The sequence below is a fragment of the Quercus lobata genome, chromosome 11, assembly GCF_001633185.2.
Source record: "Quercus lobata isolate SW786 chromosome 11, ValleyOak3.0 Primary Assembly, whole genome shotgun sequence".
NCBI classification, from domain to species: Eukaryota; Viridiplantae; Streptophyta; class Magnoliopsida; order Fagales; family Fagaceae; genus Quercus; species Quercus lobata.
In genome coordinates, this window is record NC_044914.1 from 17,219,680 (window position 1) to 17,291,768 (window position 72,089).

The 72,089-nt window shown below is 34.0% G+C and overlaps 3 protein-coding genes and 2 pseudogenes across 4 annotated transcripts in view; 1 reads left to right on the forward strand and 4 right to left on the reverse strand.

Annotated features, from left to right (window-relative positions):
• Positions 1-13,704, reverse strand: part of LOC115966486 — a 14,675-nt pseudogene extending 971 nt beyond the window's left edge.
• A 2,543-nt stretch (positions 13,705-16,247) lies between these two features.
• Positions 16,248-21,111, reverse strand: LOC115968547 ((-)-germacrene D synthase-like). 2 transcript variants are annotated; one of them, XM_031087964.1, is made up of 7 exons: positions 20,842-21,111; positions 20,380-20,656; positions 19,721-20,096; positions 19,405-19,623; positions 17,788-17,926; positions 17,442-17,690; positions 16,248-16,768 (listed from the first exon to the last, which is right to left on the reverse strand). In XM_031087964.1, exons 1-7 carry the CDS (start codon positions 20,968-20,970, stop codon positions 16,475-16,477), a joined length of 1,683 nt encoding a protein of 560 aa, XP_030943824.1. In that variant the 5' UTR covers positions 20,971-21,111; the 3' UTR covers positions 16,248-16,474. The 2 variants fall into 2 exon arrangements, with proteins under 2 accessions (XP_030943824.1, XP_030943826.1); XM_031087966.1 differs by having other exon boundaries at positions 16,475-16,768; positions 19,721-20,093; positions 20,842-21,110.
• Positions 21,112-29,131: 8,020 nt separating this feature from the next.
• Positions 29,132-46,379, reverse strand: LOC115966487. Its single transcript, XM_031085717.1, has 10 exons — positions 46,145-46,379; positions 45,813-46,043; positions 45,031-45,409; positions 42,973-43,082; positions 42,595-42,719; positions 41,077-41,141; positions 32,292-32,404; positions 32,085-32,220; positions 31,860-31,991; positions 29,132-29,140 (listed from the first exon to the last, which is right to left on the reverse strand). Exons 1-10 carry the CDS (start codon positions 46,327-46,329, stop codon positions 29,132-29,134), a joined length of 1,485 nt encoding a protein of 494 aa, XP_030941577.1. The 5' UTR covers positions 46,330-46,379.
• A 1,641-nt stretch (positions 46,380-48,020) lies between these two features.
• Positions 48,021-58,017, forward strand: LOC115968553 (annotated as a pseudogene).
• A 12,733-nt stretch (positions 58,018-70,750) lies between these two features.
• LOC115968552 ((-)-germacrene D synthase-like) overlaps positions 70,751-72,089 on the reverse strand; it is a 4,915-nt gene continuing 3,576 nt past the window's right edge. The window contains exons 6-7 of the mRNA XM_031087970.1: positions 72,014-72,089; positions 70,751-71,342 (exon numbers count right to left, since the gene is read on the reverse strand). The exon at positions 72,014-72,089 is cut by the window's right edge and continues 173 nt beyond it. Of these exons, the coding sequence (XP_030943830.1) occupies positions 71,049-71,342; positions 72,014-72,089 (370 nt within the window). The 3' untranslated portion in view covers positions 70,751-71,048. The remainder of the gene's footprint in view (positions 71,343-72,013) is intronic.

A 72,089-nucleotide genomic window follows, 5' to 3' on the forward strand; every position in this document is an offset into this window, starting at 1 on the left:
TAACATACCTCATTGGAAACAATGTCATCCATTAGCCTGTTTATGATTGATGTTGTAGTAACAATCTTTGCTCCTTGAATACACACTCCAACACTTCCTTGGTCACGATATCTCCCATGCCAACAAAAGATTTGGTGCTAAGCATGGGATAACCACAGGATATTAGTGCATTACTCATACATTCCTCCATTGTGGGAATATATTTTTCTTTCAACCATATGGCTTCTTCAAAATAGGCTTTAACAAGTTTTTTCATCTAGTTACATTAAAACATAAAATATAATGACTATAAAATGAACATATATGGGGAAAAAAATGGTTTCAAGTGGATTAATAGTGTCATACCACAACTTTTGCATAGTGAACGTATAATTTTCCTTCTATGCACATCAGTTCCTCAATTTCTTCAAAAACATCCAAGACTGCTTTATAACACAACTTCATGTAATCTCTGAGTTGGTCTATGCAATTGATATCCCACCTATAATTTAAACGTTGGAATGAAGTGTGTAATGTTGACTTTAGCCCCACAATCACCCCCCCCCCCCAATATAAAAACATGATATTCCCCAGTTAACTTGAAATTGAGAGAATCTTTGTCACAATCGTTGTTACTCATTTTTGCGACATATTTTCTACAAGCCTGACTTCTTTGTGGGCTCAATTTATGTATTATATTTTATTTTATTCTTTTAAACATGACCCAAGCCCATGCGACTTATTGGGGGAAATTGAAGAAGTGTGGTTTGGAGGGTATGGGTCGGTTCCTTACGGACCTTTTGCATGAGTCCAGCCCATGCATGCTACCAAGTGGACAAGGGACACTGGTAGCACCTCAGGCTCATGGAATAGGTTTTGTATCCAAAATTTCCACCCCAAAATAGTTTTTATGCTCTAGGTGACTGTGGTCTAAAGTTTCTGCCCTAACCCACTTTTACTTTTAAAACATATTTGGCTCTCATTGGCCAACTCCATCTGCTAAACCTCATTTAAGTAAGCCTCCCAATGGTCTGAAATGTCTGACCAAAGGCAACCAATTAGAGCAAACCTCCTTTACTTCCAAAATTATGTAAAAAGCTTACCAAAACTCTTCTCTAAACAAAAGCAACCCAAGCCAAAACACCAAATTGGTATCATAGGAGATAAAAGCCTCTTACACTACTCAAAAACCAGTCAAGAGCAACACCTCAAACTCTATATAAAACTCTCTCTTCAACTCATAAAAAAGGAGGTCACGTTCTACCTAAATACCTGAAACTTCAGAGTAAAAGCTCATTTAGCCAGTCAACAATCTCACAATTCCGAAGCTTGGGGGTGGAAATATGGGTATAGGGGAACCTTCCCTCTCTTCCTCATGACCTCTCTCAATTTTCTCTTCTGTTTGACTGTGGGTCGAAGTTTCAAACCTGTTAAACCACGTTTTCCCTATAGAGCTGAAACTTGAGAGCAGAAATCCACTTAACCAAGAGACATTCTCACAATTCTGAACCTTAGGAGTGGAAATATGGGTACAGGAGAACCTTCCCTTTCTTCCTCATGACCTTCCTCAATTTCTTCTTTTGTGTGACTGTGGGTCGAAATTTCAGACCTGTTATATTTTTATACTTTTTTTACACTTTCATTATTAGCATTTTGATTTTCTCTTGTCAAAGCACCATTAGCCTTTTGTTCATTATACATTTGGAATTTTGGGCTTGATTCTCCATAAATAAATACTTCTAAAGAACCCAAGGGGAGATTTGGGTCATTCTCGCATTTTTGGCCCTTGTCACAAAAACGTCCCCGACATTTTGACGACTCTGCTGGGGAGTCAAGCAGCTGAAACAAGAGAAGTCATGTATTTGAAGATGCAAAGCCAGCAAAATGATGATGTTTCTCACACCAACTTGTCGTTCTAAGAGAAATCGTATGATGTTTTGCCACGCAAGAAGAGCATGGTGAAGTTTAGCTAAAATAACTTCTATCCTTAACTCATTGAGCTGCTAGAGATGCTCCAAATCATGTAACGAAATCACTCCAACCTTCGGAAACCACCCAAGAAGTGAAGGATGGAGGAGAATCAACTTTCTTATTCAAGGAAAAAAAAATTCTTCCACTCATCTATATATATATATATATATATATATATATTAGCTATCATTCTTATGGATGAATCATCATTTATCTCTTTCTTTACATGATATTTGTGAAAAAAATTTGTTGTAGCTTGAAAATACAAAAATGGCGAGCCAGAAATCCAACCACGAAGGGAATGACGGTTCCAACCAATAATCAACAATGCAAAGCTCTAAACATCAATTTCAAAACCAAGAACCCCTCACGCGCTAAGCATATGGGAGTCGCGGGTGATTGAATTATTTTAGCACATCAACAATCGCTGCTGTGTACAACCCTTCGCAGTTAAACATTTTTGGAGTCATCGCTAAATGAAGTCTTTACGAAAGACCTAAAGGCCATATCTAAATGGCCCACCATAAGGCGCTAAATATTCCATACACCAAGCCTTGAGGTAGCGACATACCATACATCAAGTTGTATTGTTACTAAGTTAGCGCTGAGCATAAGGGGGCTGCCGCAAGTGTTTAAATTATTTTGGCACAATAATAATCGTTGCTGTGTGCGACCCTTCACAACTAAACATTTTTGGCGTCATCGCTAAATGAAGTCTTTACCAAAGAGCTAAAGGTCATAGCTAAATGGCCCACCGTAAGGTGCTAGATATTCCATACACCAAGCCTTGAGGTAGCGATATATCATACATCAAGTTGTAATGTTGCTGAGTTAGCACTGAGCATATGGGGGCTGCTGCGGGTGATTAAATTATTTTGGCACAACAATAATCGCTACTGTGTGCGACCCTTCGCAGCTAAACATTTTTGGCGTCATCACTAAATGAAGTCTTCACCAAAGAGCTAAAGGCCATAGCTAAATGGTCCACCGTAAGGAGCTAGACGTTCATTAAGCCTTGAGGTTGCGACACACCATACATCAAGTCTTTAAGAAGCAATATTTCATAAGCCAAGTTTTGAAGTCATATGAACATACTATCGTTTAAAGCGCGCTTAATCTAAGACTCTTGCACACTCTCTTTGCTAATTCATTTTTTTTTTACGTATCATTTAAACCATTTTAATCTTTCAAATTTTTAATCAAAATATTTTTTATAAGTCGTTTATGCTATTTCGCTTGGTCATGACTATCGCTTACTAATATAAATTACATTTGCACTTAGGGTGAAATGGAAACCTTCTCAGAGCACCCAATGACAAAGAAAATCCGAATTCAATTCCCTTTCACCGAAGCTGTGACACGCTAATGAACGCTAAGCTATGATGAGCTCACGCATCCAAAATCTTGGTTGATCCACGCACGCCAAGCCATGGCATGTTCATATATCTCAAGTCATGACAAGCACATTCATTTTAAGCCATAACAACGCCTTAATCCTTCTTGAATTTCAGATTATACTTGAAGAGGGAAGTTCAAACATTGCCATCATCAAGAAAATTGCTCTTGTCACTCAATTTTTGGAATTGAAATCTGCGGCCAAGCCAACTAATAAGGAAAGTTTGCACGCACCTTTGAAGAATGCTTCACTAGAGCTCGCTCTAAACATTGATGTCTAACAATTCAAAAATCACAAGATAGTTACTGGAAATCCATTCCAAAGATTTTTGAGTGGAATCTTAGTATTGATGTGAAAGCTCGAAATAAGTGGCATAGAGGATAATGAAAAAAATTGTTGTGCTAGGGATGCAACAACCCTATACCGACATCTCTAATGCTTAGCCTATCATTGTCCGAAAGTTAGAAGCTAAGCAAAGCAAAGTATGGAGTTGCTATTTGTGGTACTATGTATCTTCGACAAAGAGGCTAACCAAAGTGTGGGAGAAAAACTGTGGTGCTGGGAATGAAACAAACCTATACCAACATCTTCGAGGCTTAGCCTATCATTGTCTCAAAATTAGAAGCCAAGTTGGCTGAGTATGGAGATGATGTCTATGGCACAACAAATCTTCGACAAAGAGGAATTATACTCTACCCTCTATATAACAAATAAGGAACCCCATTTTTGGAATTCATCTTGAAGAAATATGGTGAGTATTAAAGGAGAAATAAATCCTACCAACAACTCTTAGCGATGGGATACCACTGGTTTGGCATAACTAAATTCGCAAAATTCGCCACACTTCCAAGTGCACTCCAAGCTTATACGTACACACCATATAAGCCTTCAAGACGTGAACGCTCCATAGCCTTTTATACTCGAGGGCATGAAACTCATTGGACCTGTCCATTCACCCTTGAATGAGTACATTCAGGTCTTTGCCGCCGCTAAATTGTTCACTAAGTGGGCGGAAGTAATTTGACTTAATGGGAGTGGTTGTAGCCAAACTCATCAAGATGCATATCATTTGTTGCTTTGACGTCTCGTTCATAAACGATAACAATACAACTTGCTTATACCAATTTTCAAAGGCAAGCCCCATGAAATACTAGGAAGCCGACGAACTATCATGTTATCCAAGCATGGTGAGATCCCTACATGCAAAGATGCAATGCCTTCAATAAGATGGGGAAAGCCAATGCTTTCTTCTAATGAGAAACCTTGCGAAACGGCAAGAAAACCAACAAATTACTCTTACGACAAAGCTTCTACACACAAGGGTAAAAAAAAATACTCTCAATGAGGTAGAGAAAGCCAAATACATACTCCCTCAATGGTAAGTCCTATCAAATGGCTAGGAAGCCAATGAGACGTTTTATAATGGTGATACCTCGACTTGTAAGGGCACGACTAGCCCTCAACAAGGTAGGGAAGCCAATGCATCCTCAAAGGAAACCCCTACCGAATGATTAGGAAACTGGCGAGATGTCATATAATTCATATGTGGCAAGACCCCTACTTGTGAGGATGCAATGCCCTCGACAAAGTAGGGAAAGCAAAAATTTCTTAACGGCAAGCCTTACAAAACAATAGGAAAGCCAACATAATATCTTAAAATTCAAGCATGGTGATCCACTACATGTGGGGACATAGCTAGTCCTCAAAAGGATGAGAAAGCCGATGCATAAACCTTATAAAGTGGCAAGGAAGTCAATGAACTATTACCCTATTGCCAAATGGTAATTCGCTATGTGCAAGGATAAAACCCCTCAAAAGAATGGGAAAATCGTGCATTCTATAGGGCGTTATATGCAAGAATGTGATTTCTTCAAAATTGATAGCAATACAAGCTTCATTCAAGCCGCTATCTGTGAGAACGCAATCAGCCTCTACGAAACGGTGACAAATAAGTGCATCATGAGCCGCAACATGTGCAAACGTAGCCCATATGTGGGGGCTTCTTGAAACTAAAGAAATAGCAACCTAATGTATGTTGACTATGAAGCGACGAGCCAAGCTTCAATGCATATTAGGTGCTATTTGTGAAACCAAATCTGCCCGTCAATAGAGCGCTGGAAAAATGGTGCACAGACAGCGAGACGTGCGCTTAGCCAAAACCTTTTCACAAAGGCACGACAACCAAGCAACATGTCCACAAACTTTCCCTTGCAAAGGTAAAGCCATATTCACAACATATCCAATTAAGCACGAGTTATTCTCAAGAGACTACGTGCATATAATCTATCAAAATCATGCTACTTCATCGCAAGGTGCACTCGCCCCTTCCAAGCAAGCTTTTCTCAATATATTCAAATGGTTACAACCATACAAGAGTTGTTTTCACAACAAAAACGTGCTCATAGCCTATTGAAGAAAGGTAAAAATTCATTCTCAAGGTACAAAATACAAACTATTCACATCCTTAAGGTACAAATCTTTTGTTTCATTCCAAAATGCAAATTACATGTTGAGACATCATATATGTGTTTCTTTGTGCAAAATACAAATTGTGCCTACTAACCATGACAATACAAACTCAAAGTGGCACCAATATAACTAGACAGGCGCTACTCTACACATAAGTGGGCTGTCCACAAGGACGAAATACAAGAGAAAATGTTTTCAAGGCAGTAGCCCATATTACACACTTTAACTAGTCCAAAATTTCAAAGTTTGGGGCTCAATACAAGACAATGGATAAAAAAAAAAAAAGGACAAGCAAGAAAGGAGCCGAAGGAAAAAGTTGAAGCAATGTCGTAGTCCCTATCCAACATCACCATCTTTGGGACATTGGCTTGCAGTAGCTCTCTTCTTTACTTTGAAACCGCAAGTGAGAAATGGACCAAAAAGGGTTCAAAGTTTACTAACAGCAGCCGTGGCAGCTCTATGTTGCTGTCTACAGTAGCTTCAATCTCAGAAAATGATGCATTGGTAATGAGATTGGCCTTATGGATGAAAGTCCCAACGACAGCACCACAATTCTCTAAGCCAAAGTCACCATACAAGAAAACATAGTATGACTCACTCAATATACTATTATATGCAATCAAGAAAAGAAAATGAAGAAAGATATGTGACTTACCAAGTGAGTTACAAAGTTCCCACTCAACAATGATGTATCTCCCAAAGTATACTTATTTTATGTAAGACGGCAATGCGGCACACTCAATAATCCCTATTGGCATGAAAAGGGGTTGACAATGAGTTTTGACTTCCCACAATAGATTTTATGTTGCCAAAGAAATTTGTGGCTTCATTCTCAAACAAATGGAGCTGCGACATTACCACAAGCAAAAGCATCTCGACACAATGACGTTTCATTGAACATTTTTTATAGCCACGCAATAAAGGGGAATCTCCTACTTGCTCACAAGTTACGCCATTCATCATTTTAGCATACACAACAACTATTTTACAAGGTGACCTCTCATGCTATCATGGTCAATCTAGTCCTATCAAGGCCCAAGACGCGAGGGCTGTTATAAATGGGCAATACCACGATTAAATAATAGACACTCTATGGAATCATCAATAATGGTTTCACCAACACTCTCCTCTTCATCACAACGAACATGAAGCAACAACAACTTGTGACTCTGCATTTTATTCGCATTCGCCACGATAACACAATATTGGGGGCTGCCAATGCCAGCACATATAACAGCTATGTTACACCCTTATACTAAATCGCCAAGTGATATTTTTGCTCCATTCCATCTTAAATGCGCTATACGGCTAGCAATATCACTTATTGCTCGTGGTTACAGCTTCATCGAAACAAATCTTGGCAAACGTAATCTCATCGAATTAACCAACAATCAAGCAACTCAAGAAAATTGGAGCATCCTTAATGTGGTACAATTTGCATAGAGTTTCAAGATAGCCTTTCATTCATCATCATCTTCTCCTATGGACCCAAGTCAAATTTACAGTCAAGTATGCTACTTCTACTTCCAACACCAATGCCAACTCAATATCAGCCATGGTCGCGCTACGAACTGATTTTCCTGTCTTGCGACTATTGGAATCAATAAGGAGTCTACTTCGATATGAAATTCATATTCAATTACAATGACTCAACCTTATGGGTCAGTACATCGCGATATTTTTGTGATCTCTTAAGGAAGAGCCAATGTACACAATCACAAGAAATTGATATGAAGAGTTTTATAAAAAAGGAAAGAGGGCTAAAGCTCTTGGAGAAATATTCCATGCCAAGGACTTGGGAAGCTAAAGAAGAACTAGAAGAAGAAAGCGGTGTGACAAAGGAATCCGTATGGTGCTTTTGCTGAAGCGAAATTAATGAAAATAGAGGTGGCGTTTTGGCTTTATATCTGAAGAGGAAAGTGAAACTTTTGGCCTAAAAGTTAGGCAAGTGGGATGGAGCAAAGCTAATGGTACATGTAGGTGCGTGTGCGTGAAGGAAAGGCAGTTTGAAAAGTCAAAGGCTATATATACATCACAAAGAAGAGAAGCGTCACGTCAGGTGCCTTATTGAAATGATAAAAAAGGAATGGATGAAATCACCTAAATAGCATGAAAGCTACCAAGGAAGCAACGCTACAATCACCATGGCGGTCATGAAATTCATCCCAAAAAAAAAAAAAAAAAAAACTACATACGGACACAAAAGACAATGAGCCTTCTGAGTTTAACCTATCATTTAGTTACAGTTTACAACTCAACTTTCTTCGACTTCATGACCATGACGATTTGACAAATGTGGGCTTCTTCAGTCCAAGATTCTTCTACGAGTGGCCTTCACAACCCACGACATTGCTTCAAATGGGCTTCTTCGACCCATATTTTTCTCAACAAAAGAATGAAGCATTTGGGCAGGGACGGCCCAACATAATTTGGGGCCTAAGGCGAAAAATTTATACGGGGCCTTCAATATGTAAATATTAATTAAACAAAATTATTTAATAATAATCAAATTAAAGTTAATTTGATACATTAAAAACAAAAATAATATCAACTAGACTAATGTTAATTTCATATAGAGAAGTGAATATCATAGTTGAATTATAAATATTAATAAAAAGAAATAAAAATATATTATGATTGAAAAAGATACTTTATTTTGGATATAAGACGATGCATAGTTAAATAAAGTTGTAATCTAATTTTTAATTTTATATTTTGATTTTAAGAGAGAGAGAGAGAGATAGATATTATTTGGTATATGGTTTTGTAGGATATTAATTTACAAAAATCAAAGTCTCAAACTCTTAGAGAAGATTAATCTATAATTGATGATTTAACACATTTGTAATATCTTTTTGAAATATTTTAGAGTTTCAATTGAGTTAAGGTTCTATTGGTCTCGTACTTTGAGAGTCTTAATAGAAATGAAAAAAAAAAATACGCTAATTAAAAGCACTATAAAATGTTCAAAATATAACGTGATATTATCTCTCATTGATAAACTTTATCAATTTAACTAATGAGTGTTTATATTACGTTTTTTGTGATTAATAACATGGCAATTTGTAAGCCAATAATAAAATTTTTATATCACTAATAAAAAAAAAGTACAACTTTTAGAAAATATATATGATTGTATAAAAATTTGGGCATTTAACTATGAAAAGTGGGGCCTTTTTTTCCTAAGAATTTTTTTTTTTTTTTTGGTGGGGCCTTAGGCCTAGGCCTAACTTGCCTAGGCCTTGAGCCGGCCCTGCATTTGGGTATGCTAATTCCCAAACCCACAACATTTACAAGCAGTGAGAAATATCAACTACTCACACTGCATGCCACAAGCACCATGCGTGCTCGAGGGGCTAATGCTGATACTCATTTTCGCGACACATTTGCTACAAGTCTGACTTCCTTGTGGGCTGAATTCATGTATTATATTTTATTTTATTCTTTTAAAGATGGCCCAAGCCCATGCGACTTATTGGGGGAAATTAAGGAAGTGTGGCTTGGAGGGTATGGGTCGGTTCCTTTCGGACCTTTTACATGAGTCCAGCCCATGCGTGCTACCAAGTGGGCAAGGGACACTGGTAGCACCTCAGGCTCATGGAATAGGTCTTGTATCCAAAATTTCCGCCCTAAAATAGTTTTTATGCTCTGGGTGATTGTGGTCTAAAGTTTCTACCTTAACCCACTTTTACCTTTAAAACATATTTGCCTCCTATTGGCCAACTCCATCTGCTAGACCTCACTTAGGTGAGCCTTCCAATGGTCTAAAATGTTTGACCAAAGGCAACCAATTAGAGCAAACCTCTTTTACTTCCAAAATTATGTAAAAAGCTTACCAAACTCTTCCCTAAACAAAAGCAACCCAAGCCAAAACACCAAATTGGTATCATAGGGGATAAAAGCCTCTTCCACTACTCAAAAACCAGTCAAGAGCAGCACCCCAAACTCTATATAAAACTCTCTCTTCAGCTCATAAAAAAGGAGGCCACGTTCTACCTAAAGACTTAAAACTTTAGAGCAAAAGCCTATTTAGCCAATCAACAATCTCACAATTCCGAAGTTTGGGGGTGGAAATATGGGTACAGAGGAACCTTTCCTCTCTTCCTCATGACCTCCCTTAATTTTCTCTTTTGTGTGATTGTGGGTCGAAGTTTCAAACCTGTTAAACCACGTTTTCCCTATAGAGCTGAAACTTGAGAGGAAAAACCCACTTAGCTAAGAGATATTCTCACAATTCTGAACCTTAGGAGTGGAAATATGTGTACAGGGGAACCTTCCCTCTCTTCGTTATGACCTTCCTCAATTTCTTCTTCTATGTGACTGTGGGTCAAAGTTTCAGACCTGTTATGTTTTTATACTTTTTCTGCACTTTCATTATTAGCATTTTGATTTTCTCTTGTCAAAGCACCATTAGCCTTTTGTTCATTATACATTTGGAATTTTGGGCTTGATTCTCCACAAATAAATACTTCTAAAGAACCTAAGGGGAGATTTGAGTCATTCTCGCATTTTTGGCCCTTGTCACAAAAATGTCCCCGACAATAGTTAATACTTTATTTTCTTTATTTTCTTGATCTGGCAGTATGTATGGAATGCCACATCAATGAAAATTTTAAATGATATGACACTGGATACATCTTTAAATTTAAAATATTTAGAATGAACCATGACATGAATCCATTTCAAATGAAGAGAATCATATAGGCTTTTACTAAACCTTTTAATTGCATCTGTGAAGAGCTCGAGTTCTTCATGTGCGCCATGTACATCATATATGTCATCTATAATTGATGTCATGCAAATTGGGAATCAAAGTACACTTCCAAAATCTAGAAGTATAACTCCACCACCTTGTCTCATGCAAAAGATAGGTTTGTCCCAACATCTATACCTTTACACCACCTAAATTATATTTCAACAAAAATTGTCTGGTCAAATCATGTCTTATGAAAGTAATGATCATGAAATATATACAATAAAATACTCTCATATTTGCATATTTAGTTGCACTTTTATACTAATTAGCTTATTACTTCATGCATATGCATGGATACACTTAAAAATATATAATAAGATACATAATATAATTGTTATATATATAATTTAAATACTATTGATAATCATTTTTATATTTTGTTCACTCTTTAAAAAATTGTATAAGGATATTATTAGGTATAAAATATAAATTGTCATTTTTTTTTTAAATTATTGTGAAGCACTTTTTTCTTTAATGATTTATTTATTCTAGACTCTTTGATTTTTGTACTTAATAAGTCACTTGGATGAATATTTATGATGTGGTCCCACATTTAATTCTAAAATTAAGAAATAAAACTCTTTAAGAATAAATAATTTAGGACACATGGCGCAAAATTGGAATTCTAATTTAAGTTTTTTTTTCAGCTTCACTTATTATTATTATTATGAATTAATTAATTATATATATATATATATATATATATATATATAGATTTGTGGCTGATTACAAGTTGTCTTTGATTTATAGGTAATAAAAGCTTTACATACAAAGTGGGACCAGGCTAATTGTCAAGCTAACTTAAGACCCAAATGTGAAGCACGAATGAAAGATTCAGCCCAAGCGTGAATTCAAGAGAAGACCAAAAACAAAGAAAGAAAAAAAGAAAAAAAGAAAAAAAAAACCCAAGATTCAATCCAATGTGGATGAAGTGTGCAAGGAAACAAAACTCAAATCAAGCAATTCTTACACAGTCACTGTGGTGGGATTTAGGGTCCAAATCAGTAATTGTATTGTTGTTGTGGGCCTCTTAATTTGTTCACCAAAACATCTACATAGGAAGTACTTACTTTTGGGCCACGTTGGTTTTAATAATGAGCTTTTAGGTTTGGAAATTGTTTTCCATTTTACACATCTAAAACCTATTTTTTCTATTTTACACACCTTTTTTTATAAAACACCCACATTAGTTTGTCTATTAGACATATTTATTCAAATAAAATATTCATTTCTTTAACAATGTCATCTCTCTCACAGACCCAACACAACCCACACATGGTCATCTCTTACAGACTCGAAACAACCCAAACAACCACATAGCCATCATCAGAACAATCGGCACCCACACAAGATCGACACCAGCAACCAATTGGAACCCACACAACCGAATAGGAATAACCCACCACAATAGAAAAATAACCAGGAACCAACTAAATCGGTGATGGGAAAAAATCACAAAAAAACCCAGCAACCAATAGATCGGCAACGGGGCTTGGGTTGGCAGCGTGGGTCGGCAAGAGAGTTGATCTGATGAAATGAGAGAGAGTTGATCGGTGAGAGTGAGATGAGAAAGGAAATGAGAAAAAGAGAGTGAGGTCAGTCAGAGGTAGAGAGAGGAGAGAGAAAAAAAGAACAAAAAAATCATTTACATGGTGAACAGTAACCGTGCATATATACATGGTTATTGTTCATTTACATAGCCATGGTGTATATTTGCACATTTTCACAAAGACTGATGTGAGTGCTTTTTGGGTTTGAATATGCAAAATTGAGGACTTTTTGCATTTTACACATTTTTGCAACCATTGTTGTGGTTGCTCTAAGTATAAATAGAGGGAAGTAAGAAATATTGGGGGTGGCTAGAGGAGAGTTGAAATGCAGGCTAGAAGAAAGCTGAAATAGAGAACTGCAAAGGCTAAAACGCAGTAGCTGCATGTGGCTTTTTTCTTCACCCTTTCTCTATGCTATTACTGTAATTTTTTTCTTTCATTCTAGTTAGCAGTTCAATTGTCTAGTTTTATGTTCAATATTTATTTTTTGTGTTTTATTTCAGCTATCATGACTAGCTAAATTTTCAATTAAGGTTGAGGATGAAACCTTCTTAAAGATTATCAGTTTTATTTATGTGATTTGATTTTTCCCAAAATAGTTGTTCTTTAATGATTTAAATTGTTCTTGCTTCATTACAATTAACTAAGATAGGATTCTTAATATGAGTTCAATCATGTTTTTCTCATGATTTTGGATTTATCTTAATTAATTGAATGCATGGTTTATTATTACTCGATTATAAAATTGGATATCTTTTATGATTTGTTTGGCTACAGATACAATTGTTGATTTGATTTTATACTTAGGAAGCGAAGAAGAGCATGCTTTAGATTTTTAAAATAAGAATTTTAATGAGATATTTTCCATGATAGCAAAAATGATTTTTAGATTATCATCCAGTAGTTGGAAAAAATTAATGATCATAAATATATGCTAATATGATTTATAAAGGGGATTCCAAAACCTTAATTTCTTTCTCTAGATTGTTTAATCTCTTTATTGCTTTTGTATTATATCTTTTTCTTAGTTTAATTATTTGCTTAGCTTTATTTAATTTCAAAACAATCAATTTTTATTAAACTAAATTAGGATTAATTTGGTTAAGATTTGATTAATTTTCCTACGTTCATAAAAGTCTCTATGGGTTCGACCTCGTTCTTGTCAAACTATACTTCGGTATGGTTCGTGCACTTGCGAGTACTTTAAAATTTCACAACAGAAAACTTAATTACAACACCAACATAGTGAGATATAGCTAATGAACTTACCTTGAGATATGACTAAGTTCCTTCTAGTGTTGTTTTTGCAACATGTCAAAATCCAATTTTGCCAAGTTTAGTAGAACTTCATTACGTGAAGCAATTTCTTGGTAGATAGAAAAGTAATGTCTTGCGTCTACCCTTGGCAAGGATTTTCGAATAGGCCGATTTAAAGCATGACTTACTTGTGTGGCAAAAGGAGGGCTTAAATTAATCACCATCGATTCGAGGTGAGTGGTAGTAAACTTAAGTGTTTCATCAAGCATATCTTCTCCATGAACCCTCATGTGAGTAGCTTCATACAAGCTTAACTCCTCGCACATCTTTAATCCTTGAAGTTTCCCCTATTGTCCTTGAATTTATTGAAGACATCTACTTTACCACCCTACACAAGACATGCACTAACCATTAGTAGATGATATAAAACATGTTTTATATTTTTGAAAGCGAAGAGTTCGATTAAACACTTGGCTTCTTTTACGAACTGATAAGAGATATATAAATTTTACAGTATATGTGGTTTTCTTATTACAAATTTTTGCATGGGATGTACTAGCAAGAGAATAAGAGATAAACTACAAGTTCATTAAGCATATTGTTTTTTAATACAATGACTATATTGATTACTGTTACTAAAAATTAAAATAATCATATTAGTTTAGGACAATTATATTTTTACATTGTACTATCAATGTAAGATTTATATTGTAGATTAAATAAATGTGTACAATTTTGCATGTACACATTTGCAAGAAGTGTACAATATTATACACATTTGCATAAAAGTGTACAATGTTATACTTATTTGTTTAGAGGCAATGTAAATTTTACATTGATAATACAATGTAAATTAATAATTTTCCATTAGTTTATTTTAAATTTGTTAAGATTTAAATGAGTTTTTTCTAAGTTTTAAGATGAACAAATTTCTGCATTTATTGTTGGCTTACTATTTTTTATCCTCCAGATTTTAGATAAAATTGATTTGTTGTTGGAATTTTTATTTTGCATTTAAAAAGAACAAGACATTATTAAGAGGATTATATAATTTAAGCTTATTTCAGTTAGGCTTAAAAAAAATTTAAGGCCAAGATGTAAAATTTTTTATTTTATGAGGGTTAAATAAAAGTAAATAAATAAATAATATATTAAAAAAAAAAAACAATTGCTAGCTCAAGGGTTCATTTGAACCCTTAAACTATACATAGTGCCGCCCATTCAATCATATCGATCAATCTCTAAGAGTCAACGTACATGTGCTACACCATTGCTCACCTTTGGTGCAATGATCACTCCACAAGTATAGGTTCTTGTAGGGTGTGAGGGGCAAGGGCAGAGTTTAAGTTTTCCAGAGGGAGCTTCGCACATATATACACTTAGGTTAGATTAAAATAAAATTCTATCTATCTCAAAAATAAATGTACATGTGCTACGAGTACTAATAAGGGTGTTTTTGGTAATAAAATTGAGGCCCATAGGAGAACCAAGAGGCCAACGACTTCAAAGAAATTGTTGGCTTCCTTAGGAACCGACGACCGTGAGGATAGTTCAGAAACAAAGTCAACATTGCATCTCCTCACCTGACCAACAAAGGATCCTCTAATTGACGGAATCCCCTAGCTGATGGGGACAAATACCAACAAGTCCCACGTGGCCTTGTGTGGCCTTACATGGCCTTACATAGCCCTACGTGGTCTACACACATACATTTATGGAAACACCTTGCGCACCATGGACAAAGACTACCACATGATTTTCACCTTCCCAAAATGGAGACTATCCCTAAAATTTTGATAGCATTAAATTCATCCTCTCCCCATAAGGAAAATCCCCCTACTCTCGGGATCTAGGGCTCTTCCCCATCACTATATAAACAATGGTTCTCTTCCTTTCCAAGGTACGCATAAAATCCCTAACTCTCTCACTATAGAGTTCTTGGAGATTTTTCATTCACTAACTTAACCTTCAGAGGGTTTTTGGCTGGTACCATACCGATGCCTTTTTGTTTGGTTCTTGTTTTCTTATTCTACAGGCATCCATCAACGTGATCAGGAGCCATCAAATCATTGACGATTTTCATTCATCATTAGATACGTTGCATTTCTAATTAAGTTTGGAAAGTGTTGTTATCAATGCTTCATGATTCACTTCGCCATTGATGACTTTTGTATTTGTTAATTAGCTAGTTAGTAAAATTTCCAATTTGCATGAATAGATTCACATGTTTAGATCATTAACAATTTTTTTTTTTTTAATTTTTAAATCACATGCTTAATGTTAAAAATATTACAAGAAACAATGAAATATTGTGAACGTAGTATTTAGTGACTGAATCACATTAATTTCTTCAATGATTCCTTTTCATCTACTTTTTTTGCTCGATATTTCATTATTATGTCAAAGCAATGATGTTGAGTTGAATCTTGTCTCTATTCTGCCTCCTACTCAAAAAAAAAAAAAAAAAAAAAAAAATCATAATTTAGGCTTCACTTAGTGCGGAGAGTTTAAATTGACATTGGTGAGGAGCTATTAGAATAATGATTAAGTGAATAAAATAACTTTTTTCTTATCACCTTAGGTTTTTGGGATTTTCAATATCTACAATTAACAGAATTAATCCTTTTTTTTTTTTTTTTCTAAATTGCATATTGAAATTCAGAGCTCAAATATAAACTAAATAAAAACAAGTTTAAAACTGCAAAAAAGAAAAAAAAAAAGAAGATAAATATTATTATGTAGAAGAGACAGAGTGTGTTCGTATTGAATAATTTGTTCATTGTTAGAACACATGCACAAGAAACATATATTAATTATTTTGGATTAACAAAGCAGAGTTCTACAAAATGGAACTGTATGAGAAAAGTAATGTAGAAATAATTCTCACACATTAATCACCTATTGAAACAACATTTATTCTGAAAAAACATTGGGCTCCTAATTTTTACAGTAATTTGGAGTTCAAGTAAAATTTTCACTCTAAACACTTACACATTTATTTTATATTGACTTCATAGGATAGTTTATCAAATCTTTATTTAAGGAACTAACTTAGGTATAATTTTGTGCTCATATTGAGCACTGGCATCAATATCTTCAAATTGGTACTGGATCAACAAGCATTGAGGTGATACTCTCTACCATCACTCCTCCAAGATGTGTGTATGCATCTTCATCCTTGTAGATTAAATCCATAACTCGTGCAAGATTGACAACACGTGTAAGGAGAGGTACTGGCACTTCAGTAGGTTTAAGACACTCTTTGTTTATTTCCATCCATGCATTCATGATTTGCTTTCGAAATTCGTCATGTACCTCTTGCTTTGAGACACCATACTGCTTCATGTAACACTCGATGCCAGAGGCAACATGTCCTCTCTCTTGCTCAAACTGTAAAAAAATAAAATCCCAAAATATGTAATAAGTGTCATTTTTTGTTAGGCATAAATGGATTTGTGGATCCATTTGAAATGAATCAATTTCTTGCTTTAAATAGTAAAAAGTTATAGGTGTATCTAATATGGTGTTTTTTTTTTTTTTTTTTTTAAAAGACCTAACAATTTATACACTATTTACTAGATTCAAAAACAAAATTTGAACCATGTCATCAATTTCTAGGTGGATCTAATTCATTGTGGTACTGAACTAGCCTCTCATATACATTATTGAAGTAAAAATACTGGAAAAAGTAAGAAGATAGTTATTACGAGTGAATTTGTGTATTTTCTATAATTTTTGTACATACTGCACGTAGGAGGATCTTTTAATTAGATTAAAATTGTGATGCCGCAAATTGATTGGATATTGATTAAGTATGTGTCGTGCAGGTGTGTGTTGAGTCCAACATTTGATATATATTGGGTTGATTTGAGATTTATAATAACAACAAGAAACTTAATTGTGACTAGATTAATTGTTTTAAGGGGTAGCACAAATGTGACATAATGATTTTTCTCAATTTATTTATTTTTTTTAAAACAATAATTAACGTCCCTTAATTTTAGCCACAATGCTCAATAAGATCCACTAATAATACATGCTATATAACATTTGCTAAATATACCTCGTTGGAAACAACATCATCCATTAGCCTGCATATGATTGATGCTGCTCTAACAATCTTTGGCTCCTTGATGACCCATTCCAATGCTTCCTTGGTCACGACATCTCCCATGCCAATAAAAGATATGGTGCTAATCGTGAGGTAACCACAAGATATTAGTGCACTACTCATATATTCCTCCATCGTGGGAATATATTTTTCTTTCAACCATACGGCTTCTTCAAAGTAGGCTTGAACAAGTTTTTTCATCTAGTTACATTAAAATATAAAATATTGATAGTTATAAAATGAGAATTATTGGGAAAAGAAAAATAAAGTGGTTTCAAGTGAATTAATAGTGTCTTACTGCAACTTTTGCGTAGTAAACACAGTATAATCTTCCATCCTTGCACATCTCTTCTTCAATTTCTTCAAAAACATCCAAGAGTACTTTATAACAAAACTTCATGTATTTTGGGAGTTGGTCTATCCAACTTATATCCCACCTGAAATTTAAACATTTGAATCATGTTTGCAATGTTGACTTTAACCCCAAAATTTTAAAAATAGAGCAGGGACGGCTTCATATATATATATATATATATATATATATATCAATTATGTAATAATTTTTTAATATAAAATTATTCTACTTGCTTGTTTAATTAGATGAAAAATTATGAATTAATTTTTTTTTCAAGTTTTCTAACATCTATTTTTAAATTGATAATATAGTTAAATCACTTAATCTTTCTTAAAATGTTATATTTATTAACTAGTAATTAAATATATATATATATATATTTAATTGATTTTTTTTCACAAAATTTATTTTTAAATTTGTCAACAACTACACTATCTATATATCTATATCTATATATATATATATATATATATATATATATATATATATTCCCCCACCATAAAACTCATGCTACATCACCCCCCAAACTATGAATGGCTGAATGGGCTATGTCAAAAATAGTGAATGATGAACAACATAATAAATATGGACTGTGTAAAAGCTTAAAGCTAAGCTAAACATGAGTGAGTGAATAAATCCATTTTATCAGGATAAAACTTTGGTCTCTTTCTTTGTCTCCTACCACTACCATGGGCAAAACAAACACAAAGTGACAGATCTCCTATAAAAAACAAGGAGAGAGAGAGAGAGAGAGAGAGAGAGAGAGAGAGAGAGAGAGAGAGAGATAGTTTAAATAGAAAAAAGAAGAGAGAGAGAGAGAGAGAGAGAGAGAGAGAGAGAGAGAGAGAGAGTTTAAGCTAAGCCAAACCTAAAAGGAACAAAAAAGAAGGTCCAACGTAGCTGCAAAGAAGCTTAAATTACTTTTTATGCTTTAAATGAGAGTGGCAAAATTTCCAGCAATATGTACCCGAAAAAAGAAGAGAGATTTGAGACTTTTTTTTAAAATAAATTTGCAGATTTCAATTTTGTTTTGTTGAGAGAGCGAGAGATTTTCTAGCTTAATTTTGTGTGTGGAACACTATGAGTTCTATACTCTAAAACTCTCACATGAATAAAACCAATAGTCAGTTATACATTAAAAAGAGGGTTTTTTTTTAATTATTTTTTTTAATAAAAGTTGTAATAGTTTTAGCATTTTAATTTTTAAAAACATTATTATTTTTATCTATTGGCTAATATGGGCTTAATTAATATTTTTACAAGTAAAGATACATTCTTATTTGTTAATATTTGGAGGCCTAAGGCAATTGCCTCACTTGCCTATATGGTAGAGCCAACCTTGAAAAATCATATTCTCCATTTTACTAGAAAATTCAGAAAATCCATTTCATGGTTATGATTTTATATTCTTGATTTGATAGTGTATAGAGTACTCCGTCATTTAAAATTTTAAGTGATATCATATTGGATACATCTTTATATTTTTAATATTTAATTTGAACCATGATATTGATCCATTTCAAATAGAAATGAAGAGGATCCTAGATGCTTGTATTAAACCTTTTAATTGCGTCCGTGAAGAGCTCGAGTTCTTCATGTGTGCCATATGCATCATATATGTCATCTATGATTGATGTCATGCACATTATTTTGGTTAGTATCTTCCTAGTAAGAGAGTATTGGGGTTCAAAGTATACTCCCAAAACCCAGAAGTATAACTCCACCATCCTGTCTCGTGCAAAAGATAGGTTTGTCGCAACATCAATACCTTTCCACCACCTAAATTACAATTTCAACAAAAATTGGCTGGTCAAATCATGTCTTATGAAAGCTTAAGTACAACACCAATGTAGTGAGATATAGTTAATGAACTTACCCTGAGATATGGCTTAGTTCCTTTTGGTGTTGTTTTTGCAACATGTTAAAATCCAATTTTGCAAAGTTTAGTAGAACTTCATTATGTGAAGCATATTCTTGGTAGATAGAAAAGTATTGCCTAGCCTCTATCCTTGGCAAGCACTTTCGAATAGGTCGATTTAAAGCATGGCTTACTTGTGTGGCAAGAGGAGGGCTCAAATTAATCGCCATTGATTCTAGGTGAGTGGTAGTAAACTTAAGTGCTTCATCAAGTATATCTTCTCCATGCACCCTCATATGTGTAGCTTCATAAAAGCTTAACATTCCTTTCACATCGTTAGTAAGTGATTCCTTGAAGTTTCCCATATTGTCTTTGAATTTGTTGAAGATATCTACTTTACCACCCAGCACAGGACATGCGTGAGCCATTAGTAGATGATATGAAAATAATGATGGAAGTGAATGCTTGATCATGAAAATTAACTTTTAGCTTGTTTAAGGATATGTTTGGAATGAAAAGAGATGGAGGGAGAGGTGAGAATAGAGGGGAAGAATATAGCCAGAATATATTAAAATTTAGCAAATTCCAATCACCTTCTCACTTCTCTCATCTCCCTTCATCCAAACATAGATTGAGTTTTCTTAAATAAACAAATAACCAACCAAAAGAGTGCTTACCACTTGGAATGTTATAACCTTGTTGTCTAAGTAATCGAAAATGAAGTGCAACGGTGTAAAGAGCATCATCACTTTCTTGGACATCACACGTATAATGATACTTGTGAATTTGTTGTAATACTTCATCAATCTCATCTTCAAAATGGTAGGACACTCCTAAGCGTTGGATTGCATCAATCAACTCCAACTTTTCTAGAAGATTATCGATGGGAGCCATCAACATCCTTTGCACTTCTTCCTTCAACCCTTGGACTTGCTCCGAGTAATCAATGGTTTCCTAAAGTTGGAAATCGAAATAAAAAATTAACATGTTACCACTGTTTATAAGCATCTTTTGTCATTTAAAGATGATGTATTTTAAGAACATGACATTTGAATATTGGCTATGAAATGAACCGCAATTTATATTAGAATATTAATTTTATTATGTAGCCTAACATGTCAGGTGGAAGACATATATACCTCGGATTTATTAGAATAAGAGAGGAAATGGTCTCCCCATAAGCTTGGACGAAAATTTGCTAAGTGGCGATGTACATTAGCATCTGGATTTTGGGTTTGAGCAGTAGCCATGGAAATTTGGTGAGACATTTTGGGAGGTGAGAGAACAACTTAGTGTTGAATTGGTGCAATTAGCAAAAGCTTTAATGCATGCTTCTTGTCCTTCAAAAGACTGGCATGAGAGGAAGAGCTTATGTGCTTAGGTATTTATAGATATAGCTGAGGCATGCACTTTGGTTACGTTTGGTAAGTCTATTTGAGAATGCATTGTTGCATTCCTTCATTTTTTTTTTTTTAATAGATTATCTTTTTGTTATTTTGGAACTTTTAATGAAGGTTGATTTTTTTCTTTCAACCTTTAAGTAAGTATCTTGCATTAATTAACCACAGCTATAAAGCTTTATAATGATACAATTGAGTACTGTATTTTCTGATTTTCTAGAAGCATGTGAGCAAAACTTATGGCAATAAAATTGTGGTCGATATGAAATTTGGAAGAGATTTTTTCAATTTTTCTTGGACTAAAATAAAAATGAACAAACATATATCAGTGACAGCTCCTCCCCTTTTCTCTTCTATCTTTGTGTTGAGAATCATAGTTTTCTCCTTTCTGATGTCATCTGAATGATATATGTTTAGATGGTTTCCATGAATTTCATACTAAACTAAGTTAGTATACAAGGACGGAACCAGGATTTGAACACAATTGCATTTTATTACCATAAATATTTAAGTCAAGAGGGAAATAATATGAAAAAAAAAAAAGTTGAAAGTTACAATATGATATTCTAACCTTTTCAAAGAAGAAGAATAAAAAAAGAAGAGGACTTCGAATCTCCAAATTTTGGGTAATTTGAATAAAAATATTGATTTTATCATGTTGACCAACTCACCAATGTGATAAACCCATACTTTTGAATGCAACTAAAAATCATACTAATGAAGTTTTCAAAACTTTGTTTGAGAATTTTAAAAAATTGGGATATTAATATTAAGAGTTGGCAATGCTACATCATTAATATTGGCTTCTAAAAGAATTTTGCATTTTATCTTTTGAAAAAAATTTAATAATTGTAATTGACTTTCCCATAATTTATAAATCAATTAAAAAGTCATATAAATTATTGTCACCCCCGTAAGGGAATTTTTTTTTTCTATGAGAGTTTTTTGGTTATGAATAATTGAATTATGATATTGGTGATTTATAGATTTTTCATTGTGTTGTATTTAGACTATGGAGGGGCCACAGGCTTAAAGAAAGGGTTTGGTGATTAGTTTCATTTGGGCTATTTGGACCAATCCAAAAATTTGAGGGAGGCCAACTACAAACTCTAAAATATGAGTCTTCCAATATACTAAATTTTTTCAAAGAAATGTTTTTTTTTTTTTTTTTTTTTTTTTTGTGGTTGGTGGGGGGGGGGGGTCTATCCCTTAGTGGGTCCGTCCCTGTTAGTATAGGAATTTGAATGTAAAGATGTTAGAATTATTGCTGATAGCTTAAACTTTTCAAATGATGGGTAAATTAACATGATACTAAAACAAGAGAGTCTTGAGTTCAATTCATTTTTTTACTCTACAATCAGTAATTTGTCAAAAGAGATGTCACTTTTAACGTCTTCATTTTTTAGATGCAAAACAGTTTGTCTTGGTTACATACCTTATCTTATTATTTTATCCAAAAACACAAGCAACTGTTATCAAGCCTATTTTACATATGTACTTAATTAATGATAGTTTTTCACGTAATATATATATATATATATATATATATATATATATACACACACCTCGGAGCCATTAGAATAAGAGAGAAAATGGTCTCCCCATGATGTCTGGAAATGAAGCAGAGGCATAACTTAAGCCTTATTAATGTGTGCCTCTTGTCCTACAAAGTTCAAACCCTAGCATGAACGAAAGAGATTATGCGCTTAGGTACTTATAGATACAGCTGCGGCACGTAATTAGAACCTCCCCTTCATAGACCTTTTTTTTGAGCTAATTAATTAATTACCTCTATATAGAATGCAAATTAGATAAGCTTCCTAATTAACTCACCTAATACGTCTAAATAGTTCACAAAAGCCATTCTCTCTTATCTAGAATTATATGCTCTTATGTGGTTTTCTCACAAATTGAAATGTCAAATCCCTACATGCCGGTGGACAAAACCATGCACAAAAGGACATATTGAGCAAGAGGGAGATGACAGCTGGAACACGTGCAATTTCACATTCAGAATAAATATTTTTTCTCCCATTATTATAAATAAAAAATAAAAATCTAAGAAAGTTCATGTCAAGATGATCAATTTGATTTCCAAGTGTTAGTAATTGAGTCAGTTTGACCCAACTCATAGCGTATGGTCCATTGATTACTTGATAAGTGAATTTAAATTTGAGTTGCAATCTAAACTAATCTTGATATGAGTTGTCAAGATAACATGGTGGAGTTGGATTTTCAAATGTGGTTGTGCTTATTTTTTAATATGTGATAAGATGATGTTACGTGTTTGGATTGGAGGGTATAAGATTTTAGTTTTACATGACATTCTTATAGAATTTAAAATCTTTAAACATTAGCATGAATCAAAGAGCTATGCGCTTATATGCACTAATATTCATAAGTTATAATTGAGGCACATACTTAGAACCTCCCTTGCATGGATTTTTTTTTTCCCTCTAATTAATTACCTTCCCACAATATTTCCTTTCAGATTATCAAGTTGTATTTTCCTCCCACTCAAAACCCGTCAAACTCAAGCTCTGCCTCAATATTAATATTGGAAAAGAAAGGAAAACTATAACCTAATTTTCATCTAGTAATCTCAGAACAACTGTATCAAGTTAACGACAAAAATAAATGGTAATAATATTCTTATGAGTTTCAATCTCGCTTTAATTTCTTTTTCTTTTAAACACACAAAAAAAAAAAAAAAAAAAAAAAAAAAAAAAAAAAAAAAAAACAAAAAAAAAAAAAAAAAACAAAAGTTTAGTAATTTTCTCTCTCTTGAAATCCTTTTCATCCACCATAATAGGTATCTTGCATTAACCACAGCATGGTCCACAACTATAAAGCTTTATAAGGATATTTATCTAACATTTTAGAATTATGTGAGCATACGTAATTTATCATAATAAAATTGTGGTCGATATGGAACTTGGAAGATTTTTCCTCACAAATTTAAAGGTAATGGCCCTATATGTGTACATAGACAAAAAAACCATGCACAAAAGGACAGATGGCCTCCCAAATTAAGTAAATCAGAGATGACAAGTATGTACACTTCCACAAGTGACTCTCACAACATTTTGGGGTTGTAGATAAGGAGCAGTTGGCTTAAGCCTTTACTTATAACCGCTTGTTGTGATAATAGTGGAATTTCAGGAGAGGTGACCTTAAAATCACCTTGTGGGGTTTTTGCCGTGTTGGTTTTCCTCATTCATAAACATATCACCATGTCAATTTATTTTTCGTTGCACTGAGTTTAATTGGTGATTTGTTTGTGCTACCATGCGTTTGCATATTAATTTGATTAATTAATAAACTTGGTTAATTAATCAATTAATTTATGACAAGGAGACAATGTGTTTTTGGCCTATCAAATATTGGAAAAGAAAGGAAAACTATAACCTAATTTTCATCTAGTAATCTCAAAACAACTATATCAAGTTAACGACAAAAATAAATGGCAATAATATTCTTATGAGTTTCAATCTCTCCTTAATTTCTTTTTCTTTTAAAACAAAAAAAACAAAAATTTTATTCATTTTCTCTCTCTTGAAATCTTTTTCATCCACCTTAATAGGTATCTTGCATTAACCACAGCATGGTCCACAACTAAAAAGCTTTATAAGGATATTTATCTGACATTTTAGAATTATATGAGCATATGTAACTTATCGCAACAAAATTGTGGTCGATGTGGAACTTAGAAGATTTTTTCTCACAAATTGACAAATCATGGCCCTATACATGTACATAGACAAAAACCTATGCACAAAAGGATAGATGGCCTCCCAAATTAAGTAAATCAGAGATGATAAGTATGTACACTTCCACAGGTGACTCTCACAGCATTTTGGGGGTGTAGATACGGAGCAATTGGCTTAAGCCTTTACTTGTAACCTCTTGTTGTGATAATAGTGAAATTTCAGGAGTGGTGACCTTAAAATCATTTGGTGGGGTTTTTGCCGTTTTGGTTTTCCTCATTCGTAAATAATCACCGTGTCAATTTATTTTCCACTGCATTTAATTTAATTGGTGATTTGTTTGTGCTACCATGCGTTTGCATATTAATTTGATCAATTAATAAACTTGGCTAATTAATCAATTAATTCATCACAAGAAGTCAATATGTTTTTGACCTATCAAATATTGGAAAAGAGAGGAATAATATAACCTAATTTTCATCTAGTAATCTCGGAACAACTGTACGAAGTTAACGACAAAAATAAATGGCAATAATATTCTTATGAGTTTCAATCTCTCCTTAATTTCTTTTTCTTTTAAAACAAAAATTTAGTCATTTTCTCTCTCTTGAAATCTTTCTCATCCACCTTAATAGGTATCTTGCATTAACCACAGCATGGTCCACAACTATAAAGTATTATAAGGATATTTATCTAACATTTTAGAATTACGTGAGCATATGTAACTTATCGCAATAAAATTGTGGTCAATATGGAACTTGGAAGATTTTTTCTCACAAATTGAAAGGTCATGGCCCTATATGTGTACATAGACAAAAACACATGCACAAAAGGATAGATGGCCTCCCAAATTAAGTAAATCAGAGATGACAAGTATGTACACTTCCACAAGTGACTCTCACAGCATTTTGGGGTTGTAGATAATGAGTAGTTGGCTTAAGCCTTTACTTGTAACCGTTTGTTGTGATGATAGTGGAATTTCGGGAGTGTTGACCTCAAAATCACCTAGTGGGGTTTTTGCCATATTGGTTTTCCTCATTCGTAAACATATCACCGTGTCAATTTATTTTCCGCTGCACTGAGTTTAATTGATGATTTGTTTGTGCTACAATGCGTTTGCATATTAATTTGATTAACTAATAAACTTGGCTAATCAATCAATTAATTAATCACAAGGAGTCAATACATTTTTGGACTATCAAATATTGGAAAAGAAAGGAAAACTATAACCTAATTTTCATTTAGTAATCTCAGAACAACTATATCAAGTTAATGACAAAAATAAATGGCAATAATATTTTTATGAGTTTGAATCTCTCCTTAATTTCTTTTTCTTTTAAAACAAAAAAACAAAAAATTAGTCATTTTCTCTCTCTTGAAATCTTTTTCATCCACCTTAATAGGTATCTTGCATTAACCACAGCATGGTCCACAACTATAAAGCATTATAAGGATATTTATCTAACATTTTAGAATTACGTGAGCATATGTAACTTATCACAATAAAATCGTGGTCGATATGGAACTTGGAAGATTCCTTCTCACAAATTGAAAGGTCATGGCCCTATATGTTTACATAGACAAAAACCCATGCACAAAAGGACAGATGGCCTCCCAAATTAAGTAAATCAGAGATGACAAGCATGTACTCTTCCACAGGTGACTCTCACAGCATTTTGGGGTTGTAGATAAGGAGTAGTTGGCTTAAGCCTTTACTTGTAACTGTTTGTTGTGATGATAGTGGAATTTCGGGAGTGGTGACCTCAAAATCACCTAGTGGGGTTTTTGCCATGTTGGTTTTCCTCATTCGTAAACATATCACCGTGTCAATTTATTTTCCGCTGCACTGAGTTTAATTGATGATTTGTTTGTGCTACCATGCGTTTGCATATTAATTTGATTAACTAATAAACTTGGCTAATCAATCAATTAATTAATCACAAGGAGTCAATACATTTTTGGACTATCAAATATTGGAAAAGAAAGGAAAACTATAACCTAATTTTCATCTAGTAATCTCAGAACAACTATATCAAGTTAATGACAAAAATAAATGGCAATAATATTTTTATGAGTTTCAATCTCTCCTTAATTTCTTTTCCTTTTAAAACAAAAAAACAAAAAATTAGTCATTTTCTCTCTCTTGAAATCTTTTTCATCCACCTTAATAGTTATCTTGCATTAACCACAGCATGGTCCACAACTATAAAGCATTATAAGGATATTTTTCTAACATTTTAGAATTACGTGAGCATATGTAACTTATCACAATAAAATCGTGGTCGATATGGAACTTGGAAGATTCTTTCTCACAAATTGAAAGGTCATGGCCCTATATGTTTACATAGACAAAAACCCATGCACAAAAGGACAGATGGCCTCCCAAATTAAGTAAATCAGAGATGACAAGGATGTACTCTTCCACAGGTGACTCTCACAGCATTTTGGGGTTGTAGATAAGGAGTAGTTGGCTTAAGCCTTTACTTGTAACCGTTTGTTGTGATGATAGTGGAATTTCGGGAGTGGTGACCTCAAAATCACCTAGTGGGGTTTTTGCCATGTTGGTTTTCCTCATTCGTAAACATATCACCATGTCAATTTATTTTGCACTGCACTGAGTTTAATTGATGGTTTGTTTGTGCTACCATGCATTTGCATATTAATTTGATTAACTAATAAGCTTGGCTAATCAATCAATTAATTAATCACAAGGAGCCAATACATTTTTGGGCTATCAAATATTGGAAAAGAAAGGAAAACTATAACCTAATTTTCATCTAGTAATCTCAGAACAACTATATCAAGTTAATGACAAAAATAAATGGCAATAATATTTTTATGAGTTTCAATCTCTCCTTAATTTCTTTTTCTTTTAAAACAAAAAAACAAAAAAGTAGTCATTTTCTCTCTCTTGAAATCTTTTTCATCCACCTTAATAGGTATCTTGCATTAACCACAGCATGGTCCACAACTATAAAGCATTATAAGGATATTTATCTAACATTTTAGAATTACGTGAGCATATGTAACTTATCACAATAAAATCGTGGTCGATATGGAACTTGGAAGATTCTTTCTCACAAATTGAAAGGTCATGGCCCTATATGTTTACATAGACAAAAACCCATGCACAAAAGGACAGATGGCCTCCCAAATTAAGTAAATCAGAGATGACAAGCATGTACTCTTCCACAGGTGACTCTCACAGCATTTTGGGGTTGTAGATAAGGAGTAGTTGGCTTAAGCCTTTACTTATAACCGTTTGTTGTGATGATAGTGGAATTTCGGGAGTGGTGACCTCAAAATCACCTAGTGGGGTTTTTGCCATGTTGGCTTTCCTCATTCATAAACATATCACCGTGTCAATTTATTTTCCGCTGCACTAAGTTTAATTGATGATTTGTTTGTGCTACCATGCGTTTGCATATTAATTTGATTAACTAATAAACTTGGCTAATCAATCAATTAATTAATCACAAGGAGTCAATACATTTTTGGACTATCAAATATTGGAAAAGAAAGGAAAACTATAACCTAATTTTCATCTAGTAATCTCAGAACAACTATATCAAGTTAATGACAAAAATAAATGGCAATAATATTTTTATGAGTTTCAATCTCTCCTTAATTTCTTTTTATTTTAAAACAAAAAAACAAAAAATTAGTCATTTTCTCTCTCTTGAAATCTTTTTCATCCACCTTAATAGGTATCTTGCATTAAGCACAACATGGTCCACAACTATATAGCTTTATAAGGATATTTATCTAACATTTTAGAATTATGTGAGCATATGTAACTTATCACAATAAAATCGTGGCTGATATGGAACTTGGAAGATTCTTTCTCACAAATTGAAAGGTCATGGCCCTATATGTTTACATAGACAAAAACCCATGCACAAAAGGATAGATGGCCTCCCAAATTAAGTAAATCAGAGATGACAAGTACGTACTCTTCCACAGGTGACTCTCATAGCATTTTGGGGGTGTAGATAAGGTGCAGTTGGCTTTAGCCTTTACTTGTAACCGTTTTTTGTGATAACAATAAAATTTCGGGAGTGGTGACATTAAAATCATCTGGTGGGGTTTTTGCCGTGTTGATTTTCCTCATTCGTAAATAAACCACCGTGTCAATTTATTTTCCCCTACACTTAATTTAATTGGTGATTTGTTTGTGCTACCATGCGTTTGCATATTAATTTGATTAATTAATAAACTTGGCTAATTAATTAATTAATTCATCACAAGAAGTCAATATGTTTTTGGCCTATCAAATATTGGAAAAGAAAGGAATACTATAACGTAATTTTCATCTAGTAATCTCAGAAAAACTGTATCAAGTTAACGAAAAAGTTAAATGTCAATAATATTCTTATGAGTTTCAATCTCACCTTAATTTCTTTTTCTTTTAAAACAGAAAAACAAAAATTTAGTCATTTTCTCTCTCTTGAAATATTTTTCATTCACCTTAATAGGTATCTTGCATTAACCACAGCATGGTCCACAACTATAAAGCTTTATAATGATATTTATCTAACATTTTAGAATTATGTGAGCATATGTAACTTATTGCAACAAAATTGTGGTCAATATGGAACTTGGAAGATTTTTTCTCACAAATTGAAAGGTCATGGCCCTATATGTGTACATAGACAAAAACCCATGCACAAAAGGACAGATGGCCTCCCAAATTAAGTAAATCAGAGATGACAAGTATGTACACTTCCACAAGTGACTCTCACAGCAGTTTTGGGCTGTAGATAAGGAGTAGTTGGCTTAAGCCTTTACTTGTAACCGTTTGTTGTGATGATAGTGGAATTTCGGGAGTGGTGACCTTAAAATCACCTAGTGGGGTTTTTGCCATGTTGGTTTTCCTCATTCGTAAACATATCACCGTGTCAATTTATTTTCCGCTGCACTGAGTTTAATTGGTGATTTGTTTGTGCTACCATGCGTTTGCATATTAATTTGATTAACTAATAAACTTGGCTAATCAATCAATTAATTCATCACAAGGAGTCAATACGTTTTTGGCCTATCAAGTATTGGAAAAGAAAGGAAAACTATAACCTAATTTTCATCTAGTAATCTCAGAACAACTATATCAAGTTAATGAAAAAAATAAATGGCAATAATATTTTTATGAGTTTGAATCTCTCCTTAATTTCTTTTTCTTTTAAAACAAAAAAACAAAAAATTAGTCATTTTCTCTCTCTTGAAGTCTTTTTCATCCACCTTAATAGATATCTTGCATTAAGCACAACATGGTCCACAACAATAAAGCTTTATAAGGATATTTATCTAACATTTAAAAATTATGTGAGCATATGTAACTTATTTCAATAAAATTGTGGTCGATATGGAACTTGGAAGATTCTTTCTCACAAGTTGAAAGATCATGGCCCTATATGTTTACATAGGCAAAAACCCATGCACAAAAGGACAGATGGCCTCCCAAATTAAGTAAATTAGAGATGACAAGTATGTACTCTTCCACAGGTGACTCTCACAGCATTTTGGGGGTGTGGATAAGGTGCAGTTGGCTTAAGCCTTTACTTGTAACCGGTTGTTATGATAACAATAAAATTTCGGGAGTGATGACCTTAAAATTACCTGTTGGGGGTTTTTGCCGTGTTGATTTTCCTCATTCGTAAACAAATCACCGTGTCAATTTATTTTCCGCTACACTTAGTTTAATTGGTGATTTGTTTGTGCTATCAAGCGTTTGCGTATTAATTTGATTAATTAATAAACTTGGCTAATTAATCAATTAATTTATCACAAGAAGTCAGTATGTTTTTGGCCTATCAAATACTAGAAAAGAAAGGAATATATGTGCGAAATTATGAATATAAAATTATTAAATATATAATATATATTTAGAATATATATATATATATATATATATATATATAAATGCCCTACAATTGATTTAAAAAAAAATTTATTAAATATAAAATATATTTTAAATATATATTAAATATGGGTGGGTTGTGTCGAGTTTTGTGAGTTTGTAATTTTATGACCCAAACCCAACCCGACCTTTTATAAAATTTTTTTTTGTAACCCAACCCAACCCAACCCACCAAGCCTTAAAAACCAACCCAACCCGGTGGGTCAGGTTGGGTTGGGTCGGGTTTGGCGGGTCGGTGGGTTTTCTGTACACCCCTACATGGGCCCATTGTACTATTTCAGCTACCTTTTACCTTTATCTATCGTACTTCAGCAAAAAGTTTTTAATTTTAACTAAATAAGTTGTTCCAAACAAACACTAGGTAGAAGAAGACGCGAGAGACTGAGAGGAACTGAATATCGAGTGAGGGACTTGTGATGTTTTAAGAGATTAAAATGGGGGCAATTCAGTCTTTTGCCATTGTAGCTCTCGCGGTACTTGCATGTGAGTCTAAACACCTCCTAAATTATCTGCTAACTAAACAATGAGATGTAAATTGTGTAGGCATAATAATTTAGGGAAGAAATTTATCAAAGTTGATGCAACCATCTCACACCTTTGGCACTATTTGTGGGCCCATTATACTATTTCAACTACTTTTTAGCTTTATCTGCTATACTTTTAGCAAAAACTTTTTAATTTCAATTAAATAAACTGTTCCGAACACACACTAGGTAGAAGAAGATGCGAGAGACTGAGAGGAACTAAATATCGAGTGAGGGACTTGTGATGTTTTAAGAGATTAAAATGGGGGCAATTCAGTCTTTTGCCATTGTAGCTCTCGTGGTACTTGCACGTGAGTCTAAATACCTTCTAAGTTATCCGCTAACTAAACAGTGGGATGTAAATTGTGTAGGCATAATACTTTAGGGAAGAAATTTATCAAAGTTGATGCAACCATCGCGCACCTTTGGTGCGATGGTCACTCTACAAATATAAGTATTTGTGGGATATGGATAATAAGGGTTAGGATTCAATTTTTCAAGAGAAAAATTCACACACATTTAAAACATTTAAATAATTTCATTTTATAGATTGACGAATAAATTGGTATAATTAAGAAAGACAGGACACTGCACCAATAAAGTAGGACTTACCGATAACTTATGCCAACGATTTGGCAAAATCATAAGGGATTCTGCTACACTTTTCCCACAATCTTTGATGTTTTTAGGATTGCCTAGCAATGACTTGAATTCTTCATTCCTAGGAACACTTTCAAGTAAATTCTGCAAAGTCAATATATACAATGATAAGACAAATGCTAGATAGGTACACTAGAAAAGAGGACAGTTAGGAATAGAATTTCGATGGTAGCATACACTGTGTTTCTTTAGACTTTTCAAGTCTGGATGGGCCTTTAATAAGCTTCTATAGGCAGTTTCAAACATTCCTTTTACATCACCATCAGCATTCAGAGCATAATTGTCTAGAAAAAGTGCTATGAACTTTAAAAACCTGAAATATTTTATAGATATTATTAGTGTTATATGAGCGTGTATAGGCAAAAAGCAATTTACCATAGTTACCTCATTAAAAAATTGATGCAATTTGTAGAGGTGCTGCAAACATAGTCATCTTTGAATATCCACTCCAATTTTCTGTATTTGGATTGATCTTGTAGAAACTTTGATTCCACTGTCTGCAATAAGGAAGAACACTAATACTCAACTCTTTCAATGGTGAATGAAAGGATCAATTTTGTTTAGTGGAGTTCCACCGGTGGTTGACTGGATTGTTCATTTATATTCTATCAATGGCATTTTGCTAGAGCTGATCTAATTAATGTAGGATATGACTGGTAACAAAAATAACAGATGAGTATGCTTCACGGAAGGTTTTGAGTTTTGAAAGTTCAAAAACGTGTATAAACACCTTTGAACGTTTAGACCCCCAAATTATAACTTAACCAATTCAAGCAATATCTCAAACAACTAGTGTGCGGAAACTTAATATATGCTATAATATGAAATTGGTTAAAAACTATCTAAGCCAACACAAAATAAAATCCACAGCAGATAATAAAAAGGCAAAGATAGAGAGGAAGGAAGATGCAAACACAAAGACAACACGCGATGTGTTATCGAAGAGGAAACCGAAGCCCTCGGCGTAAAACCTCTCCGCCGCCCTCCAAGCGGTAAACAATCCACTAGAAAATACAGTTGGGATACATGGACAGCAATAAACCCTCCAAGCCTAATCTACCCAGTGCACCTAAGCCCTCCAAGCTTCTTGCTCCAACGAGGTTGCGCCGAACCTTTTTCTTTTCTAGCTTCTCGGATTCCGCTACTAGACCGTAGCATCAACCAATGAAGATTGGTTCCTTCCTAACTGCTTCCCAGAAATCCAAACAGCTGTGTCACAGTGATGATGATGGTAAGAACCAGGTTTGGTATAATACCTCTCAAGGATTTAACAATGGAGAGGAAAAGAGTTGAGGAATTTGAAGAGACTCTAAGATATAGATTGTGGGTGAATCAATCTTGTTTTTCTTTAGGGTTTCTCTCTCAAAATTCTCTCTGGAAGCTGTCCTTCAATCGTGGGTAAAAGGGGTATTTATACTGGAGTGGGAGAGGAATGTGAAACGTCAGGTTTTACAAAACAGGGGTGGCTCGCGGCTTGACCTCACGGCTTGACCAAGTCGCGAGATAACCGTATGGCCAGTTGTCCTGTTTTATCCTATAGTGCTCCAGCTTGCATGACTGTTCATCTTCCAGCATGCTTGGCACGTGTGCTGCGTTTGGCGGCTTGCAGCCGCGAGTCACCAGCGAGTCCCAGCCGCGAGTCTCTGTTTTCTTGTACACTCTTGAGCAATCTTTACTCTATCTCACTCACTACCCTTACATCAAACCCACCTAAATATAGGGTTACTAAATGCTGAATTACAAGCAAATTTGGCATGGAATAAAGCCAATTAGATGGTTGAATAAATTCAACCTTACAATCTCCCCCTTTGGCTATTCCGTGACAAAACCCTAAAACAGACTCTAGACTTAACATGTAAGTTAGGAACAGTTGAACAAAACTCACTCACACCTAACTCTAGAAGCTGTGAAGCACTTGAATCATACGAACAAAATACTCCTGAAACACAACAATACACCATGATCATTGTAAAGTAGAAAATCGTAAAATGCATATGAAACAGGCAATATGTGATCAAGCAAAAAATGGAGTTAGGAAACAAACTATGGCTTGATCAACCAAGTGAACACCACAAGGTAGTGATCATAGTGCTCATTCACACTTGGAATGAACACAAGGACATACAAGTTAACAAGCACAAGGCAAGACACTTGTATGTTCAACACTCAACCAATGCATACTACACAAGGTATATGCATCTAGGAACAATCCCACAAGGGCACAAGAGTGACAGTACATAAACCAAAATGCAAGACATTTAGATTAAAGTACTGATTTCAACATAGCATAAAGGTTGCAATAAGCAAGGTACATACCATAAAGCCTACAAACTATGCATAAAACATTAACCCTAAAAGCTTACAAAAGCACATGAGTACAAACATAAAACATCCTGAAAAACATCATCAAAATATATTAAAGTTTAAACCAAGAGTATAGGATAAGAGTTAAAAACAACTATACATTAAACCCATAAAAATACAAAATACCCAAAACATAAGCATATATAAACAAAGTTTCTGATTTTGATAACTTTGACAACTCCCCCTCAACACATTACTCCCCCTTAAGATTTGCTTTTCTGCTTTTCATCATTAATGACATCTCCCCCTTTTTGATCGGAATGGCCAAAGGGTCACTGTTCATGCTGAGTGGTGAAGCTGTCAAGTTTTGCAGACAATACATCAATCTGGTCCTGCATGGCTCTCATCCTGTCAGAGTGCTCAGTCTGGACTTCTCTGATCCCATCAAATCGTTCCAGAATGATTTGGAAAGCATCTGGAGGTGTATCTGAAGAAGTTGATGCTCTAGACCTTTTGCCACTCCTTCTGGGTGTTGAGGTTGATGCATGCCCTACTGCCTCTACTTCAGTCTCCATTGGGACACCCTCTCCTTCATCACCTTCATCTTCTTCTCCTGGAAGCCTAACACTTATCCTTTTGCAGGTAAGCTTGTTAATTGCAAAGGGTGTGGACATGGGACTGATGTCTTGAGGGATTGGAACACCCTTCCTTCTAAAAATCCTCATTAGCAAACTAGGAAAGATCAATTTTGGCCTAGAGGTTGTCCTTGTCTCATCCACAATGGTGTCATATATGTGGGAACTTATGTCTATGAAATTCTTTTCTTTGAGATCCATCAGAAAAACTGCTCTAGCACAATTGATTGTAGTCAATTTCTTAATGGGATAGAGGTTAAACATCATGATTATTGTTAGACACCTCATGTCCACTGGAAAGGCAGTGGTATTCAAACATTTCCCTTCTCTTTGCCCACCTATCATTTGTTGAACTGTTTCAATAGAAACACTCCTATCCTTGTAATTGATAAATTCCTCATCTTCTAATCCTTCAAGCCCTAGTACATCATCTATGACATGTGCATCCAAAATGAATTCTTTACCTCTAACCCAGCAACTTAACTCATTCTCCTTTATCACAACATTTGAGTAAAATTCCCTAATCAGGGGTTCACACACAACAGGGAAATCACTCAGAAGTTTTTCCCATCCTCTTCCTTCAAAACAGCTGGGGATAAAGGTTTGTCTTAAGTCCTCAAAATCTACAAATCTTTCTTGAATAATTCCTGTATTCAAGAAGTTATCCTTGTATCTCTCAAAGTGATGAACTGACCTAAACAGTTTAGAATCCATTTTCAATCTTTTGTCAGCCTTCTTTGCAGTAGATTTCTTCTTCGGAGGTGAGGGAGCCATCTGTGAACAATCAGAAGAGGCCACAATAGCATAGAACAATATATGTGCAGAACTAGTCAGTACCATGTAATTAACAAAGAGATATCATCCATATAAATGAACTTTGAACACTTAAACAACAAGCTACTTAGATCAATCACATGGATAAACCAAGCCTAAGATAGGAAACACATGAACAACATGGAGAAACTATTCTAAAGGCAGATATATGTCACTGAGACATATAATGGAAAAATGATATGACACACAATCAGTATTTTGAAACTAACAGAAGCTCCCAACAGATTAACACAATAGAACAAGCACATTCAGCACAGTAAAACACACAACATCCAACGGAACATTTTGAAACAACACAACAGCTCAAGATCAGATAAAATAAAAGACACACTAAGCTAAGCACAGGATGAAGACCAAAAAGGAAACAACCATCATCAATACAAACTTTAGCAACAGCATCCGCAAGCTAAGCATGAACAAAGAACAATAACCAAAACACAAACCCATTTCTAAATCAAGAACATATGCGAAAGATCTAAGGGAAAAATACAAAATCAAGTAGAAATGAGTTCAAAATTGAAAACCCATACCTGAGACTTGAAGAATTCGAGCAGAAAGTATGCAACAATGGAGAATGGAAATGGGAGCATGGAGTGTTTGGGAAGGAGATAGTTTAGAGAGAAGATGAACAGTCACAAAATTTCGAGGGAAAACTGAAAAAGATTTAAAAACTGCTCCTGTTTCTGCCAAACACGCGTTTTTCGCGACTTGATTAAGTCGCCACACAGTCGCCAGTTCAAGCCGCCAAAACACTCAAGTACAAAAATTTGAAAAATTTTTCTAAGTGTTTTTCGCGATTGGAAGGTCTACCCGCGAGTGAGTCGCGAGCTGAGCCGCGAAAATCTCTGAGTAACCCTCGCAACTGGACCTTCCACTCGTGAACAAGTCGCCAAAAATGACCCGCGAAGATGCGACTGAGGCTCGCGACTTGACATACCCGCGACTGAGCCGCCAGAACAGGGCAAAACTGGATTTTTGAAATTTTCAAATTTTTCAAACAAAATACTTTCCAAAAAACACCTAAAACACTCAAATATCTTTTTGTGCTTGATTTAACAAAGATTGAGCATGTGAAAACACATTTCATCAAGTACAATCACACAAATGAATATGACATTTATTGAACATAAACTTGTGTGTTGTGTGTGGATATCAACAATGAGATAGTCCTTAGTCTAATGTGAAACTTCAATGATCAATTCAACCAAGACATACACAATTCACACTAGATCATGTGACCCATCTCAATTATAGAAATATGTATATATGACCTCCCACAAAACTTGATAACATAACTTGGAGCTTTACATTTGACTCCACTTTTAATCATAACATTTGATCTTTTTGATCTTTTGAGGCAATCACCTCTCATTGTGAGAGTGATATTTGATATTTCACTTTAATGAACAAGCCTTTGGCCTTTTTGAAGAAACATTCACTTTAATATAAGGTCTCTTACCCTTTTTCCTAGTCAAATACTAGAATGTGCGACAGGCTTTTGCAGCTCAATATCTCTTTTCATTTGGAGATTTACATTTGGTGAGCTCTTTTAGCAAAACAAAAATAAAGAATGGGAAGATATATAGACACAAGTCTATGTATGTCTCAAGATCAACATAACCATTCACTAATCATTCATGACAAGTTTGAAGATCTATTTACAACAATCACATAGATTTCAAGATTTTTCCCACAGTGATATGAGTGCATGAAAACAAGCAATGCTCGAAAATGCACAAAACCATTAGCACAAAGGTACAAGGCAAAACAAGTTTTGAGACAAAAACTCAACAATGTCAATCAAGCTTTTTGATTTTCTAATTTTTTTTATGTGATTTTTGGATTTTTGACACAAGAAATAAAGAGATTGATAAGACAAAATTAAAAATATGCACAAGTAGACAAGCAAACAACCAACAGCAAAAACAGCAAGCAAAACAAACAAACATTGTTACAAAGCATAGAAAGTATTAATGCATGGACATGTTGTAATGCTTATGCATAAGTACCTTTTTTCACCCACACGTCACTTGCGTTTGGGGTGATTTCCTTATAGGATTGGGTACGGGAGTTAGGACTTTCAAACTTTCGTGAGAAGCTTTCCAAGCAGTTGGTGAATGCACCAATCATCTTCATCACGTTCATCATTCCGGGATCACCATTCTGATCTCTAGATTGATCACCTGCCCAAATTCTTCTATCATTTCTAGGTCCTCCTAACCTTTGAGGAGTTGCATTATTCTTTGCTCTCAGCTTTTGGCAATTAGGTCGAGTATGCCCTTGAAGTCCGCAATAATGACACATATAAGTTGCTCTAGGACCTCTTTGTGGTTGTGGGCGTGACTTGGCACGAGATTCAGACTTGCCCACAGATTGATTACGAGGATTTAGCATCCGTTGGTTCACCACATTCTTCTTCTCCTCCACCTCGAGCTTCTCACCAGTAAGGTCAGCTACAACTAGATTTTTGGCCTTTACAAACTTCACTTCTTTAGTGATATTTCCAGATGAACTACTTCCTCTGGTATATCCCAATCCGGATTTATCTGAAAAGCTCTTTTGAGATGAGATAACATCATCTAGTTTTTTGGTGGTGATCCTCTCTATTTTAGCATTTGCTTGCACAACCTCATTCTCAAGAAATCTTATCTTTGTGTAAGCTTCGGACAACTCACCATTCAGTGTTTCTATCTCACATTTGGCCTCCCTATATCGGATTAGGAGACTTTTGTAATCCTCCTCAGCCTTCTTCATTTTTCTCATAGCAGCCTTGGCCACCCTTGTATACTCACCCGACTTCTCCAAGAGTGAGTTATAATTCTCTTGAAGATTTGCTGTGCTTTCATCTTCTTTAGCATTTGATTCTTCAACAATTCCTAGTGATTAATCATCACTATGTTCTCCAAGGTCTCGTACAAGCATATTCAACTCATCTGAAGACTCAACATGAGCTATAGTCATAAAAGCCGAATAATTCCCCTCTCCATCACAGCTCTCTTCAGATTCTGAGTCAGACGAATCCGAGTCACTCAAAGTCGTGGCATACACTTTACCTTTCGATTTCAAATAATTCGGACATTCCTTCTTAAAGTGTCCATGCCCGTTACATTCGAAACAAGTGACACCTTGTGTAGGTTGGGATTCTTTTCCATCTTTCTTTCTGAATTCCCTTTTCTCCCTTCCAGAACTTTGGAATTTTCTGTTATCATCAAATTTGCCATTATTTTTGAATTTCAAGAACTTTCTGAAATTTTTGACAAGGTAAGCAACATCTTTGTCAACCATATCTTCTGCCGATGAGTCTTGATCTTCCACCTTCTCATTGATGGTCTTTAGAGCAAGAGATTTACTCTTCCGTTGATTGGACAACGACATCTCATAAGTCTACAGAGAACCAACCAGCTCCTGTACTTTGATGTCATCAAGGTCCTTGCTCTCTTCAATTGCTGTCACTTTAGCACGAAAACTTTCCGACAATGATCGAAGGATCTTCCTTATAATCTTTGAGTCCTTCGTTTTCTCCCCCAAGTTGAACTTGCTGACAACCACCTCATTTAGCTTCCCATAGAAAGAGTCAAAAGACTCATCCTCACTCATTTTGAGCTCCTCAAACCGAGTGGTCAGCATTTGTAACTTGGTGTTTTTCACTTTCTTCGTGCCTTCATAGGTGGTTTCCAAAATCTCCCATGCTTCTATGGCAACGGTAATATAAGAAATCCTGTGAAATTCATCTGGAGACACACCACAGAAAATAGCATTGAGTGCTTTACTGTTAGCATAAGATGCAGCAAGTGCTGCCTTATCCCATGTGGATTTGGCTTCCTCAGGTCTGGTCCAACCAATCTCAACAGCATCCCAAACAAATTCATCAATAGAACACAGAAAAGTTCTCATGCGAACCTTCCAAAAAGCATAATTACTACCATCAAAATATGGAGGTGCATTTAGGGATTGAGACCTATCCATCTCAAAAGGGAGTCAAGGATCACACAATGTTAATGAAACCAATAGCAGTGTACCTACTCTGATACCAATTGAAAGTTCAAAAACGTGTATAAACACCTTTGAACGTTTAGAGCTCCAAATTACAACTTAACCAATTCAAGCAATATGTCAAACAACTAGTGTGCGGAAACTTAGCATATACTATAATATGAAATTGGTTAAAAATTATCTAAGCCAACACAAAATAAAATCCACAGCAGATAATAAAAAGGCAAAGATAGAGAGGAAGGAAGATGCAAACACAAAGACAACACGCGATGTGTTATCGAAGAGGAAACCAAAGCCCTCGGCGTAAAACCTCTCCGCCGCCCTCCAAGCAGTAAACAATTCACTAGAAAATACAGTTGGGATACATGGACAGCAATAGACCCTCCAAGCTTCTTGCTCCAACGAGGTTGCGCCAAACCTTTTTCTTTTCTAGCTTCCCGGATTCCGCTATTAGACCGTAGCATCAACCAATGAAGATTGGTTCCTTCCTAACTGCTTCCCAGAAATCCAAACAACTGTCTCACAGTGATGATGATGGTGAGAACCAGGTTTGGTATAATGCCTCTCAAGGATTTAACAATGGAGAGGAAGAGAGTTGAGGAATTTGAAGAGACTCTAAGGTATAGATTGTGGGTGAATCAATCTTATTTTTCTTTAGGGTTTCTCTCTCCAAATTCTCTCTAGAAGCTGTCCTTCAATCGTGGGTAAAAGGGGTATTTATACTGGAGTGGGAGAGGAATGTAAAACGTCAGGTTTTACAAAACAGGGGTGGCTCGTGGCTTGACCTTGCGGCTTGACCAAGTCGCGAGATCCAGTCGCGAGATAACCGTATGGCCAGTTGTCCTGTTTTGTCCTGTAGTGCTCCAGCTTGCATGACTGTTCATCTTCCAGCATGCTTGGCACGTGTGCTGCGTTTGGCGGCTTGCAGCCGTGAGTCACCAGCGAGTCCCAGCCGCGAGTCTCTGTTTTCTTGCACACTCTTGAGCAATCTTCACTCTATCTCACTCACTACCCTTACATCAAACCCACCTAAATACAGGGTTACTAAATGCTGAATTACAAGCAAATTTGGCACGGAATAAAGCCAATTAGATGGTTGAATAAATTCAACCTTACAAGTTTGATACAAGAAGAAATTAATAGAATACTTTTGGAATAAGAAATAATAGGATGTATTTGGCATGATATGGTTTGATGCTTCTCATAGGGCCAAGGTGGACCAATCATATGCTTGACAAATTGCTATGCAAAATGAGTTGGCCATATGAACAAGAACAACGTAATATAAGACTTTTCAGTAAAGTGCATTCAGTGCAATTTGTCCACATAACATCACATTATTGATTTTTGGCTTAAATCTAGATCCATAATTTGAGCTTCAATAGTCAATGGGATGAACTTACAAGAATTTGGTCCTTGATCATGGTCACAAGACTTGAAATGGCTTCACTTTTATCAGCCTTCATATCTGTCACATGGATAAAGATAGAGTTTGAATCAATGCAACCTCAACCTCAAGGAATTTGTAAGGTTGAATTTATTCAATCATATGTTGGCTTTATTCCGTACCAAATTTGCTTATAATTTAGCAATTAGATACCCTGTATTTAGGTGTGAATTATGTAAGGGTAGTGTGTGAGAGAGTATGAAGAAAACTCAAGATGTGTGCAATTCAAAGGAGTCTCGCAACTAGCTCACGACTGGCAAGTCGCCAGAATGACACACGTGTGAAGTATGCAGGGAGAGCTAAAGGGTCACGACAATTGGAGAATTACAGGACAAAACTTCCAATCTAGCCAGGCAGTTAGCTTATGACTCAAACTCGCCACTCGTTCCAGTCCCGAGCTCGAGTCGCTAGAATGCCCTATCTGGTTAAAAATAACTTTTCGCATTCTTCATACACACCACTATAAATACCCTTATACCCACGAAATGTAGAGAGCTTCCAAAGAGATTTTGAGAGAGAAACCTTAGAGAAAAACAAAATTGACTCGTCCACAATCTTCATCCTTTGATTCTTCAAATTCCTCTACTCTCACTCTTTCCATTGACATATTCTTGAGAGGTACACTTAGCTAAATCCTTATCTCACCATACCCATATCATGAGGAGGTATTTTGGTACTTAGGAAGTAGTTCAAAAGGGACCAATTCATTTGGTTGATGCAATGGGCTACTGCAGGATTCGGTAAGCTAGAGAAGATAAGGTTCGGCGTAACCCTGTTGGAGCAAGAAACTTTGAGAGCTTAAGTGCACTGGGTAGATTGGGTTTAGAGAGTCTTCTGCTATTCATGTATCCCAACTTTATTCTTTAGTGGATTATTGATCGCTTGGAGGGCGGCAGAGAGGTTTTTTGCCGAGTATTTCGGTTTCCTCTTTAATAACATATTGCAGTGTTATCTCTGTATTTGCATCTCTTTTTCCTTACTCTTTACCTTTTAATTACTGCTGTGGTTATGATTAATTTCGGTTTGGAGTGTTTTACCAATTTGGGTTTAGCTTATATTCATAATTCCGCACATATATTGTTTGTGTATAAGCTTGTGTTGGTATTTTTATATTTGAGGGTCTAAACGTTCATAGATATTTTACACACTATTTGAACTTTCAGAATTCTTACGCCAAAATGCATAGATATAGATAAAGTCTACTTCTTGCTTTTACTATTTGTCATATAAGTTCAAAGTTCAAACACCTGGTGAAGGAAGATTAATCAAGCAAACCATAATAAACTCAATCCTGTTTGTTTTCTATAATAACTTGTTACATAGCTTTGTCCTTCCTAATTTTGTCATTTTCCTAGTAGGCCATTTTGGGTTAGAAAGATTACTTAACTGTCATTGCATCTTTCTCACTTCAAAGAGGATGTATTACATGGCGCACACACATCACAAAGTATCATCAAGAGATGAACTACCATACCTATAAGAGAAAGAAATGATCTGCAAATTTTCAAGAAATGATCTGTTGCCAAATCATCTTTTTCCAGGATGCAAAGCTTCAAAGTAGCTCTCCAATGGCTGAGTAGATCTCCTCCATACTTCTCACTAATATATTAATATACAATTATCAATTAATTAGTACAAGAAAACAAATACTTTTTATTAAAGAATATCTCATAACTCAATCTGATGGATTTAACCCCTTACTAATTTTGTTCTTCCAACAGTGGGTACATTTATCTGTCTCCTAGGAAGGTATTCTTCAAGAGACCGTATATATTACAAAACACTTTGGATACACATATAAATCTATAAATATTGAATCATGTTTCTTACAATTAATTATGAGAACACTTACTTGTGTTGATCCCAAACATCTATTCCTTCATCAATTATAAGTGAGAACAATCTCATCCACAAATCTGGGAAGTAATCATTCAACTCTTTCTCAACTTGCTCACTAGTTTTCTATAACAATATAAACAAACTTCAATGTATATTATTTATTAGGTAAAAATGCAAAACTAACCCTCTAACTTTCAACTTTTTTCATTTTAGTCCTCTAACTTTTAGTTTTGTCATTTCAGTCCTCTAACTTTCAATGGTTGTCAATTCGGTACTCTGTTAAATCTCAGTTATCTACTGCCATTAAGTGAGCTAAAACGACGTCGTTTTGGCTTTTTTTTTTTTTTTTTTTTTTTTGTGTAATTAAAAAAAATTAAGAAAACTGTTATTAAAAAAAAAAAAAATCATTTTTTTCTCATTTTCTCTCTTAGCGGACTCTCTCTTGCTTTCTCATTCTCTATCTCTCTGTCTCACAGTGCCATGGTGCAAGGCCTCACCGCCGCCACCGACCTCCACCCACAACCTAATAACATTAATAGAGAAACAGAGAGAGAGAGACACAGAGTTTTCATCACTTACCTACCCCCTCCCCTCTTCTCTCTCTCTACTTGTCTGTTCTAGTTTTTTCTCCTACCTGAGACTTTGATTTCCCTTCCATCTCAAACTCCCTTTCTCTCTTTTTCTTTGTCTCCAAACCAATAACATAACCCATTTCTTCAAAAACCCTGTTTCATTGCTTTATTCTCATTTTGTTTATATCAATTTCTCTCTCAAAATTGAGAAAAAAAAAAAAGGAATTTTTGAATACTCATTTGGCCAGAAGCGAATCTTTCTCTCCCAGCAAAAGCGTAAGCTCATGAAAACAATGGCTTTAGCTGCTGTTGTTGGTTACTAAAACCTTAAACAAAAAAGGCAAAGCAAATTCTTTCTGATTATAAATGGGTAGGAAGAAAGGAATCCATCTGTTCAATGATAAACGGAATGGGTTTTTCTCTGTTTGTAATTTGGGTTCTCCAAGAATTTGGAATCTCCAAGATGGGTCTACTTACTTTCACCCAGACGGACTCTCGTTTCTTCCCCCAAAATTCGCAATTTAGGGCTGGGGTCAATACTACCTAGATTGTGAAGGAGATGATCATGGGAGTTTGGGTATGAAGTTTGGGTTTGAGATTATTTTCTTTGCTTTTAGATTTTGGTGGAGAGGGGGTATGAGACTTTGGGTTTCAGATTTTGGTGGAATGAGTGACGAAGAGAGAGAGGTGGAGGCCAACGGTGACAAGGAGGTTGTGGGTGGAGGCCAGCGGCGACAGTGAGGCCTTGCACCACGGCACTGTGAGATTAAGTGATAGAGAATGAGAAAGTGAGAGAGAGTCCGACGACAGAGAAAATGAGGGAAAAAAAAGAATTTTTTTTTAATTTTTTTATTTTAATAACAGTTTTCTTAATTTTTATAATTTTTTTAATTAAAAAAAGTCAAAATGGCGTCGTTTTAACTCACTTCATGGCAGTAAATAACTAAGGTTTAACGGAATACCAAATTGACAACAATTGAAAGTTAAAAGATTGAAATGACAATACTGAAAGTTAGAGGACTGAAATGAAAAAGACTGAAAGTTAGAGGGTCAATTTTACATTTTTGCCTATTTATTAAGTGATAAACACGCATTAAAAAATGATAAAAAAATATTATTACTAAATATAGTCTAAGTATAAATCATTCCTTTTTTATCGTTCTATTTCATTCCCTTATGAACTCCCAAACGAAACCTTATTGCAACCAAAAAAAGATTTGAAGGACTTCTCTCACTCTCACTGCCACATGTAATATTAATCTATCATATGGCTTGTACAAAAGAAATTGCTAAAAGAAAGTTAAAGGACAATCATATAATATGCATTTAGTTAATAATAATAAAAAATTTGAAGAACTTCTCTCACTCTCACTGCCACATGTAATATTAACCTACATATGACTGGTTCTACAATGAAATTGGTAAAAGAAAGTTAAAGGGTAATCAACTAATATGCATTTAATAAAAAAGAGAGAAGATAGATATATAAGAGTACATACACATTGCCCATCATCATTAATGTGTATTATGACATTTCGAGAGAAATAAATCTGGCTCGATGCATTATTTGAGTAACTTCTGTACTCGTACACCTTCTTATATGCTTGATCTTTCTCAGCTTTTGATGCTATGTAATTAACTAATTTAACTTTTCTCTTTTGGTAAATTTTGTACTCGTACACCACCTTATATTCTGGATCTTCCTCTAGTCTTTGCGCTTTGTTAACTTCTTCAGCTCTATATAGATCATCACATTTACCTTTCCAATCTGACGTCTTTTTCTCATAATTAAGCGACACAAGTGATAATACTGGGAATTGAAGTCTCTCTTGAGATGTCAACAGCATCGGATGATCTCTCAAATGAATAAGTTTGCACCTTTAAAAAGTAAAATGTAAAAATAATCAGAAAAGAAATTGACTTAGACATTGAAAACATAATTTTATATACATAAGAAAAACTATATGTTTCAACATAAAATATTTCCCTTCAAAAAAAGTTTTCAACTAAAATTTTATGAGGAAAATAAGTTATTCTCAAGTGGAAGAAGAGTTCTAGTTGATTTTGTTTGGTTGAAAAATTTTGCAACATGAAGATAAAAGATCACTATCTAAAAAAAATGCATTACCATTTTCTAAGATTTTATTGGTGTTTTTAATTAATCCTAAAAATGTTTTTGTTGACTATGATTTTCAGTGTACCAAATATTGAAAAATAAGAAAAATATTTTCAAGAAAATACTTTATACAAAGCCAAACGGGTAATGTAAATGAGTACTTACATTTGCATTGTTTTCAAATGAGAGTAGAAATCGATCAACTCCTTATTGTTAGGATCATTTCCCAATAAGTCTTCTAATAGATTTTGTAGTTGGTCCCTTAGCTTACTCACTCCAAGTTCATTTGAGATTCTCATCAATTTGGCACGACCATTAATAATAGCAATGTCTTGAATCTTTAGTTCTCCCATGTATCTTTGATTCACTAATTGAATAACACCAGCAATAAGGTCCCTTCAAACATGAAATTAAAAAAAAAAAAGTAATCAATAAATCATTATATCACGTGATAATTTTACAAAGATCATGAAAATAAATTATAAGCTATTTCATACCTTACAATGATCTTGTACTTTTCATCCAATTGATAACAAGACCAAATCCCAGTATTTTTCTTTTTAAATTGGTCTAACGTGGAATCTATTTTCTGCACCACTAGCCAGACGTTGGGTTTACTTATAACCATGAGGGGATAAACAAATTCACCAGTTCTAAGTCCTTGGAGAAGTCTTTTGCTCATTTGAGCTTTTTCAGTATTATCAAATTGAATAAATGATGCACAAACACCACTGAAGGAGCCAGGACAAACATCTCCACCAGAGTTTCAAATTTCGTACTCATGTGTTAGTGTACCTCTTTCCTGTAGTAAATAGAGAATAATACACAAATTTCAATTTATAATAGAAGCAAAGAAACAATTTAGGGAGGTGTAGTGAGCACAAGATAAGCTAATCAACTATCAATATGCATTTAAAGAATGATTTATTATGAATTTTTTTAGATTTGCATTTTGGTTCAATTAACATGATTAGAAATATAGATCAATATGATGGACAGTCATATGAAAGTGGTCTAAATTTGAGTTACAAACATGTGCATTTCCAAAAAAAACTTTAACAAGAGGAAGAAAAAACTACCATTTCATTTCAGGATTTTGATATATAGTAAGAATGAAAGTAAAATCACACACATGCGTATAAGAAGTCTAATTTAAGAATAAGAAAAAAGTGGGGGGACTGTGAAAATGTCAACTATAAAATATAAGATAATTCTCAAAGTTACCAAAAAAACAAAGTTAGTATTTTTGGAATTGAAGGGATATTTGTAATTGTATATAGTCCTACATTTAGGGGTAATTCATTTTTAGTACTTTTGTATTTTATTTGTATATGCTAGCAGTTATTGAAGCATCAGTTACAATAACTGTAATAGGAAAATCAAAATCAATCATATCAACAGGTAGTTGCAATATATGAAATCTACCTAAATAAATACTCCTTTTTTTTTTAAGCACACCCCATGTATTATATATATATATATATATATATATATATATCGTTTCCAACAAGATCATTATGTTAATCATACCCCATAAATTTTATTTGTAATTAATAGAGCATAAAAAGAAATCTTGCCATTTGGGGTTCTGTCAATGATCTCTTTGGTAAACCTGTCAAGCAAAAAAAGAAAAAAGAAAAAAAAAGAGTCAAGTTTTGTATAAAGCAAGTATAATTGAAGAGAAATAAAATAGTGATCGAAGCATGGAAAATGAGCCTGAGCTTACTGGAAACTCCGGCTGATAAAGGTCTCGGACACGTCGGCAATGGTGGAAATACATTATTGTTATTTTCATCACCTTGCACTCTCACGCTTGGAGTTGGAGAGCTGGATGTAGATTCCTCTTTTGGGGAACTCGAAACATTTTTAAATAGTGAGACATATGAAACCCTCATTTTGGGTGCCGCTTTGCAGTTGTTTCAGAAGAGAGCTTGGAAGGAACTAGAAAGGTAGGACTTGAGGTTTGGTGGAACTGGACGTCGTTGGTGGCAATTTAGCATGGAGGGTATAACTGGCAAATATTTTAGTTCTTTTTTTAAACATAAAAAAATCCGTTAATATATTATTAAAAATGACAGTTGGGATGTGGGCCCCTATATCCCCCTATCAAATGCGTTCCCGTTTCGAATGTCGGAGAAAGTATTTTGTCTTTTTCTTTTTCATTTCCGTCTTCATGTTTAATCAAGACTGAAGGTTAACAATGCCTTTCCTGTTCCAAATTTCCAATATTTTTCTGCGACTTGTCAATAAATTATTTTATTTTCTTTGCGAGTTGAAGTCAAAAAATGCGCAATATTTCTTTTCGATGATTTTGTTTTTATTATTTCGTTGACCGTTTACTTCAATCTACTTTATTTATTTATTTATATTTTTTAGTACTCTTTTTGATTTTGGGATTTTAAGGTTTTAATGGAGGAATTGTGTCTTTGTTTACATATCCAATATGTGCAATTCAGAATTGAAGATGAGCATGGCCATGGCGATCCGATGGTCTCCCCTTCCTTACAGAACACACAACCGCCTCCAAAATTCTTCTCTCCTAACCCCACCAAGTATATTATTATAAGAGAAACAAAAAATATTTAGTGTTGCATGTTTCTGTTGAATCTTGAGGGAGAGAGAAACAGAAAAATACAGGTTTCTTTTTTCTTTTCTTTTGGTTCAGACTTCAAAGTTTTCATTCAAACATGGCTTCAGGATCTCTGTGTTCCACCGAGGCTCTGCTTCTGGTATTTATCGGACTTTGCTTTGATGGGTTGTTCTTTATTTGCCTTTTATATATCAATCAGAAAGACTCAGATGTGGATTTGGATCTCTCATTTATATTTTTGTATTAGTTGCTTGAAATGGTTGATCTATGATTCTTTGATCAGAATATTGGTTTTTGGAATTTTTTTTTTCGTTCGTCATTGGTATCATATTTGTTTACCAAATTTTGATTTTGATTAGTTCTGAGGTCAGTGGGTTCTTGAATCTGGATATTCATATATCAATATATTGTCTCTCTGTGTGAGGTCAGTTCATGTTGTGCTGGAATTGTGATTAATGTTAGGCCAATTAGTGAAAGTTCAAATATGTGTATAAACATTCTTGAACGTTTAGATCTCTAAATTACAACTTAACTAATTCAAGCATTATGTCAAACAATTAGTGTGCGGAAAATTAACATAAACTATAATATGGAATTGGAAAAACTAACTAAGCCAAATTAAAATCTCAAACCACAGCAGATAATAAAAGGCAAAGATAAAAGGGAAGGAAGATGCAAACACAAAGATAACACGCGATGTGTTATCGAAGAGGAAACCGAAACCCTCGGCGTAAAACCTCTCCGCCGCCCTCCAAGCGGTAAACAATCCACTAGAAAATGTAGTTGGGATACATGAACAGCAATAGACCCTCCAAATCTAATCTACCCAGTGCACCTAAGCCCTCCAAGCTTTTTGCTCTAACGAGGTTGCGCCGAACCTTTTTCTTTTCTAGCTTCTCGGATTCCGCTACTAGACTGTAGCATCAACCAATGTAGATTGGTTCCTTCCTAATTGCTTCTTAGAAATCCAAATAGCCCTCTCACAGTGATGAATATGGTGAGAACAAAGTTTGGTAAAATGCCTCTTAAGGATTTGACAATGGAGAGGAAGAGAGTTGAGAAATTTGAAGAGACTCTAAAGTATAGATTGTGAGTGAATCAATCTTGTTTTTCTTTAGGGTTTTTCTCTTAAAATTCTTTCTGGAAACTCTCTTTCATTTGTGGGTAAAAGGGGTATTTATACTGGAATAAGAGAGGAATGTGAAACGTCAGGATTTACAAAACAAGGGTGGCTCGCGGCTTGACCTCACGACTTGACTGAGTCGTGAGATCCAGTCGCGAGATAACCGTATGGCTAGTTATCCTGTTTTGTCCTGTAGTGCTCCAGCTAGCATGATTGTTCACCTTCTGGCATGCTTGGCACGTGTGCTGCGTCTGACGGCTTGAAGCCGCGAGTCACCCACGAGGCCAAATCGCAAGTCTCTGTTTTCTTGTATACTCTTGAGCAAACTTCACTCTATCTCACTCACTACCCTTACAACAAGCTCACCTAAATACAGGGTTACTAAATGCTGAAATACAAGCAAATTTGGCACGGAATAAAGCCAATTAGATGGTTGAATAAATTCAACCTTACAATTAGTACCATAGATCATCTAAACTCTTAAGAACCAGTGGGTTCTTTTCATTGTGATATTCTTATTATTGTGAATTCTACTCAGGTTGAACAGTCTGCTTACAATATAGTTAATCTCAATTCATCATTTGCACACACGAGTGTTTGGATAAAGTTATGTAAAGACAATAGGCTGTTATTTTTTAAGTGTTAATACTCTGATTTCAAGGACCTCTCCATCTCAATTCAACTATTTACTTATATGAAAAAGCAGCTTATTTACTACTATTATTTATGATGCTCCAACAGTATGTGAGGGTGTCAAGAGTATTGTAAAAAAAAAAAAAAATGTAAAAGGGTTTTGAATGCTTCTGCAAGCTTAACAAGCAACATTCTTCATTTGTCAGTGCATTACTCAGCTCTCTCTCTCTCTCTCAATTTTTTTATTGGAGTTTTATTTTCTCATAAAGTTATCCAATCAAATTTCTAATCGATATATCTATATAGAATAGAGATAGTTCTCCCATATAAATGATAATCTAGTTCCTTGATTTGTAGCATTCGGCAATTTATTTTCATTTCTAGTTACGGAATCACTTTATTTAATATTGATTCTGGGAATTGTTGATATCATGGCTTTGTTGGATTCTTTGAAAATTGACCTACCTATTGTGCTTATACTTTTCTTCTGCATTTTACGTGCAGTTGTGAAGGATCTTAAGTATCTTGACTCTCATGAGTGGATTAACGTTGAAGGGAATTCTGATACTTTTGGCATAACCAACCATGCTCAGGATTATTTAAGTGATGTTGTCTATTAAATTACTAGAAATGGGGGCTACTGTATCACAGGGCTTTGGTGTGGTTGAAAGTGTCAATACTACTAGTGATATTTATTGTCCCATTTTTTGGAAAGTGGTTGAAGTAAACTAAGAGCTCGATGACTCCCTGGGTCTGGTGAGTCTCCTCTTCTAATTTGAGTTTCAGTGCATTATGTTATGTAGGTTTTTTTTTTTTTTTTTTGGGGGGGGGGGGGGGTGTTGTCTGGATCCACAAGTAAATTTATAGAATGGAACTGGAGAGAAAAGATAACCATATTTTCTTTTTCATTGTTGACTGAAACTGAATGTCTCTATATTGCCAATCATCTAGAAGCTACACTAGAGTTTCAGTACATTGCCAACCAATCTGAACTTGCTTTTGCATTTGTTAAGTATGTGATACCTGATGTTATGTTCTTTTATTTTACATGAGAATCCATGCACAAGTGCTCTTGAGCCTCTTTTTTTCCTTTCCCAATCAAAGTTTGTAGAGTCAGTCAACAAGTTTTACTTACCACATTAAGCTGACTCTGTCATCTTTTATTCTTTTGGAGGTTCTTCTCTTCTTTGCATGTGTTGAAACATTGAAACACGGTCGCTTTCTGATAGCCTGTTATTTCCTTTCCTACGCCTCCCTGTCTCTCTCTCTCCAATCTAAGTAGTTCAATCTAACACCTATCTTTTTTTTTTTTTTATCTAAACCCTCCGCCTATCTATAGCCTTCCCCTTAAGGGGAAGAGGTGCCACTGGGGTGCAAATGCTTGTGGCAGGTCAATTCAGCACTAGTTTTCTCCATGCTTGTGCTAGGTTCCACTGCCCCTAAAACGGAACTAATGTTACAATTAAGTTTTCTGTCTTTCATTTCTAGTTTTCTCGATTGTTCTCGTGATAAATTACTTGCAGTTAAAGGCAAAATATTATGGGTTTTATTATGCAATTGGGTTCAGCTTGATGGTTTTGTATTAGGGTTTCTGGGGTTAATTTATTTCATTGACTGTTTAGTTTAATTGGCTTTATTTCTTATGACTCTTTTTGATTTTGAGATTTTTGAATTTTAGGGTTTTATTGGAGGAATTGCGATTGCCATCATTAGGAGTAGATCTTAGCAAGCCTCTGTACGTTTGTGTCTCTGTGTACGAGGGCATTTCCTCTTATATCATCTATTCCATTAAATTGAGTGATATACTACCATCTTGCAATGCACCAACATCAACATTAACCCAATGCCTAAGCAAAAGTTGTTCTGTAGGCAAATGTTGTTCTGATTCAGAATTGAAGAGAGCCTTACATATTGAGGGTGATGGTCTCCCCTTCCTCATAGAACATTCTAAACTACCCAAAATTCTCAACTGGCTCCAAAGTTCTTCTCGTTGTTGAATGAAAAATATAGTGATTGGAAGTTTGGAACACCCCCACCAACTCTCCAAACCCCACCTAATTTATTAGAATTTATAAGAGAAACAAATATTTGTGTAGTGTGTTTTGTGTGTTGAGGGAGAGAGAAACAGAAAGGGCAGTGTTTTTTGTTTTTGGGTTTAAAATTTCCAACATGTCTTCAAGGTTGTTGTGGGCTTCAAGGGCTGCCTCTTACCTCAGGATCTCAGCGTTCCACGGAGGGTTTGCTTCTTGTATATATCAGACTTTGCTTTGATGGGTTGTTCTTTATTTTCCTTTTATATGTATATATTAAAATGTGAATTTGGATCACTCATTTATGTGTTAGTTGGTTAAAATGGTTGATCTATGATTCTTTGATCAGAATATTGGTTTTTGGAAATGGGGTCTGTTTTTTTTTTTGTCTATTGGTATCATATTTAGTTACCAAGTTTTGGTTTTTATTACTGCTAAGATTGATGGGTTCTTGAATTTTGGAACTGGGGTTTGTTTGTCGTTGTGATTGGTATCATATTTTCAAAGTTTTGGACTTGTTACAGCATAGATCAATGGGTTCTTGAATCTGGGCATTCTTATATCAATATACTCTGTGTGTGTGTGAAAGCTATACTTTTTTATAGTTTGATCAATTTTTTGTTATTCTGGAATTGTGATTAATGTTAGGCCAATTATTTCTATAATTTTTATTTTTATTTTTAATGAAAATGAAATCTAAGCCATTGTCTGTCACATATAATTTGTCAAAAATTCAAACCCGAGTCTGAATGTTTTGAAGTAGTTGCTGTCAGTATGGACCATGATCTGTGCTACAGTGGTGGAAAGTTGGTTGATATGGTGTGATGTTTGGAAAGTTGGTCAATTGATGTTACTCAAGACTACGTTATCTAGTCTTCCTACCTATTTTCTTTCTCTATTCACCATTCCTACTTATGTGGCTAATAAAATTGAGAAGTTGCAAAGGGATTTTCTATGGGGTGATAGCAAGCCTCATTTGGTTGGATGGGATAAAATTTGTGCGCCTTTAGCTAAAGGTGGCTTGGGGATAAGAAAACTTACTACTTTCAATAAGGCCTTATTGGGGAAATGGTTGTGGTGGTTTGGGAAGGAAGAGGATCGGTTTTGGAGGAGGGTGGTAGTTTCAAAATATGGGGAAAAATGGGGGGGATGGACCTCAAAGCTAGGTAGGGGGGGTTCATGGGTGTGGTTTGTGGAGAGGCGCTGCTCCTTGTTTTTCATGCATAGAGCAGCCATTCGTATATATATCATTCTTACGTATCAAAAAATAAAAAAAAGTTTGGACTTTCAATTTATATATCATTCTTACTTATCAAAAAAAAAAGTTTGGACTTTCAATTTGCGTGAATCTAATGTGTTCTGTTCATTTTCACTTTGTTGCATGATGTCACATTCACAGACAAATACAAGTATAGAACAACATAGAATAACCTCTAGGTGTACCATTATATGAGACGGTTATATTTATCAGTGATGTGGAAATTGTTTACTCTACCATTGTTGAAGTTTAAAATTTTCCAGAAGGAATTTAAGCTTCAATTTTTATCTCCAGAGTTTAAAATTTTGAAAGAGTACTAGCAGTTGTAGATATCCTTTCATTCACATAAAAGATGGTTGTGAATTTTGGGTCCCAATTTTATAATTGTAATTACCTTCACCTGAAAGTGTATAGAATATTACTGCTGGTACAATCCTAAGCTTTACCTTAAAGTAATGCACTTTACAGGGTTTACTGTTATTATTTACTGACAATTGATATGTACAATTTTAGACTAATACACTCTTACAGTCTTTGTAAGAAAGATGATGATGGTTATGAAATACGACCAAATTCAGAATGTTAATTTGGCTTGTCAGTGGAGAAATATATTGATTAGTTATTAAAAAGTTTCAACTATTAAAGGTTGTTCAAAATGATGTACTAAATCTGAATTTTTTATCTTAAATATTATTTTCCTATCAATGCATTTTTTGTTCATTAGAAATGGATGCTGGCATGCATTGTACTTGATAGATTTTGTCACACAAACAATGAACAGAAATATATATTTGCATATTGTGATATTATTGTTATTGTTATCTATGATTCTATATGAAGAATGTAGTTGAATTTTCCTGTACAGGTTGTTATACAAGAAAACCATAAAGATGTAATTTTTCTGATAATCATCTCTACCCCCATTTCAGCTCGTTCACAGATTCCTCTGTTTCTCTAAATTTAAATGGTCCTCACCAAGGCAAAATTGGCACTTGCAGCAATATTTTCCTTTATTTTCTACGTTCAGCTATTTTTCAACTCTTTATTAATTTTTTCCCTGCACTTTGAAAAAAGTAGGTGTTGTATTTTCTTTTGGCACAATGTCTAGCCCAAATGACACCTTCTTCCCTATGTAAAATCATGGTGGAGGGTGAGTTTGTGGGTTTAAGACCCATTGAGTGTGTTTGTAACTTGTCAATAAAATTAAAAGGTTGAACAGTGTGCTTACAATATGGTTCGTCTCACTTCATCATCTGCAAACGCTAGTGTTTGTACAAAGTTCTGTAAAGTCAATAGGCTGTTATTTTTTAGGTGGTCAAACTCTGATTTCAAGTACCTCTCTCCATTTCAATTTAAGCAGAAAATTGTTAGGATCACAACAAATGACACAACTTGCCCACTTGGACAGTTGTGAGTGGTGGAGAAAAAATAGTGGGTTTATGTGGGTCCACAACTTGCCACTCACAATTTGCCATGTGGGCAAGTTGTGGCAAAAGTTGTGCCACTTGTTGTGGCACTAGCATTTTTCATTCAGGTATGTACTTATAGAGAAAGCAGCTTATTTAATGAAAATGTAACCATAAACATGCTCCAACGGCATGTGGGGTATCAAGAGTATTGCAAAGAAAATGTAAAGGGTTTTGAATGCTTCTGCAAGGTTAACAAAAAAAATTCTTAATTTGTAAGTGCATTGCTCAGCTCTCTCTCTCAATTTTTTTTTTATCAGAGTTCTTTTATCTTATATGAAGTTATCCAATCAAATTTCTAATCGATGCATCCATATTGAATAAAGATGGTTCTAATCTTCTCATTTCAGATACAGAATCACTTTAGTTAATATTGATTTTGGTAATTGAGGAGATCAGCTCTTTCTTGGATTCTTAGAAAATTGTCATGCCTATTGTGCTTATACTTTTCTTCTCCATTTTACATGCACTTGTTAAGGATCTTAAGTATCTTGACTCTCATGAGTGGGTTAAAGTTGAGGGGAATTCTGCTACTGTTGGTATAATCGACCATGCTCAGGATCATTTAGGTGATGTTGTCTATGTTGAATTACTGGAAGTGGGGGCTCCTGTATCACATGGCAGCAGCTGTGGTGCGGTTGAAGTGTTAAGGCTACTAGTGATATTAATACTCCCATTTGGCCATTTCAGGGAAATTGGTTGAAGTAACGAAGAGCTCAATGACTCCCCTGGTCTGGTGAGTCTCCTTTTCTAATTTGAGTTTCAGTGCCTTATGTTATGTAGGTTATTTATTTTTTTGGGTCCAGATTCACAAGTAAACTCATACATTGGAACAGTTGAGAAAAGATAACCATATTTTCTTTTTCATGGTTTACTGAAACTGAATGACTCTTTATTGCCAATCATCTAGGAGCTATGCTAGAGTTTTAGTACATTGCCAGCCAATCTGAACTTGCTTTTGCATTTGTTAAGGATGTGATAGCCTATGTTCGTTTATTTTACATGAGATTTCAAGCGCAAGTGCTCTAGATACTTTTTCTTCCAAATAAAAGATTGTAGAGTCAGTCAACAAGCTTTACTTACCACATTAAGCTGACTCTCTCTCTCTCTCTCTCTCTCATCTTTTATTCTTTTGGAGGTTCTTCATTTCTTAGCATGTGTTGAAACTTTCAAACACAGTTGCCTTTTGATAGCCTGTTATTTATTCCCTCTCTCTCTCTATTCAATGCAAGTAGCTCATTCCAATACCTATCTTCTTTTTATCAATACCCTCCACTTATCTATAGCCTTCCCATTAAGGGGAAGAGGTACCACTGGGCTTCAAATGCTTGTGGTAGGTCAATCCAACTCTAGTTTTCTCCATAATTGCATTAGGTACCACTGCCCCTAAAACGTAACTAATGTTATAATTAAGTTTTCTGCCTTTCATTTCCTTTTTTTCTCAATTGCTCTCGTGATAAATTACTAGCAGTTAAAGGCATAATATTATGGGGTTTATTGTGCAATTGGTTGTATTAGGGTTTCTGGGGGTTAATTTAGCTCATTTACTATTTAGTTTAATCAGCTTTATTTTTTTGTTATTCCTTTAGATTTTGGGATTTTTGAATTTTAGGGTTTTATTGCGACTGCCATCATTAGGAGTAGATCTTAGCAAGTCTCTGTACGTTTGTGTCTGTTTACAAAGGCATTGCCTCTTATATCATCTATTCCATCAAATTGAGTGATATACTACCATCTTGCAGTTCCCCAACATCAACATTAACCCAAAGCCAAAGCGAAAGTTGTTCTGAAGGCAAAGGTTGTTCTGATTCAGAATTGCAGAGAGTTGCACATATTGAGGGCAATGGTGATGGTCTCCCCTTCCTTATAGAACATTCTAAACAACCCAAAATTCTCAGCCGGCTCCAAAATTCTTCTTGCCTATGGCTTAAAAATCTAGTGATTGGAAGTTTGGAACACCCCCCCAACTGTCCAAAGCCCACTAAGTATTTTTATAATTTATAAGAGAAACACATATTGACGTAGGACAACTAGAACAAAACTAAAACAACGGAAAAATAAAAGATATGACCTAGGAGTCAGCACCTAGGCCTTACTTGGAGTCAGTACCAAGCGGGGAAACCACTAGGAGTTAGCACCTAAGGTAGACCTGGAGTCAGCACCAGACCAAAGAAGGACCAAACGGCTATTGTTTTTTCATTCATCAAAATATCAACTATCTCCTCAAAGAGTACAATAGTTGCTTATAAAGGATTGCTAAACCCTAGTTCTAATTGGTTAGGAAACCTTAATTGCCTTATTACAAAAATAACCTTGCTTCCCAAATTAAAATACTAATAGCCCAATAAACTACTAAGATCTAAAACATAAAAATACAATTGACTTGCAAACATAAATAATATTAAATAATAATTTTCTTGCATCTCCCGCATCACCTCCTTTTCTATTTCACCTTACCTTAAATGGCCTATAGTTATATGTACTTCCTTTTAGTTGTATTATGCAAGGTTTTGGGCAATGTCCCTGAGTAACCAATATTTGGAACAATCAAGGGCAGAATAGACCATAAGGGCAACACTCATGCTACTATACTTATTGAGCTTAAGGTTGATACTGGTAGTCATCTGAATAAATTTATAGGTCTCTGAAAATGTTGGTTAACCACCTTCATTGTGTTAAAAAATTCATTCACATTTCCTATTTCCTTTTAATTGGTGAAGTTTGACTTCTTTTTTGCCATCAAGAATATGTTTCTTCTTTCATTTCATTTATGCTTATTTCTGATGTAGCTATCTTGATGTAGATTAACTCAAGCCCATATGACAAAGGATGGATAATTAAGGTTGAGGTGAGCAACAGTGGTGAATTGAACAGCTTGATGGATGCAGATAAGTACACCAAGTTCTGTGAAGAAGAAGATGGAAGTCACTGAGTGACTTGCCACAAAGAACTTTGGGTACTTTTCATGTAGGGGTTGTCCATGGATAATCACGATAAATTACACAATCCTCAAAAGTGCGTGGTGCACATATCTTTCTTTCTATTTTTATCCAAACATGTGCTTTCATGTTTCTTCTTTTGTTGCCTAGGAGCTATAAATTTAGTGGAAATCTTAAGCGAATAATCATTCTGGGTTTTAGTTTCATCCGTTGGTGCTGCTTAGGCAGGTTTGTGGTTTGAGAACCATTTTCATAATTTTCTTTTGAGTTGAATACTTATTCAACTTATGGGATCCCATTTTCTCGATGCTTGGAGAACAGTATCTTATTCACTTATTCTTGTTAGTTACATGAAGTTTTGTGGGTAGATGACAAGGGAACATAAATTAATGATCTTTGGAATTAAATCATAATGGCTAAATATCATTGTTCACTAATTTCAACCTGTATTACCATTTTACTACCTTGTTAGTGGTATGTTCTTCCAAATTCGGTGTTATGGATGTAGGTTTTAATGATCCAATCACACTAATTTCTTCAATTATTCCATTTTTATCTACTTTTTCCAATATCATTTTATCAAAAGCAGTGTTACTGAGTTTGAATCTTGTCTTTATTATACCCCCAGTTCAAAAATAAAAAATTTCACATATTAGGTAAGCATGTATGAGGGAGTACCAGAACAGCGATTAAATTTCTTCTTTTTTATCATCTTAAGCTTTTCGGATTGGCGCTACCATTTCAAAAATTAATTCTTGTTTTATAACCGGAATGTGCATCCTAGTTTTTTAACTGAATTGCGTATTCAAATTGAGAACTCTCGTAAAATTGAAGTAAATAAGTATGTAATAACCTTGTTGCCTCGAAAAAGTGCAGTGGTGTAAAGAGCACCATCATTTCTTAGTCATCACAATTATAATGATACTTGTGCATTTGTTGTAATCCTTGGCCAATATCACATTGAAAATGGTAAGCCATCATTTCTTAGTCATCACAATTATAATGATACTTGTGCATTTGTTGTAATCCTTGGCCAATATCACATTGAAAATGGTAAGCCGCACATAAGTGATGGATTGCATCAATCAACTCCAACTTTTCTAAAAATTTATCAGTGGGAGCCATCAATATTCATTGCACTTCTTTTAGCTTATGAACTTGCTTCGTGTTTTGAATGGTTTCCTACAAAAGGCAATCAAAGTAAAAAAAACTAATTGTTGATCAAATTTTAATTGTCATTTATTGATGATATAGAAGACTAGGAGATTTGAATATAGAATATGAAATGAATCAATTTATATTAGAAAAATAGTATTATTATATGGTCTGAAATGTGAGGTGGAAGACATACCTTGGAGTCATTAAAATAACCGAAGAAATTGTCTCCCCAGAGGTAGGATGATAATTTGCTAAGCCGCGAAGTACATTTGAGTAACTGTTTAATAGTAAAGCCTAAGCCTACTAGACTTGTCTTTTTGTTAAATAAATTATCATAAATAAATATTTTCTGGAACTCACAGGATCAAATCAGCATGGTTTTCTTCAGCAACTACAAAAACAGAATTAAGAATACCATGAATGCTGGGAGGAATAAACTCCATCTGAACTAACGAAGGAAAAGAAAACATAGTTCTCTTAGCTAAGGCATGAGCTACAATATTGCCTCCTAGTATGAGTGAAGAAATGATTTTGAAGAGAACCAACAATAGACTTAGAATCTTTAGTCTTTACAAGATGACCTGACCGATAGATGATAGGGGCAGATCATCATGTCGGAGAGCATTAATAACCATCTCTGAACCCCCCATGAAACTGGAATGATGAATATCGATCTCATGAACCAATCATTACTTGGTCTGGCAAGGATCATATTGTCTTTGTTGTTTGGTGACTATATATATTCATTGGTCTGAGCTGACTCCTTTGTCGTCTCTCAAGTGTCAAGTCTCAACTTGATATTTCTTTCACTATGCTCTTCTATTGCAGATTCCAGTCTTCCAACAACCCCTGCCATATCTGATTCTCTCTCAAGCTCTTTTCTTCTACTTCGAATTCCTTAGAACCATCCAAACACCACAAACCCCACCCAAGAATAAGAATCAGGATGCTTACATTGAAAAATGTAGCAAAATCCAGCACCACCAAGAGTAAGAATGCCCCAATTGTCATCCTCATCCACTATCACTACTCCTTATTTTTATCATCATCATCAACAACCCATAATATTAACATCAACAAGAACCCATTCTTGCCTTCATCATGACTTGTGCTTTTTGCACACCTTGACCCACTTCTCTCAGATTAGTAATTTCCACTGCAGTTTCATTGACCTCTTCTTGTGCCCTTGATAAGTAGTAAAGTGCCATTGGGGGCCAAGAAATTACCTCGTCTCATTCACCTGTAACAATTAAAATGGAATTATTGAAACTGTTCATTGAGTAAGGTATATTTGATTAATTTAAGAAGTAAAGTATTAAAAAAAGCCGATGCACCAGTCTCTTTCTGGTTTCATTTATTTCAAAAGTCAAACATTGCTTTGCTTGGTGTTAAAACATTTGAATAATTTCATTTTATATATTGAAGAATAAATTGGTATATTTAAGAAAGACAGGATAGTGCACAAAATTAATGCTTATTACAATATATAAAGTAAAACTTACCGATAATTTATGCCAACGATCTGTCAAATTCATAAGGGATTGTGCTACACTTATCCCACAATCTTTGATGTTTTTGGAATTTCCAAGCAGTAACTTGAATTCTTTTATCACTAGGAACACTTCTAAGTAAATGCTGCCAAGTCAACATATACAATGATAAGTAATACAAATGCTAGATAGACACACTAGGAAAGAGGGAGTTAGGAATAGAATTTAGATGGAAGCATACGTGTTTCTTTAGAGTTTTCAAGTCTGGATGATCCCTTAATAACCTGTTATAGGCAGTTCTAACCATTCCTTTTACATCACCATCAGGATTATGAGCATAAATGCGTAGAAGAAGTTCTACGAATTTAAAAACCCTGAAATATTTTACAGATATTATGAATGGTATATGGGCATGTATAGGCAAGAGGCAATTTATCAATCATAGTTACCTCATTAGAAAATTGATGCTGTTTGTGCAACTATTCTCCTCTAAATTTCTAGATGTTTTGCTGACATTGTCATCTTTGAATATCCACGCCAAACTTCTATATTTAAATTGATCTTGTAGAAACTTTGATTCCACTATCTGCAATAAGGAAGAAAACTAATACTCAATTATGCCAAGGGTGAATGACAGATTCAATTTTGTTTAGTGGAGTTCCACAGCTGGTTGGATGGATTGTTCATTTCCATTCTATCAATAGCATCATGCTTGAGCTGATCTAATTAATGTAGGATATGACTGGTAACAGAAAATAGCACATGAGTATGCTTCATGGAAGGTCTGGATTTCATTTTGTTGGCTTGACATATTGAGTTTGATACAACAAGAAATTAATAGAATACTTTTGGAATAAGAATTGATAGGATGTATTTGGCACGATATGATTTGATGCTTCTCATAGGGCAAAGGTGGACCAATCATATGCTAGATGAGAAATATTGCTACGTAAAATGTGTTGGCCTTATGAACAAGAACAATGTAAGACTTTTGAATAAAGTGAGAACAGTGCATATTGTCCTAGGAAAAAAATAGCATAACAACACATTATTGATTTTTGGCTTAAATCTAGACACATAATTTGAGCTTCAATAGTCAATGGGATGAACTTACAAGAATTTGGTCTTTGATCATGGTCACAAGACTTGAAATGCCATCACATTTATTGGCACTCATATATAAATAAATCCTGGCATCATATACAATGCAAATTTTTTAGTCCGTAATTATACGCAATCATCAATGCATCAAATTGTAACAACATTATTATAATACATGTAACAAATGTTACTTTTTGTATACCATCCAAGATCACCCCTAGATCTTTGTTTGCTTAAGAAAAGCTTAAGGAAGTTTGTAAAGAGTTTGAATCAATGCAACCTCAAGGAATTCATGCACCAAAATGCATAGATATAGATAGAGTCTACTTTTTGCTTTTACTATTTGTCGTATAAGTTCAAACAATTGGTGAAGGGAAGATTAATCAAGCAAACCAGAATAAACTCAATTCTGTTTGTTTTCTATAATAACTTGTTACATATCTTTATCCTTCCCAATTTTACCATTTTCCTAATAGGCCATTTTGGGTTGAGAAGATTACTTAAATGTCATTGTATCTTTCTCCCTTCAAAGAGCATGTTTTAGGATGGCACACACACATCAGAAAGTATCATCAAGAGATGAACTACCATACCTATAAGGGAAAGAAATGATCTGCAAATTTTCAAGAAATGCTTTGTTGCCAAATCATCATTTTCCAAGATGCAAAGCTTCAAAGTTGCTCTCCAATGATTGAGTAGATCTCCTCCATACTTCTCACTAATATATTAATATACATTTATCAATTAATTAGTACATGAAAACAAATGCTTTCTATTAAGGAATATCTCATAACTCAATCTAATGGATTAAATGCCTTATTAATTTTGTTCTTCCAACAATGGGTGCATTTATATATCTCCTGGGAAGGTATTCTTCAAGAGACCATATAAATTACAATACACTTTTGATACACTTATAAATCTACATATATTGAAGCATGTTCCTTACAATTAATTACGAGAACACTTACTTGCGTTGATACCAAACATATATTCTCTCATTGATCAAAAATGAGTACAAACTTGTCAACAATTTTGGGAAGTAATCATTCAACTCTTTCTCAACTTGCTCACTAGTTTTCTGTAACAATATAAACAAACTTCAATGTATAGCTAGTATATATAAAGTGATAAACATGCATTAAAAAAAAAAAAAAATTTAAATCTTATTACTAAAAAGATTCAATCTATTTTTGTATAAGCAAACCAAAACAAAAAACTTTGAAAAACTTCTCTCACTGTCACTGCCACGTGTAACATTAATCTACATACAACTTCTACGAAAGAAATCTGTAAAAGAAAGTTAGAGGAGAATCAACTAATGATAATAATTGTAATAGATAGATGGATAGATAGATAAGAGGACATACACATTGCCTATCATCATTAATGTGTACTGTGACATTCCTTGAGAAATAAATCTGGCTCGATGGACTGCCTGAGTAACTTCTGTAATCGAACATCTTCTTATATTCTGGATCTTTCTCAACTCTTTCCTTTATGTCAATTTTTTGGTCGCTGTATAGTTTATCATATGAAAGTGTCCAAATTGATGACAATTTCTCATTATTTAGTGAGAGGAGTGATAATACTCGGAATTGAAATCTCTCTTAAGAAGTCAACAGCATCGGATGATCTCTCAAATGAATAAGCTGGTGCCTTCAAAAAGTAAAAGGTAAAAATAATCATGAAAGAAATCGACTTAGACATTGAAAACATAATTTTATGTACATAAGAAAAATTGTATTTGAAGAAAAATAAGTATTTTTCAAGTGGAAGAAGAGTTTTAGTTGATTTTGTTGGGTTGAAAAATTTTACAAATTGAAGATAAAAGATCTCTATCTAATAATAGAAAATGTTTTACCATATCCTATGATTTTATTGGTGTTTTCAGTTAATATTTTCAAGAAAATATTTTATAACCAAACAGGTTTAAATGTAAATGAGTACTTACATTGGCATTCTTTTCATATGAGAGTAGAAATGGTTCAACTCCTTGTTGTTATGATCATTTCCCAATATGTTTTCCGATAGATTTTGTAACTGTGGCCTTAGCTTACTTACTCCAAGTTCATTTGAGATTCTCATCAATTTGGGACGTCCATTTATAATAGCAATGTCTCCAATCTTTAGTTCTCCCATATATCCTTGATTCACCAATTGAGTAACACCAGCAATAATGCCCCTTCAAATATGAAATTTTTAAAAAGCAATCAATAGATCATCATATCACATGATAGTTTTACAAAGATCAAGAAAATAAATTACAAGCTCTTTTCGTACCTTATAATGGGCTTGTACTTATCATCCAATTGATAATTAGACCAAATCCCGGTATTTTTCTTTTTAAATTGGTCCAACGTGGAATCTATTTTCTGCACCACTAGCCAAACGTTGTGGTTACTTATAACCATGAGAGGATTAACAAATTCATCACTGCTAAGTCTTTGGAGAAGACTTTTGCTCATCTGAGCTTTTTCAACAGTATCGTATCGAATAACTGATACAAAATCACCACTCAATGCGCCATGACAAACATCTCCACTAGAGTTTGAAATTTCATAGTCCAGTGTTACTCTACCTTTTTCCTGTAGTAAAATAGAAAGCAAAGCAACAATTTAGGGAGGTGTAGTGTGCACAAGATTAGTTAATCAACTGTCAATTTGCATTTAAAGCATGATTATTAGTGTTAAATATTAGCATTGATACACCATGTTGAATATGCTAGTATAGATGCGGAAACGAAAGCATAAAGTATAAAACACAATAACACACGAGAGTTACGTGGTTCAGCCTAACGGCCTACATCCACGGAGGAAACCCTAAAAGGGCTACATCAATAATATATTACAGTGTAGTACAAATCCTGTGTTACAATGAATTATAACATGTGTATATATAGTAGACTAAACCCTAGACTAATAGACTTCTAGTACAAGTAGGAGACTTGACTTGCACACAAAGTAGAATAAGGGTTGGGCCTATGCTAATGGGCTAATATATCTCTAATACCCCCTCTCAAACTTAAGATGGAAGCTTGATGAAATCTTGAAATTTGATAAGGTTGAAAAGATCCCTTGAATGAAGTTTGGCTCTGTAACGGTAGTTTAACGAAGGCAATGGTCTTGCAGTGTTGATGCGACTTTTAACGGTGGCTTGACTATACCGGAGAGTTTTAACGGCAGTAGTAGGAAGCCAAAGAAGATGAACGCAGCGAAAAAAAACACCGAGGAAGACAAAGATTGCTCTTAAATATACCGCAAGGACAGAAAACCATGACCACAAGAAGGTGACTCTTATACCATGTTAAATATTAGCATTGATACACCATGTTGAATATGCTAGTATAGATGCGGAAACGAAAGCATAAAGTATAAAACACAATAACACACGAGAGTTACGTGGTTCAGCCTAACGGCCTACATCCACGGAGGAAACCCTAAAAGGGCTACATCAATAATATATTACAGTGTAGTACAAATCCTGTATTACAATGAATTATAACATGTGTATATATAGTAGACTAAACCCTAGACTAATAGACTTCTAGTACAAGTAGGAGACTTGACTTGCACACAAAGTAGAATAAGGGTTGGGCCTATGCTAATGGGCTAATATATCTCTAATAATTAGAATCGGGAGTCGGAGTAGGATCTACTAGGCCAAAATGATTAAGATCGTAGTAGGATCGTGTATTTTTTTAAGATCGCATATAGGATTGGTGGGATCATGTATGATCCGTAGGATCAAAGATCAAGAAAATAATTAATTATCTATTTTCATACCTTACAATGATCTTGTACTTCTCATCCAATAGATCATCACAAGACCAAATCCGGGTTTTTTTCTTTTTAAATTGGTCTAACGTGTAATCTATTTTCGGCACCACTAGCCAAACGTTGGGTTTACTACTAATTATAACCAAGAGAGGATAAACAAATTCATCCGTGCTAAGTCTTTGGAGAAGACTTTGGCTCATCTGAGCTTTTTCAATAGTATCATATCGAATAAATAATACAAAATCACCGCTCAAGGTACCATGACAAACATCTCCACTAGTGTCTAAAATTTCGTACTCAAGTGTTATTGTACCTTTTTCCTGTAGTAAATAGAGAAGAATACACAACTTTCAATTTAAAATAGAAAGCAAAGCAACAATTTACCTAGTGTGGTGAGCACAAGATAAGTTAATCAATTACCAATATGCATTTAAAGAAAGATGTATTATGGATTTTTTTTAGATATGCATTTTGGTTTGATATGAATAGAAATATAGATCAATTAATATGGTGGACAATGATATGAAAGTGATATTCCCCAGTTAGTTTGAAATCCAGAGAATCTTTGTCATAGTTAATATTTTATTTTCTTGATCTGGCAGTATATATAGAATGCCATATTAATTAAAATTTTAAATGACATGGCACTAGATATATCTTTTAATTTATAATATTTAGAATGAACCATGACATGAATCCATTTCAAATGAAGAGAATCATATATGCTTTTACTAAACCTCTTAATTGCATCTGTGAAGAGCATGAGTTCTTCATGTGTGCCATGTACATCATATATGTCATCTATAATTGATGTCATGCAAATTGTTTTAGTTAGTATCCTCCTAGCAAGTGAGTACTGGGATTCAAAGTACACTCCCAAAATCCAGAAGTATAACTCCACCACTTTGTCTATTGTAAAAGATAGGTTTGTGGCAACATCTATACCTTTACACCACCTAAATTATAATTTCAACAAAAATTGTCTGGTCAAATCATGTCTTATGAAAGTGATGATCATGAAATATATACAATAAAATACTTTCATATTTGTATATTTAGCTGCACTTTTATATTAATTTGTGACTAATGGTAAGTTGTCTTTGATTTATAGGTAATAAAGGCTTTACATACAAAGTGACACCGGGCCAATTGTCAAGCTAACTTATGACCCAGATGTGAAACACGAAGGAAAGATTCAGCCTAAAGTAAAGATCCAGCCCAAGCGTGAATTCAAGAAAAGACAAAAACAAAGAAAGAAAAAAAAGAAAAAGAAGCCCAAGATTCAATCCAACGTGGATGAAGTGTGCAAGGAAACAAAACTCAAATCAAACAATTCTTGCAGAGTCAACGTGGTGGGCTTTAGGGTCCAAATCAGTAATTGTATTGTTGTTGTGCGCCTCTTGATTTGTTCACCATAACATCTACTTAGGGAGTACTTACTTTTGGGCCACGTTGGTTTTAATAATGAGCTTTTAGGTCTTAGTATAAATAAAGGGAAATAAGAAATATTGGGGGCGGCTAGAGGAGAGCTGAAACGCAGGCTAGAAGAAAGCTGAAACAGAGGACGGAGAAGGCTGAAACGCAGGAGCCGCATGTGGCTTTTTTCTTCACCCTTTCTCTATGCTAGCACTGTAGCTCTTCTCTTTCATTCTAGTTAGTAGTTTAATTGTCTAGTTTAATGTTCAATATTTATTTTGTGTGTTTTATTTCAGCTACCATGAGTAGCTAAATTTTCAATTAAGGTTGAGGATGAAACATTCTTAAAGATTATCAATTTTATTTATGTGATTTGATTTTTTCCAAAATAGTTGTTCTTTAATGATTTAAATTGTTCTTGCTTCATTACAATCAACTAAGATATGATTCTTAATATGAGTTCAATCATGTTTTTCTCATGATTTTGAATTTATCTTAATAAATTGAATGCTTGGTTTATTATTGCTTGATTATAAAATTTGATATCTTTTGTGATTTGTTTAGCTACAGATACAATTGATGATTTGATTTTATACATAGGAAGCAAAAAAGAGATTTTTTAAATAAGAATTTTAATGAGAATATTTTCTATGATAGCAAGATTGATTTCTAGATTATCATGCAATAATTGAGAAAAATTAATGATCATAAAATATATGCTGATATGACTTACAAGACGGATTCTAAAACCTTAATTCATTTCTTTAGATTGTTTAAACTCTTTACTACTTTTGTATTATATATTTTGCTTAGTTTAATTATTTGCTTAGCTTTATTTAATTTCAAAACAATCAATTTTTATTAAATTAGATTAGGATTAATTTGGTTAAGATTTGATTAATTTTCCTACGTTCATACAAGTCACTGTGGGTTCAACCTCGTTCTTGTCAAACTATATTTAGGTACAGTTTGTACACTTGTGAATACTTTAAAATTTCACAACAAAAAGCTTAATTACAACACCAACATAGTGAGATATAGCTAATGAACTTACCTTGAAATATGGCTACGATCCTTCTTGTGTTGTTTTTGCAACATGTTAAAATCTTTTTTTATTTTTTTATTTTTTAATTTGCAACATGTTAAAATCCAATTTTTCCAAGTTTAGTAGAACTTCATTATGTGAAGCAATTTCTTGGTAGATAGAAAAGTAATGTCTTGCCTCTACACTTGGCAAGGTTTTTCAAATAGGCCGATTTAAGGCACGACTTACTTGTATGGCAAGAGGAGGGCTTAAATTAATCACCATTGATTCGACGTGAGTGGTAGTAAACTTAAGTGTTTCATCAAGCATATCTTCTCCACGCACCATCATATGGCTTCATACAAGCTTAACATTCCTCGCACATCTTTGATAAGAGATTCCTTGAAGTTTCTCATATTGTCATTGAATTTATTGAAGACATCTACTTTACCACCCCCACACAAGACATGCACTAACCATTAGTAGATGATATAAACACATGTTTTACATTTTTGAAAGTGAAGAGTTCGATTAAACACTAGGTTTCATTTATCAACCGATAGTGATTTTAGGATTTTTTTTTTTTTTTTTTCCTAAGGGGGCCAGTAAGAAAATGAAACTTAGGTTAAAGATATAAAAATTTTACAGTCTATGTGGTTTTCTTATTACAAATTTCTCCATAGAATGTACTAGCAAGAGAATAAGAGATAAACTACAAGTTCATTAAGCATATTGTTTCTTTATACAATGACTATACTGATTATTGTTACTAAAAATTAAATTAATCATATCAGTTTAGGACAATTATATGTTTACATTATACTATCAATGTAAGATTTACATTATAGATTAAATAAATGTGTACAGTTTTTTACACATTTGCAAAAAGTGTACAATATTATACACATTTGCATAAAAGTGTACAAAGTTATACATATTTGTTTAGAGGCACTGTAAATTTTACATTGATAATACAATGTAAATTAAGAATTTTTCATTAGTTTATTTAAAATTTGTTAAGATTTAAATGAGTTTTTTCTAAGTTTTAAGATGAAAAAATTTCTAATTTTATTGTTAGGCTTACTATTTTTTACCCTCCAAATTTTAGATAAAATTGATTTATTTTTGGAATTTTTATTTTGCGTTTAAAAAGACCAAAATATTATTAAGAAGATCATATAATTTAAGCTTATTTCAATTAGGCTTAAAAAAAAAAATTAAGGCCAAGATGTTAAAATTTTTATTTTATGAGGGTTAAATAAAATTAAATAAATAAATTATATGTTTTAAAAAACAATTGCTAGCCCAAAGGTTCATTTGAACCCCTAAACAATACATAGTACCGCCCATTCAATCATATCGATCAATCTCTAAGTGTCAACGTACATGTGCTACACCATTGCGCACCCTTGATGTGGTGGTCACTCCACAAGTATAAGTGTTTGTAGGGTGTGAGGAGTAAGGGCAGGGTTTAAGTCTTCTAGAGGGAGCTTCATACACATATACACTTAGTTTAGACTAAAGTTAAATTCTATCTATCTCAAAAATAAATGTACATTTGCTACGGATGCGTTACATTTCTAATTTAGTTTGGAAAGTGTTGTTATCAATGCTTCATGATTCACTTCGCCATTGATGACTTTTGTACTTGTTTATTAGCTAGTTAGTCAAATTTCCAATTTTTATGACCAGATTCACATGTTTATATCATTAACAAAAAATAAAAATAAAAAAGAAGCCACATGCTTAATTAATGTTAAAAAGATTACATGAAACAATGAAATGTTGTGAACATACGTAGTTTTTAGTGACTGAATCACGTTAATTTCTTCAATGATTCCTTTTCATCTACCTTTTTTCCCTAATATTTCATTATTATGTCAAAGCAATGATGTTGAGTTGAATCTTGTCTCTATTCTACCTCCTACTCAAAAATTAAAAATTTCATAATTTAGGCCTCACTTAGTGTGGAGCAGTGGCGACTCCAGGATATATTTTTAAAGGGTCAGTAAGAAGATGCATTTTGGGTAAAAAGAAATTAATCTTGTGATTTACATGATTTCTTTATTATAAATTTGTCCATAATACGTACTAAGAAGAGAATAAAATATGAGAAGTGTTATCTCCACAATAGTTTTACAAAACTTTCCTAACAAATTTTTGGTGATAAGTTGTTATAAGTTCTAATTTAAACTTACTACTGAAATTACTATTTTGCCAACATATAGTAACCAGTAATAATTTGTCACTTAGGATTTGTTATGAAAGTGCTGTAAACATATCGTTTCTCATATAAGATAAAATATAAGTTCATTATATATTGTTTTTTATTATACTGAAAATACTAATTATTGTTACTAATATTAAATCCTGGAAATCATCTATCGTTTTTAAATATAATAAACATATTGATCATTGTTATAAAGTGAACTCCAAGCGAGATCTAAATACAATACAATTTTATGTATTAGTTTATTTCAAATTTGTTAAGATCTACATGGATTTTTTTTTTTTTTTTTTTTTAAGATTTAAGATGAAAAAATATACTTTTGTTGTTAGGCTTACTATTCGCCCAGATCAAATTGATTTGTTATGAGTTATTTTTTATTTTTTTATTTTTTGTCAAGATGATAATATTCAAGTTTATTTTAGCTGGGTTTAAAAAAATATAAACCCAAGGTGTTCAAAATTTTATTTTAAGAGGGTTCAAATAAAAAAAAATTAGAAAATTATATATAAAATTATTTTTTGGCCCAGCTCATGGAGTACATTTGAACCCCCTGGGTTGTACCTAGAGCCGCTCATGGTGCAGAGAGTTTAAATCTACATTTGTGAGGAGCTATTAGAATAATGAATAAGTGAATAAAATAACTTCTTTTGTTATCACCTCAGGTTTTTGGGATTTTCAATATCTACAATTAAAAGAATTAATCCTTATTTTTTCTAAATTGCTTATTGAAATTCAGAGCTCAAATATAAACTAAATAAAAACAAGTTTAAAATTGCAAATAAAAAAAACGATAAATATTAATATATAGAAGAGACAGAGTGCATCGTCGCATTGAATAATTTGTTCATTGTTAGAACACATGCACAAGAAACATATATTAATTATTGCGGATTAACAAAGCAGAGTTCTACAAAATGGAACCATATGAGAAAAGTAATGTAGAAATAATTCTCACACATTAATCACCTATTGAAACAATATTTATTCTAAAAAAACATTGGGCTCCTAATTTTTAGAGTAATTTGGAGTTCAAGTAAAATTTTCACTCTAGACACTTACACATTCATTTTATATTAACTTCGTAGGACAGTTTATCAAATCTTTATTTAAGGAACCAACTTAGTTATAATTTTGTGCTCATAATGAGCACTGGCATCAATATCTTCAAACTGGTACTGGATCAACAAGCATTGAGGTGATACCCTCTACCATCACTCCTCCAAGATGTGTGTATGCATCTTCATCCTTGTAGAGTAAATCCATAACTCGTGCAAGATTGACAACACGTGTAAGGAGAGGTTCTGGCACTTCAGTAGGTCTAAAACACTCTTTGTTTATATCCTTCCATGCATTCACGATTTGCTTTCGAAATTCGTCATGTACCTCTTGCTTTGAAAGACCATATTGCCTCATGTAACACTCGATGCCCGAGACAACGTGCCCTCTCTCTTGCTCAAACTGTAAAAAAATAAATTCCCAAAATATGTAATGAGTGTCATTTTTTGTTAGGCCTAAATGGATTTGTGGATCTATTTAAAATGAATCAATTTCTTGCTTTAAATAGTAAAAATTTACAGGTGTATCTAATACCACGTTATTTAAAACCTAACAATATGTACACTATTATTTACTAGATTCAAAAACAAAATTTGAACCATGTCATAAATTTGTAGATGTGGATCTAATTCCCTTGTAGTATTGAACTAGTCTCTTATACACTGTTGAAGTAAAAATACTGAAAAAAGAAAGAAGGTAGTTATTACGAGTGACTTTGTATATTCTCTATATATTTTTATAATTTTTGTACATAGTGCATGTAGGAGGATTTTTTAATTGGACTAAAATTGTGATGCCCAGAATTGATTGAATATTAATCATGTGTTGTGTAGGTATGTGTTGAGTCCCACATTAGACATATATATTGGGTTAATCTGGAATTTATAATAATAATAAAAAACTCAATTGTGACTAGACTAATTATTTTAAGGTGTAGCACAAATGTGACTTAATGATTTTTCTTAAATTTTTTTTTTTTTAATATAGAATAATTAACGTCCCTTGATTTTAGTCACGATGCTCAATAAGATCCACTAATAATATGTGTGCTATATAACATTTGCTAAATGTACCTCATTGGAAACAATATCATCCATTAGCCTGTTTATGATTGATGCTGCTCTAACAATCTTTGGCTCCTTGATGACC

Bases quoted from the DNA above. Each gene is read 5' to 3' on its own strand.
- LOC115966487 (XM_031085717.1), bottom strand. From the start codon at position 46,329: ATGAGCAAAAGACTTCTCCAAGGACTTAGAACTGGTGAATTTGTTTAT. The intron at 42,720-42,972 runs GTAAGTGTTCTC...TTAATATATTAG, and splicing joins GATGTTTGGGATCAACACAA to TGAGAAGTATGGAGGAGATC. The intron at 31,992-32,084 runs GTATGCTACCAT...TTGACTTTGCAG, and splicing joins AAAGTCTAAAGAAACACAGT to AATTTACTTGAAAGTGTTCC.
- LOC115968547 (XM_031087964.1), bottom strand. From the start codon at position 20,970: ATGTCTCACCAAATTTCCATGGCTACTGCTCAAACCCAAAATCCAGAT. The intron at 20,097-20,379 runs GTAAGCACTCTT...TGGGTGGTAAAG, and splicing joins AGGTTATAACATTCCAAGTG to TAGATATCTTCAACAAATTC. The intron at 17,691-17,787 runs GTAAGACACTAT...TAATGTAACTAG, and splicing joins TTTACTACGCAAAAGTTGCA to ATGAAAAAACTTGTTCAAGC.